Source organism: Mustela lutreola, chromosome X (genome assembly GCF_030435805.1).
Source record: "Mustela lutreola isolate mMusLut2 chromosome X, mMusLut2.pri, whole genome shotgun sequence".
Taxonomy (NCBI): domain Eukaryota; kingdom Metazoa; phylum Chordata; class Mammalia; order Carnivora; family Mustelidae; genus Mustela; species Mustela lutreola.
The window spans coordinates 44,627,355-44,689,635 of NC_081308.1; the positions used below are offsets into that span (position 1 = coordinate 44,627,355).

At 39.3% G+C, this 62,281-nt stretch overlaps 1 protein-coding gene and 2 pseudogenes across 1 annotated transcript; all 3 read left to right on the top strand.

The window, feature by feature from the left end:
* The first annotated feature begins 13,982 nt into the window (after positions 1-13,982).
* Positions 13,983-14,088, top strand: LOC131822431 (U2 spliceosomal RNA; annotated as a pseudogene).
* Positions 14,089-29,145: 15,057 nt separating this feature from the next.
* On the top strand, positions 29,146-54,465 carry LOC131820939 (uncharacterized; annotated as a pseudogene).
* Positions 54,466-54,494: 29 nt separating this feature from the next.
* On the top strand, positions 54,495-54,947 carry LOC131820940 (centromere protein V-like protein 3). Its single transcript, XM_059156791.1, has one exon. It carries the CDS (start codon positions 54,495-54,497, stop codon positions 54,945-54,947), a length of 453 nt encoding a protein of 150 aa, XP_059012774.1.
* The last annotated feature ends 7,334 nt before the right edge of the window (positions 54,948-62,281 follow it).

Here is a 62,281-nt window from a genome sequence, read left to right on the forward strand (position 1 = left end):
TCTCCTCAAGACTCACTCCCCCCACCCATTTGCTTCTATGCCTGTAATTAGATTCAAGTCTTACCAGACTCCTAAAGGTGAGATACAAAGCACAACCCATGAAGAGATGTGTTACATTCCAAAAGAACTGAACTAAAACTGGAGGCATCACCTGGTCAAGCTTATGATGATCCACTGTCATTCTCCAAGACCCATCTGTCTTCCACATAGGCCAAACAGTCAAGTTGATATACATATGTGTACACACATGTGTGTGTGTAGGTCACCAGCAAGAGTTGTGAATCTTATGTGATTTGCTGCCATTTAATGTCTCTACAGAGGCTGAGAATTATCTAGTCATCCTCCCGCCAGACACCACACTGCCAGCCTCTTGACTTTTGCCCATAAGTTAGTGGCTATGTAACAGGTACATTCTGGGAGGTGTTTTCCAGAGCAAACACTGTGGAAATATCCTTTTAAATAAAGTTCCTTTTTTGATCCACTGTTGTAGTACACTTTTCTTTGGGGCTGCACAGAAGGAGGGACCCAGTACACCTCACTGGCCTTGAATTCAGCTGATCTTTCCATGAATCAAGCCCAGGTATCCTCAGGAACCTCAAGTGTACTAAAACCCCCAAGAAGCCCAAGGTGTCAGTGCAGACCCCATATCTGAGACAACCTCATCTGGAGGGTGACCAGACAGTTTTTTATGTACTGTGAGATGCCATAATGCCTATCTTACTTTTTCCCCTGAATATACCACTTCCAGTTAATAATGGATGCTTTTGTACAATATCAGTTTTGTTGGTGTTCTGATCTCCAACCCATCCTAGGGTAGAGATATCAGGGTATAAAAACATTGCTGTTGCTTTGTCAGTCTTTCAGAGTCCACCAACACCTGATGACAAGCCACTAATAGTCTTTCAAATGAGGTATACCATGTGGTCACTTGCTGCCTGGTGGGGGGCTGTCGAAAACCCCAGGGAGCACAATGCCTAGTGATCAGATCTTTCTGTCACAAACTCCAGTCTGCATAATTGTCAATTATATATCTGATGTATCTGAAAGAGCTCCTTAGAGCTGAGTGTCCCAACTGGAAGTCTATACAGCTTGCTAGATAGTTTCTAGGGCCTGTTGCTGGTCAGGGCCACATTCAAAGATGGTTGATTTCTCCTCATGTGAGGTATGATGAACTTCAAGTATTGAACAAGTCTATCAGATGTTGTGCCCCCTTTTGTTTGCTAGAGTTTTAAGGTAATCAGTTTTTCTATAATAAGTCTAGGGATTGTTCTCTGGGCATCAGCCCATATGGTTACTAAGAGTATTGCTTGCATTGCTGGCCACTGGTTCTTGTCAGAGTTAATCCTTCAGCCCTGGTTACTCACATATTGTACCATTTAACTAAGGCAGTCTGTATCCTGTCTAGCCTTTCCAGCCAAGAATAATGTCATTCATGTAATGTTACTAGAAAGCCTGTGGTGAGGTTTCAGTCTTTTCTATGTCTCAGCCTATTCAATGATGAGAAATCATGGGAGAGTTCAGAGTGCCTTGAGGCAGCAGAGTAAACATATATTTTAATCTGACCCACATGAAGGAAAATTAGCTTTGATCATGTATATCCAGGGTGATGCTGAAGAAGAAATCAGCAGTGCTCAACACTGCAACATCAGAATCCTTCAGTCTGCAAAAAATGCCCAGTCATCTTTATGCTATCTGGAATTGCAGGGATGAGGGAGACTACTGAATTGAGTTTATAGTAGTTCAAAGTGAAGTGTCAAATACCATTGGCCTTTTTCACCAGACACACAGAAATAATATAAGATTATATGGTTTCTTTAAGCATCTCTGCCTCCACTACTCCTTGATTACCACCATGATATCTTTATTGCCTTACAGTAACTACTTGACTAGACTCGGGAAGTCAGACAGACTCCTGGTTTTGCATTCACATCAATACCACTGTTCTCACTGTGGTATTTCTAAATAGGGAATATCCCTTAAAGTCAAGAAAAGTATGTTACAACCACTTTACTGGGAACTGACCCCCAAAGGCCCACATGTAAAGTTTCATAAGTCAATTGCTCAATCTGAGATTTATTTCAAATCTAGTTAATGTGAGGCTGTATAATTTTCCTATAGCTGCTATAACAAATTATCATAAATTTCTGGCTCAAAGCAACACAATTTTATTCTGTTACAATTCTGAAAGTCACAATTCTAAAATTAAAGCATTAGCAGGCCTGCATTCCTTTTGGAGACTTCAGGGAAGAATCCATTTTCTTGCCTTTTCCATATTCTACCGGCTACCTGAATTCATTTGCTCATGGCCCTTTCCTCTATCTTCAATACCAGCAGCATAGAATATTCTCTCTTCTGACTTTCTGCTTCCCTCTTATAAGGACTATAATGATTCTTATGATCACATTGGGTCTATCTGGATAATCCAGCATAAGCTCCCCATCTCAAGATTCTTAACTAAATCACACCTGCTTAGTTCGCTTTGTCATTTAACATATTCACCAGTTCTGGGGATTAGTATGTGAACATTTTGGGGGCTGCCATCATTTAGCATACCATACTGGCCATGCTCATGGGTGCTACTCAGCATCATAGTGCTTGTGTACCTATGTCCAAAGAGTTGAAAGGTTTTGGTAACCTTCATTTCCATCATGTCCCCAACACACCCATAGAGTCATGTTAACCAAGCTGTTATACCAGGGGAGCTCCAAAGAGGAGAGTGATAATTTGCCCATTGTCTTAGTCTATTCATCTGCTTAACAAAATACAATAGACTGAGTGGCTTAAACAACAGACCTTTATTTCTCATAGAGCTTCAGGAAGTCCAAGATCAAGGGGCGAACATATTAGTATCCAGGTGTGAGAGCCTGTTTCTTGGTTTATAGACAGCCATCTTCTTGCTAGGGTCTCACATGGCAGAAGGGTCAAGAGAGCTCTCTGGATTCTCCCTTATAATCACACCCAAAAAAAGGCCTCCAGACTCTCTCAGGGAAGGAAGGACCCTAGCCTTTGTCTTAATCTTGTTTGTCCTGAAGCTTGGCAAAATCTGGATAAAGAAGTGATATTGAAGGTGTTGGATCAACAGTATCTCAAACAACACAAACTTCAGCAAGGTCCTCTTGGTCCTCCTGTTTGCCCATGGTAAATTCCAAAGCTGGCCAGGGATCAGTCCCAACTACAGCCAGGATCTTTAAGTTTTATAGTTTTCTTATGTTCTGATAGTGAGTTTCCCTCACGGGTGCAATGAACTGAGTGTTTATGTCCCCCTAAAATTCATATGCTAAAAATCCTAATCCCAGAGAGAGTCAATTATCATATGGTTTCACTTATTTGTGGAGCATAACAAATAACATGGAGGACATAAGGAGATGGAGAGAAGGGAGTTGAGGGAAATTGGAAGGGGAGGTGAACCATGAGAGACTATGGACTCTGAAAAACTATGGACTCTGAGGGGTTTGAAGGGGCAGGGGGTGGGAGGTTGGGGGAGCCAGGTGGCGGGTATTAAGAAGGCCACGGATTGCATGGGTGTGGTGCAAAAACAATGAATACTGTTATGCTGAAAAGAAATAAAAAAAAATCCTAATCCCCAATGATTTTGGAAGTGCAGACTTAAGAACGTGATTAGTTCAAGAAAATTGAGCCATTATGAATGGGTCTAGTGTGTTTATAAGGGAGAACCCAGAGAGCTCTCTTGACCCTTCTGCCATGTGAGACCCTAGCAAGAAGATGGCTGTCTATAAACCAAGAAATAGGCATGAGCATGAGCATGACTCTATGGTTTAGAATGTCAGTTGTTTGTTTGTTTTCTCTTCATTATCCTAAAAGACATTTTCCTGGTCTATTGTCCAGGCTTCCATTCTGACAGTTTGTTGGACAGAATCTGGATGTGATTTCTGGGGTTCAAGAGAATTGTAATTGTAATTGTCCCTGACAGCCTGGTACTACCAACTAAACAAACCAGTCAGTCTGTCCCTAGATAAATACCTCATCTGAGCACTCATGTCCTCCATTATAAATCCAGACTCATGTTATAGTGACCTAAGGGAATTTATAGCTTCCCTGTTCTCATCCATATGTGTTTATCAGATGACAAAAACTCATCTCGGGTAGACTACCATTTTATTATACATGTAAAGATCCACTGCAACAAGTCCTGATGGGTCTTTACATGTTTTTCCATGCTCATGTCATCCAATAGCCAAGGTGCATATGGCCATGCTGGCTTCGAGCATGGGTCCATCTTTAGGTAATCCAGAGATTTCCATCCCCTCTCATCCATCAAAACTAGCATGGCTCCCTCACTTGCTAGTCAAAGGGGCCAAGCCTCTAGTTTCATTAGGCTTTTGCTCAAACTTATCTCTAATTTCCCCATTTCCTAGTCATTGTAAGAGCAGACCTTAACACATCTCTGAGGATCTCACAACTCTTCATTACCAGGGAGTACTTTATATGTGACTATAGCTAATGATCAGGGGGAAATAGTTTTGCTTTCCCAACAGCCAGGAGAGTGAATAACAGCCATGGAATACTTTAACTTTAAAAGATCTTCAACTCTTATCTCTAACTGTAACTAAGGATGCAACTCATTAGGATTTTCATCATCATGATGGTTAAGCACTAGTTCTCTACCTTGCACTGAACACTTCAGTAACCAGGTCTGCTACTACTACTCACCAGGGTCCAATTCCATACCTGGCTACTTAACCTGAGAGGTCTCACCTTCCTTTTTTTCTAAAAGGGCATTTAACCTTATTGGCCTCTAAGAAGAGGGGGTTAAAAATCTGAATGGAGTCCATCTGCCAGTAACAGGTGGGGCCAAAGTCCCCTGTAGTATCACCTCTGTTACTGTAAGATAAATGGCAAACTTTTGTAGGGGTTATAAATTTTCTATCAGGAACATACTGTCTTTTTAGTTTGCAAAAGACAGCAGTTTTTCTTTGACTTCCAGAGGGATTCAGTGTTGTGAAGTTGCTATTATTTGAAGAAACTTTTCTTGGCAAGCAGGCCTTGAATTTTGTTGGGCCTTATCAGGCACTCTTGCTAGTGGGCAGCCAAGGCCACTGAGGATGAGATCTTTAATTTGCCAACCAACAAAATATCATTATACAGTGAAAACCTGGGATATCCAAAGAATTTTCTAATACTTTATAAACATTCAAATTTAAAACATGTATCACATTTCAAACCAATTACACATTTTTACAACTGTACATGCAATGAATCATCCTGAACCTCATTTAGAAGTTACATTAACTTTTTAAAAAAATTCTCCATGGCAAGCTTCCCTACACTTTATTACGTGCTTTTCTCTCTCTTTTTTTCTTTTAACAGAAACACAGAACAAAGAGTTTTATCTCAGGCACATCTGGATCACATTGTTGCTGAAAGCTCAAGGGGTGGGGGAAAAGCATGGCACAGAGAAAGCAACCTGCATGATAAACATTATCTTCAAATTTACTTTGGTTTTAAATGGTTAATCACAGGTCTCAACAATGCACTTTTAATAAAAACAAAACATCAGTTGAGCAGCTCATTATGATCTTACTTCTAGCCACTTGACCTCCAAACATTTATTACCAGGTAACACTAGCTGAACCATGGGAATCTTACCCCTAACCTGGCTCACAGAGCTCCTGTGAGAATACCTTGATTCCTCTAACCTTTCCCACTTCCTAGGCCAAAGACTGCACTACCTGATCATGAGGAGTCTTACCCTTCCTAACAGGTCTTATTATAATCCCTTACTAGGAGAACACTACTTTCTCTTTTGTGTACCACACAAGTGAGAGCATGTGCTACCAGATGCCAGGAAATCTATCTTATCTACTAACTTGGCCTATGAAGCCCCATGTTTTCTAAAAGGATATTTTAAATTTAAATTTACAGCCCCACATTGGATATAAAATTTGTCAATCTCAGTAATAAAAACAAGGCAAGGCCAAAGTCAAGGCCTGACTACTTTGACCTAAAAAGATGTAATGAAACACTTTTAGGTTTAGACAGTTTATTACTTACGTAGATAGTAAAGGAAGATTAGCCAAAGGTACCTGTGATTTTTGTCTCACATATAAAAAAGGATAACAGAAAAAAGGGGGCCAGGAGATTACACACAAATTGTGAGGTACTTTGTCGCTAGGAGCCAAATCTAGACAACAGCTAAGTGACTTTATATTCCCCAGCTCTATATTGAGGAACACAACAGAAAGCTTCCTATCTCCTCAGAATCAGGGAGAAGATGAGAAATTGTCTCCTGACAGCCTCCTAAAGGAGACAGTAATGTAAGTAAATGGCCTTGTAGCAGTTTCCATAGCCTCTTGGCTTCCTGTGTTCTGAGAAAATCACGAGGTGTTCTTTTTTTTTTTTTAAGATTTTTATTTATTTATTGGACAGACAGAGATTACAAGTAAACAGAGAGGCAGGCAGAGAGAGGAAGGGAAGCAGGCTCCCGGATGAGCAGAGAGCCAGGTGCTGGCGTTGATCCCAGACCTTGGGATCATGACCTGAGCCGAAGGCAGAGGCTTTAACCCACTGAGCCACCCAGGAGCCCCGCAAATCACAATGTGTTCTTATAGGACTCAGATTAGCTGTGGCTTAGACCTTTGCCTATATGGATACATGAAAGGGCAGCAAGACACCATGATAGAGCCATTTTCCTATAGGTAAGAATCAAAGATGTGAACCCAGTGACTGATAAAATTACTAAGTATGTTTAGAGCTTTCACATTCATAATGAGACATATTTCCTCATTTTCCTTCTCCTTTGCCCATTCATTCAACTTATTTCACTGTCTCCTCTTTCTCTTTTTCTTTCCTTCTCACTACTCTATACAGACTCCAAATCCAGTAGCTATAGTCCTTTGTCATGCTATTCTGTTAGTGTTCACCCCCTCACTAGTTTGTGATACCTTTGAGAGGAAAGACCCCCGTTTCATTGGCCTTTTCATATCTAATAGACATCATGCTGCATGAAATATGGTAGACATATTTCTTGGATTAAAATTAATTTTGGCATTAACACTGATAGGAAAAACATCCCTTCTAGTCTGAAATTAGTATAGATTTTTTTTTCCTCTGTAGATGTCTTGCTTGTGTATCAGATGCTATAAAAATTCTCTTAGGCAGCTCTGAGGTGTTTGAGGACTAGAAACTGGACTCGTTTTTCCGTGCCTATCCACACAGTGACCAGTTCAGTTCTCAACACATAATATGACATTAAGCAGCATTTCTACCATTTTAATAATCCATGCCATCTTCAGGGGTTTTGTCTCATCTACATATGACCTGTACTTAATATTTTTAATTAAATCAATGTAACTCTAAAAATGAATAGTCTGGAAAATAAATACTATTATGACATAAAAAGTTAATATATTTACACTTACACCAGCCCCAGAATCCTCTCAAAGAATATACTCTCCAGCCCTATGGATTCTTCAAGTGTTCACCCACCAGTCCCAGGCTCTCTTAGGGATTGGTATTCCCAGTCCTAGGGGGCCACCAGAGATAGGGCCACCAGAGAAATCAGAAAGATCTGTTCCTGAAGCTAAGAACTCAGCAATTCCCCTATCTTGATCTCAAAATTTTTCTGAGTCTGGTGAACTAGAGCAGATTGAGGACAAGGAAGGGAACAAGATGCTCATCTTGGCTTACTTCCCTTGAGGGTGAAGATATTCAACTTTATGCCTCTAAGATTCTAGGAAAGATCAGCCTCATAGCCTTTTTTTTTTTTAAAAAGATATTTACAAGTCAAAAGTCACAACTCTGAAGACAAACTGCCAAATTCCACGCTCCCCTCTACACACCTTCCCCAGAGAAATTATCCAACCAGACCCTGAAGGATAGAGTGGTGACACCAAGAGGCTATACATAACAGAAAGAAGATCCAAGACTCCTTTCTAGACTCTAAGACAGGATAGTCTCTAAAAACCTAGTATTAACAGAAAGAAGAACATAAGACTTATGAGAAAGAAGAAAGCTTGAAGGTAGAAAATGATTTAGTCAATAAGACTTTGTCTTTTTAAAATACAAAACTGTGGCTTTAATGACTTCAAAAAGCAGAAGCATCTATAGACACATTGCATAGACACTTGCATATATACACACACCACTTCCCACATTCAAAGAATATACAGAAAATCTGTATTAACATGCAATCAATTTTGTGATATTTAAAAAGAAAGGAACACATTTTTCTCTTTGGCTAAAATAAATACATAACAAATTCGTTTAATGATATATAAACGATATATACTAAGCACTTAATGTATATTATCTCTTTTATTCCTCACAAAACAGCTTTATATATTGTTATCCCATTTTATAAGTGAGAAACCGAGACCAATAACTCTTTAATGACTTGCCCCTGTCCAATCTAGAGGTATTTAAGAGTCACAAGAATATAGTTTTTCATTTAATTATGGTCTACTAATTCTCCCTGGTTTCTTTCTTTTTTTTTTTAAACTGATACAGCAGTAAATCTTTTTCATCCTATCTCCTTATGCTTTTCAGCCAGTTCTTCCCAGATCTACCCTAAATTCTCTGCAAATATACTAGTGAGTATCAGAAAAATAATAAATATCTTAAAATATTTTTTAATTAAATTTATTTATTTTCAGCATAACAGTATTCATTATTTTTTCACCACACCCAGTGCTCCATGCAATCCGTACCCTCCATAATACCCACCACCTGGTACCCCAACCTCCCACCCCCCTGCCACTTCAAATCCCTCAGATTGATTTTCAGAGTCTATTTTTAACAGAAAACAAGGTTTTTTTTTTAATGTCATGATGCATTTTAACTAAAATAGGTATAGAAGAGGGGCCTTTGCTAACAATTACTGTAGCTAAAACTAAAAAAAAAAATGGGCTGTCAACTAAAGTGTTAGAACTTTTTCTGTTACTTCTTCAATATAATTTCTAATCCAATTGCTTGAATGGATCCTACTTCTTTACTTCTTAACAGTCCCCCATGCCGGCATAATACACCCTTCATCTGGTCATACTAAACATTTCTGTATTCTTTGAAACCATATGTTTTCACGTCTGCACTCCCATACCCACCCCTCATCACTCTCCTTCCCTTTACTCTTTTTCTTTCAGCTTTACTGAGGTATAACTGGCATTAAAAACTGTAAGATATTTGAAGTGTACAACATGATAATTTGATACATTGTAAAAGGATTCTTCCCATCCAGTTAATGAACACCTCATATAAATCCATCAGCTTGCACATTTACAACCTTTTTTGGGAGAGAACATTTAAGTTCTACCTTCTTAGAAATTTTGATTATAAAATACAGTGTTATCAACTCTTGTCATCATGCTATGCATTAGATCTTTAGACTTCATTAATTTTATAACTGAAAGTGTTTATTTTTTTTAAAGTTGGCTCCACCCCCAGTGTGGAACCCAGCATGGGGCTTGAACTCATGACCCTGAGATTAAGACCTGAGCTGAAACCATGAGTCGGTCACTCAACTGCCTGAGCCACCCAGGCGCCCAAGAAAGTGTGTACTCTTACCAAACTCTCCTCATTTCTTCCATCCAAAGCCCATTTTTCTATTCTGTTTCTGAGTTCTATTTTGTTTTTGTTTTTCTTTTCTAAAGAAGTCCACATATAAGTAATACCATGCAGTATTTGTTTTTCTCTGTCTGGACTGTTTCACTTAGCATAATGTCCCCCAGAGCCAACCATATTGTCATAAATGGCAAGATTTCCTTCTTTGGGGGCGCCTGGGTGGCTCAGTGGGTTAAGCCTCTGCCTTCGGCTTAGGTCATGGTCTCAGGGACCTGGGACCTCTCTCCTTATCAGGGAAGAGGCTCTCTCCTCCCACATCAGGCTCTCTCCTCAGCAGGGATCCTGCTTCCCCCTCTCTCTCTCCCTGCCTCTCTGCCTACTTGTGATCTCTCTCTCCTGTCAAATAAATAAGCAAAATCTTTTAAAAAATATTTCCTTCTTTTTAAGGCTAAATAATACTCCATTGTGTGTGTGTGTGTGTGTGTGTGTGTGTGTATGTGTGTGTGTGTGTGTGTGTATAATCCCACATTACTTATTCATTCAGCCATTGACAGACACTTAGCTTGTATCTATATCTTGGCTATGGCTGCAATGAACATGGGAGTAGAGATACCTCTTTAAGATTGGTTTTTTTTCCTATGGAGATATATCCAAAAGTAGGACTGCTGGATCATAGGGTAGCTCTATGTAATTCCTTGAGAAATCTCCATGCTGTTTTCCACAGCAACTGTACCAGTTTAAATTCCTAAGAACACGTGCAAGATTTCCTTATTATCTACATTCTCACTAGAGTTTCTTATCTCTTGTCTTTTTGATAATAGTCATCCTAACTGGTCTGAGGTGATATCACATCGTTGTTTTGGCTTGTATATCCCTGATGATTAGTGATGTTGGGCACCTTTCCATGTATATACCAGCCATTTTCATGTCTTTTTTGGAAAAAAATGCCTATTCCAGTCCTTAATTTTTATTTGGGTTATTTGCTTGATTTCTATTGAGTTGTATGAGTTCCTTGTATATGTTAGATATTAACCCCTTATCAGGTAGTTTTCAAATACTATTTTCCATTACATAGGTTGTATGTAACATTCATTTATTGACAATATACTTTGCTGAGCAGAAGCTTTTTAGTTTGATGTACTCCCACTTATTTTTGCATTTGTGGCCTTTGCTTTTGGTGTCAAAAAAATCATTGCCAAGGCCAATGTCAAGGAACCAATCCCATAGTTTCTTCTAAGTGTTATACAATTTCAGGTCTTACATTTAAATCTTTAATTCATTTGAGATTATTTTTATGGGGTAAAATAGGTATCCAGTTTCATTTTTTTTGCATGTGACTATATAGTTTACTAATACCATTTATTAAAGAGACTATTGATTCCCTATTGTATATTCTTGCATCCTGTCATAAATTAATTGACCACAGGTATGCAGGTTTATTTCTGGACTGTCTCCTCCACTCCACTAATCTATGTGTCTTTTTTATGCCAATACCACATTGTTTTGAGTACTATAGTTCTGTAAAATAGTTTGAAATCAAGAGCTGTGATGCCTGCAGCTTTGTTATTCATTCTCAAGATTGCTCTGGCTGTTCAGGATCTTTTGTGGTTCCATACAAATTTTAGGACTTTTTTTCTTTAATTTCTGTGAATAATGCCATTGGAATTTTGATAGGGATTACACTGAATCTGGAGATTGCTTGGTTTAATTAATTCCTAAGTATTTTATGATTTTTGATACAATTGTAAATAGATTATTTTATTTACTCTTTCCTATTGTTTTTTGTTACTGAATAGATATGCAACTGATTTTTGCATATTGAGTTTGTATCCTACAACTTTACTGAATTCACTGATTAGTTCTAACAAAATTTTGGTAGAGTCTTTAGGTCACTCAACTGTGTGTATATATAATATCATGTCATTTCTTTATATAATATAGAATATTTCTATATATAATATCATATTTGCAAAAAGAGACAATTCTACTTCTTCCTTTCTGATTTGGGTACCTTATTTACTTTATTTATTTATTTTGTCTAATTATTCTGGCTAGGACTTTTAATAATATGTTGAAAATATTGGTGAGAATGGGCACTCATTCTTGTTCCTGATCTTAGAGGAAAAGCTTTTAGCTTTCCACCAATTATTATGATGTCACATATGGCGTTGTCATGTATGGCCTTTATTATGTTGAAGTACATTTCTACTCTACCTAATTTGTTGAGAATTCTCATTACAAAAGAATGTTGGATTTTGTCAAATGATCTTTATCTATTGAAATTATATTTTTATCCTTTATTTTGTGAATGTGATGTATTGCACTTACCAATTTGTAGATGTTGAAACATCTTTGCTTCCCATGGATAATTTTATTTATTTTTTATTTTTTAGACAGACAGAGATCACAAGCAGGCAGAGAGAGGTGGGGAAGCAGGCTTCCTGCTGAGCATAGAGTCCAATGTGGGGCTGGAGCCCAATGTGGGGCTCAATCCCAAGACCCTGGGATCATGACCTGAGCCGAAGGCAGAGGTTTTAACCCACTGAGCCCCAAGCACCCCTGCATTCCATGGATAAATTTCACTTGATCATTGTGTGCAATCTTTTTAATATGCTACTGGATTCAATTTGATAATATTTGTTGAAGATTTTTGCATTTGTGTTCAACAGGGATACCGGCCTCTAATTTTATTTTCTTGTAGTATCCTTGTATGGCTTAGGTATCAGGGTAGTGCTACTTCATAAAATGAGTTTGCAAGGGTTCCTTCTTCATAAATTTTTGGAAGAGTTTGAGAAGAATTGATGGCATATGGTCCTGGACATTTCTTTCTTGGGACATTTTTTATTACTGGTTTTGTCTCCTTACTAATAACTGGTTTGCTCAGATTATCTATTTTTTAAATTTTTTTATTTTTATTTTTAAAGATTTTTAAATTTTTTTCAGTGTTCCAAAATTCATTGTTTATGCACCACACCCAGTGCCCCATGCAATATGTGCCCTCCATAATACCCACCACCAGGCTCACCCAACCCACCTCCCCCAAACCTTCAGTTTGTTTCTCAGAGTCCACAGTCTCTCCCACTCTGACTTCCCCCAACTCAGATTATCTAGATTGTTTTTAGTAATTTATCCATTTCTTCTATGTTGTCCAATTTGTTGGCATATAATTATTCATAGTAGTCTTTGTGGTCCTTTATATGGTATGTGTTATAATGTCTTTTCTTTCATTTATAATTTATTTGAATCCTCTTTTTTCTTTTATGTGATATTTTGTCAATTTTGTTTATCTTTTCAAATAAACAGCTCTTAATTTTTTCCTTTTTTTAGTTGCTATTTCACTTATTTTTGCTTTGATCTTTGAACATTTTTAAAAATTTATTTGACAGACATATATTACAAGTAGGCAGAGAGAGAGGAGGAAGCAGCCTCCCTGCCGAGCAGAGAGCCCAATGGGATCATGACCTGAGCTGAAGGCAGAGGCTTTAACCCACTGAGCCACTCAGGTGTCCGTTTTGATCTTTGTTGTATTCTTCCTTCTACTAACTTTGGGCTTAGTTTGTCCTTTTTCAAGTTACCCGAGGCATAAAGTTAGGTTGTTTGTGATCTTTTTCTTAATGTAGGCATTTATGATTATAAACTTCCCTCTTAGAACAACTTTTGCTATGTCCCATAAGTTTTAGTGCTTCCTTTCCTTTTCTGAATATATTTTCTTATTCTTCTTTTCTTCCTGATTTTTATTAGTTGTTCAGTAGGATATTTTTAGTTTCCACATATTTGTGAGTTTAGTTTTCTTCTTGTAGTTGATTTCTAGTTTCATACCACTGTGGTCAGAAAAGATGCTTGATATGATTAAAATGTTCTTAAGTTTATTAAGACTTGTTTCATGGCCCACATATAATCTATCCTAGGAATATCCCATATGCACTTGAGGAGAATACATATTCTATTGCTTTTGGATGGAATGTTCTGTAAATGTCTGTTGGGTACATTTAATCTATTGTGTAGTTTAAGTCCAATGTTTCCTTACAGATTTTATGAGTGGATGATCTATCCATTGTTGAGAAAGTTATTTTAAAGTCCCCAACTAGAGTTGCAGCAGCATCATGGCAACAGAATTTGTTCTTTTTTCTCCCCACTTCTTAAATAAATAGACATCTATAACTGAACAAAAGTGAACCTTACATCCAGGGACCCAAGAAGATTTGCTCCTACCTGTGCATCCAAAAATAAACAAACAGTGGGATACTTGGGTGGCTCAGTGGGTTCAGTGTCTGCCTTTGGCTCAGGTCATGATTCTAGGTTCCTGGGATGTAATCTCGAATCAGGCTCCTTGCTCAGTGGGGAGCCTGTTTCTTCTTCTGCCTGCCATTCCCCCTGTTTGTGCTTGTTCTCTCTCTCTCTCTCTCTCTCTCTCTCTCTCTGTGTCAAATAAATAATAAATAAAATCTTTTAAAAATAAAATAAACATCACTTCTCGGCCTTTTGGCTAAGATCAAGTGTAGTAAAAATAAAATAAGCAAACAAGATTTCTGTAAGGGCTGTGGACCCAAGGAAGTTGTGAACCCACCCTACCCCCAATTGCTGTGGTCAGAAAGAAAACCTAGAGACTGGCACACCTGGGTAGATATGCACACAGGAGAAAACTATTAAGAGTCCAGCCTGCCTGAAGGAGATTCCAGCATACCTTTGGAATGAAACAGAGATGAGTTTGGACACACAGTAGAGGGAGGTATCACCAGAGACACCTTCTTCACCAGGATAACACTGTAAGGATCTGAGTTATTTGGCAGCAGCGGTAGTGACCTTCCCAGAGAGGAGGTGGAAAGTGGAAACCTCTTCCATGAAGGAGTGGAGAGCAAAAGCAGTGGGTGACTGGCTATCTCAGTGCTGTTGTAGCTAGAGAAACCTATTTCTCTCCAGTAGCACCCTGATTTCTGAGGAAGGACCTCTATCTCTGGAGGGAGGGAGGGAGAAGAAAAGGAAGAAAGGAGGTAGGAATATCAAAAGGCATTAAAGGAATGCAGTTCCCAGGACTTCAGCAGGAATCTGCCCACAAGCCCTCGGGAATACCCCCAGTGAAACACTGCCCCAGCAGGGCATGGGTATCCCCAAAGCACTGAGTGCTAAATCCTCCCATCTAGCCACCATGTGGGCAGTTACTTATGTGTGTTCCCTAATGTAGCAGTGAGAGCAGGTAAAATAATCTGAGTGCTCTCAGAAAAATGGTCCAAAATCTGTGGACAAGGGAGGAAACACAAACTGGAGCTGTATGGGGTGCCAAGTTTTGCAAAACAAAAGAGAGGCTTTCTGCAGGCAGCTTGGCAAATTGCAATAACAAGAGAAAACACAAAGGTTAAAAATGCTGCTACAAGAGGGAAGAAGAGTAAAACAGGTCTATCCCTTATAAGTCTGGTATTCCCCAGAGAAACAATACCAATTAACAGTATACCATATGAAGATAATAAGATACTTAAAATGAGAAAGTAGCAACTCAGAAGTACAAGGAGCTCAAAAAATCAAGGAAATATGTCATTGTGAAAAGGTACCAATAATTCTCCAGCAACAGAACCCAAAACCACAGAATAATGCAATCAACTGATAAAGAATTCAAAATACTTGTACTGAAGAAACCCAACAAGCTATAATTCAGAAAGGCAGATCAATGAGGGGCACCTGGGTGGCTCAGTCCGGTCCTAATCCTGGGGTCCTGGGGTTGAATCTGCATCAGGCTCACCACTTAGTGGAGATTCTTAGTGGAGATTCTGCTTCTGACTCTTCCCCCACTCATGCTCTCTGGCTTGCTCACTCATTCTCTCTCTCAAATAAATAAATAAAATATTTTTACAAAATCTCTTATAAAACAGATTGAAACTATAAAAAGGAACCAAACAAATTCAGGAGTGGAAGAATTCAATGAATGCGATGAAGAATGCAACAGAAAGCATCTGTAGTAAAGAAGAGCAGATGGAAGATAGAATAAATGACTGGCAGAATAGGAATTCTGAAACAACACATTTACAGCAGAAAAAGGGGAAAAAATACAGAGCAAAGAAAGCCTACACGATCTATGGGATTCAATTAAAAGGGCAAACATTTAAATAATCAGGATTCTGGAAAGAATAGAGAGGGAGAGGGGTGGAAGAAATTTTAGTTAAGGAAACTGTAGCTAAAAACTTCCCAAGCTGGGGGAAAAGAAGCTAACAGATGACCCTGTTATCCCAGTGCCAAAAGGCCTTCTCCATGACACATTATAATGAAACCATCAAAAATCAAAGGTTAAAAAAGAATACTAAAGACTACTAGGGAGGAAAAAAGAGTACAACCTACAAAGGAACACCCATTGAGCTATCAGCAAATTTCACAGCAGAAACCATATAGGCCAAGAGAGAATAAAATGACATATTCAAAGTGGTGAAAGATAAAAACTGCCAGCTAAGATTATTCTATCCAGAAAAATTATCCTTCAGATATGAAGGTGAAATAAAGACTTTCATGGACAAATAAAAGCTGAGAAGTTATATCACCACTAGATTTGTCTTGGAAGAAATGCTGGAAGGAGTTCTTCATGCCGAAATAAAAAGACAATAATCACAGATATGAAAACATATAAAAGTATATGGCATACTGATAAAATGAAAAATATATGGCCAGATTTAGAAGACTCCAATTCTATAACAGGATGGTATATTAGTTACTTAACTACAGTATAAAATTAAAAGAAAAGAGTATTGAACATAACTATAACTACTTGGATTTGTTGACAAATACACCAAATAAAAAGAGGTAAATTTTGACATCAGAAAAGGGGGGAAGAGTAAAAAGGCAAAGCTGTTGGGGGAACCAGGTGGTGGGTATTAGAGAGGGCATGGATTGCATGGAGCACTGGGTGTGGTGCAAAAACAATGAATATTGTTACGCTGAAAAGAAATTTTTTAAAAAATGAGATGTTTTGTGAGATTAAGAGTCACTTATGGTTTGTCTCCCTCCCAATCCCATCTTGTTTCATTGATTCCCCTGGGGATAAAAATATATGTTTATAAAATAAAAAAAAATGAGATGTGGTCCATATACACTATGGAGTATTATGCCTCCATCAGAAAGGATGAATACCCAATTTTTGTAGCAACATGAACGGGACTGGAAGAGATCATGCTGAGTGAAATGAAATAAGTCAAGCTGAGAGAGTCAATTATCATAGGGTTTCACTTATTTGTGGAGCATAACAAATAGCATGGAGGACAAGGGGAGTTAGAGAGGAGAAGGGAGTTGAGGGAAATTGGAAGGGGAGGTGAACCATGAGAGACTATGGACTCTGAAAAACAATCTGAGGGTTTTGAAGGGGCGGGAGGTGGGAGGTTGGGGGAACCAGGTAGTGGGTATTGGAGAGGGCATGGATTGCATGGAGCACTGGGTATGGTGCAAAAAACAATGAATACTGTTACACTGAAGAAATTTTTTAAAAATTTTAAAAATGAATGTAGATAAATTGCTGTCAGAAAAAAGTGGATGTTTTTATCTATAAGATGTTCTAGATAAGCCTCATGAAACCACAAAGGAAAAATCCTAAGCAAATTTACAGAACATTTAAAAAAGGGAAACAGAGTAAATAACTGTGGAGAGCCACAAATTTATAAAGGTAGGCCAAAAGAAAGGGAAAAAATTAAAAAACTGGAAATATAAAACAACCAGAAAACAATCAATAGGAGGACAATAGTAAGTGTATTACTCATCCTTACAGATGAGTAATAACTTTAAGTGTAAAGGAATTGAATTCACTGATCAAAAGGCATGAAGTGGTTAGATGGATTAAAAAAGAAATAAGCCCAATTATATGTTGCCTACAGGAGGCTCATTTCAGCTTTAAAGACAAACAGACTCAAAGTGAAGAGATGAATAAAGATACTCCACATAAGTGAAAACCAAAAGAACATGGAGATAGCCAAACTTATATCCAACAAAATAGACTGTAAGCCAGAAATGGTAACAAGAGACAAAGAAGGTCATTATATAATGATTAAGTAGTCAAAACAACAAGAAAATATACATGCAGTGGAGCACCCAAATATATCAAAGCAAATACTGGGGCGCCTGGGTGGCTCAGTGGGTTAAAGCCTCTGCCTTCAGCTCAGGTCATAATCTCAGGGTCCTGGGATCGGGTCCCGCATCGGGCTCTCTGCTTGGCAGGGAGCCTGCTTGCTCCTCTCTCTCTGCCTGACTCTCTGCCTACTTGTGATTTCTGTCTGTCAAATAAATAAATAAAATCTTTTAAAAAAAAGCAAATACTAATAGATCTGAAAGGAGAAATATACAATGGTATAATAATAGGAGGAGAATTCAATACCTCACTTTCAGCAATGGATGGTTCATCCAGACAAAAAATCAAGAAAACACTGGACTGGGGCGCTTAGGTGGCACAGTGGGTTAAAGCCTCTGCCTTTGGCTCAGGTCATGATCCCAGGGTCCTGGGATCTAGCCCCACGTCTGCTCAGAGGGAAACCTTCCTCCCCACCGCCCAACCCCACTCCTGCCCGTCTGCCAGCCTCTCTGCCTACTTGTGGTCCCTGTCAAATAAATAAATAAAATCTTAAAAAAAATAACAAAGAAAAAAGAAAACACTGGACTTAAAACATGCTGTAAACCAAATGGATATAACGTGCATATATAGAATATTCCATCCAACAGCAACAGGATACACATTCTACTCAAGTGTACTAGAATATTCTCCAGGACAGATCATAGGACACAAAGCAAATCTTAGCAAATTTAAGAAAACTGAAGTCTGGGCGCCTGGGTGGCTCAGTGGTTAAGCTGCTGCCTTTGGCTCAGGTCATGATCTCAGGGTCCTGGGATCAAGTCCCACATCGGGCTCTCTGCTCAGCAGGGAGCCTGCTTCCTCCTCTCTCTCTCTCTGCCTGCCTCTCTGCCTATTTGTGATTTCTCTCTGTCAAATAAATAAATAAAATCTTAAAAAAAAGTAAATTAAAAAAAAAAAAAGAAACCTGAAGTCTTATCAACTATATTTTCTGATCACAGTGGTATGAAACTAGAAATCAACAAAAAGAAAGCCGAAAAAACTTCAAATATGGGGAATCTAAACAACACACTTCTTTTTCCTTAGAAGATTTTATTTATTTATTTATTTATTTATTCATTCATTCATTCATCTGAGAGAGAGAGAGAGGAAAAGAGAGAGTGTGCACCCACACAAGCAGGGAGAAGGGTAGAAGGAGATAGAATCCCTGGCAGACTCTGTACTGAGTGCAGAGCCCAAGGTGGGGCTCCATTTCATGATGTTGAGATCATGACCTGAACTGAAACCAAGAGTCTGACACTTAACTGACTGAGCCACCCAGACTCTCCTAAATAACACACTCTGAAAAATCAATGAATCAAAGAAGAAATCAAAAGGGAAATAAAATATATCTCAAAACAAATGAAAATTGAAACCCAACATATCAAAACCTATGGGATGCTGCAAAAGCAGTTCTGAGAGAGAAGTTTATAGAGATAAATGAATATATTGAGAAATCAAGAAGGATTTCAAATAAACAACCTAACTTTTCACATCAAGGAACTCGAAAAGGAAGATCAAATTAAGCCCAAAGTTAGCAGAAAAAAGGAAAGAATAAAGATCATAGTGAAAATAAATTAGAGACCAGAAAAGCAACAGAAAAGATTAACAAAAGTAAGCTGCTTTTTAAAAGAGAGAACTGACAGATCTTTAGCTAGCATAAGAAAATGAGAAAACTCAAATAAAGTTAGAAATAAAAGAGAAGACATTATACTGATAATGCAGAAATACATAGGATAATAAGAAACTACTGTCTACAGTTATATGCCACTAAATCAGATAACCTAGAAGAATGGATACATTTCTACAAACACACAACCTACCAAAACTGAATCAGTAAGAAACAGAAAATCAGAACAGGCCAATAGCGAGTAAAAAGACTGAATTAGTAATTAAAACCTCCCAACACAGAAAACCCCAGGATGAGATGACTTCGCCGGTGAATTCTACAAAATATTAAAAGAAAAATTAATGCCAATTCTTCTCAAACTCTTCTAAAAATTTGAGGAGGAGGGAGCACTCAAATTCATTCTATGAGGCTAGCATTACCCTAATGCCAAAGCCAGATAAGAGCACTACAAGAAAAATCCCTTGGGGTCAACATCCCTAATGAATACAGATGCAAAAATTCTCAACATAATAGTAGCGAACCAAATTCAAGAACATATTAAAAGGATTGTACACCATGACCAAGTAAGACTTATCCCTGGGGTGGAAGGATGGTTCAACATACATGAATCAATACATGTAATACACCAAATCAAAAGAATAAAAGATAAAAATCACATGATTATCTCAATAAATACAGAAAAAGCATCTGACAAAATACATACATCTCTTCATGATAAAAATTCTCAACAGACTGGATATAGAAAGAGCATACCTCAACATAATAAAGACCTTATATGACAAACCCACAGCTAGCATTATACTCAATGGTAAACAAGACAAGGATGCCCACTCTCATCACTCTTATTCAATATAGTACTGAAAGTCTTAGCTAAAGCAATTAGGAAGACAAAGAAATAAAAGGCATCTGAATCAGAAAGGGGAAGTAAATTTTTCATTATTTGCAAGTGATATGATTTTGTATGTAAAAAACAGAATCCCAAAGACATGATCAAAAAATGTTGGAATTAATCAATAAATTCAGTAAGTTACAGGATGTAAAATCAACACACATAAATCCATTACGTTTCTATACACTAAAAATGAAACATCTGAAAAAGAAGTAAACTATCCTATTAACAATAGCATCAAAAACAATAAAATACTTAGGAATAAATTTAACCAAGGAATTGTAAGATCTATATAATGAAAACTACTAGATTTTGTTGAGAGAAATCAAAGATACAAACAAATGGAAAGACATCCCATGTTCATGAGTCAGAAGAATGAGTTTTGTTAAAATGTCCATACCACCCAAAGCCATTTATAGATTCAATGCAATTCCTATTAAAATTCCAATGATATTCTTCACAGAAATAGAAAAAAATAATTCTATTTATTTATTTATTTATTTGAAAGAGACAGAGAGCATGAGCAGGAGGGGATGGGCAGAGGGAGAGATAAGCAGACTCCTCACTGAGCAAGGAGCCCAATGTGAGACTCAATCCCAGGAACCCAGGATCATGACCTGAGCTGAAGACAGCTGCTTAACAGACTGAGCCACCTAGGCACCCTAGAAAAAGCAATTATATAATGTGTATGCAACCACAAAAGGCCCTGAATGTCAAAGCAGCCCTGAGAAAGAAGAGCAAACCTGGAGACATCAGACTTCTGATTTCATACCATACTCCAAAGCTATAGTAATGAAAACAGTAAGGTACTGCCATAAAAATAAACACAGAGACCAAAGCAACAATACAATTAACCCCCCACATATTATGTCAAATAATATTCAACAAAAGGGAGCCAAGGACACCTAATGAAGAAAGAGTAGTGTCTTCCACAAATGGTGTTGGGAGGGATGCCTGTGTGGCTCAGTCAGTTAAGTGTCTGCCTTCGGCTCAGGTCATGATCCCAGGGTCTGGGATCCAGTCCCGCATCAGGCTCCTTGCTTGGCGAGGAGCTTGCTTTTCCCTCTGCCCACTACTTCCTCTGCTTCTGCTTACATTCTCTCTCTCTGTCTCCCTCTCTCTCTGACAAATAAGTAAATAAAATCTTAAGTGAAATAAGTCAAGCAAAGAAAGTCAATTATCATATGGTTTCACATATTTGTGGAACATAAGGAATAGCATGGGGGACTTAGGAGAAGAAAGGGAAAAATGAAGCGGTGGTGGGGAATCAGAGGTGGAGAGGATGCATGATAAACTATGGACTCTGAGAAACAAACTGAGGATTTTAGAGGGGATGGGGGTGGAGAGATGGGTTAGCCTGATGATGGGTATTAAGGAGGGCACAGATTGCATGGCATACTGGGTATTACATCCAATGATGAATTATGGAATGTTACATCAAAAACTAATGATGGGAGTGCCTGGGTGGCTCATTTGGTTAAAGCCTCTGCCCTCAGCTCAGGTCATGGTTTCGGGGTCCTGGGATATAGCCCTGCATCAGGCTCTCTGCTCAGCAGGGAGCCTGCTTCCTCCTCTCTCACTGCCTGCCTCTCTGCCTACTTGTGATCTCTCTTTCTGTCAAATAAATATATAGAATCTTTACAAAAAAAACTAATGTTGTACTATATGGTGACTAATATAAGATAATAAGAAAATAGAAAAAAAAACACCTGGATCAATAAAAAAGGAAATTTTTTATGCAGAAAAATGAAACCAGACCTCTATCTTATACTACTTACAAAACTTAATTTGAAATGGATCAAAAACTTAAACATATCTTACACTATAAAATTCCTCGAAGAAAATATAGGGAAGAAGTTTCTCAACATTGTCTTGGTAATCATTTCTTGAATATGGCACCAAAAGCACAAACAACAAAAGCAAAGATCAATAAATGGGACTACAACAAACTAAAAATATTCTGTAAAGAACAACAACAACTACAAAAAAATAAAACAAACAAAATGAAAAAGCAAGCTAAAGAATGGGAGAAAAGTTTTGCAAATCATATACTGGATGAGGGGTTAATATTCAAAATATAAAGAACTCACACAACTCAATAACAATGAATACAAAAATCCAATTCACAAATGGGCAGAGGAATCAAATAGATATTTTTCTGAAAAAGACATCCAAATAGACAACAGGTACATGAAAAGATGCTCAGCATCAATAATCATCAGGAAAATGCAAATCAAGGGACTCCAAATAGCCCTCAAAAATCATGAAAAAGAACAAAATTGGAGAATTCACACATCCTGGTTTCCAAACATATTACAAAGCTACATTAATCAAAAGAGTGTGGTACTGGCATGAAGACAAACATATAGACCAATGGAACAGAATAAAAAGCCCAGAAATAAACCCTTGCATATATGGCTAAATGAGTTTGGACAAGGGTGCTAATAACTACTAATGGAGAAGGAGAGTCTTCTCAACAAATGGTTTTGAGATAACTGGAAATCCACATGTGAAAGAGTGAAGGTGGGCTCTTATACCATATACAAATATTAAGTCAAAATGAATCAAAGACCTAAACATAAGGGCAAGAACTATAAAACTCCTAGAGAGAAAATAGGGGAAAACCTTCATAACATTAAATCCAGCAATCATTTCTTGGATATGACACCTACAGCATAGGCAGCAAAAATAGATAAATTGAACATTAAAATTAAAAACTGTGTATCAGAGGACAGAATCCACAGAGTGAAAAAATCAGCTTACAGAATGGGAGAAAATATTTGCAAATCCTGTATCTGATAAGAGGTTAATATCATGAATATATAAAGAACTGCTACAATTCAGTAGCAACAATTCAGTAACAACAACAATATTAATCTTACTTTAAAAATGGGCAAAGGACTTGAATACACATTTCTAAAAAATTATATACATATTGGCAACAAACATATGAATAGATGCTCAATATTGCTAGTCATTAGGGAAATGCAAATCAAAATTACAATATCACTGCACACCCAAGGATGGCTGCTCTTTAAAAAAATGAATGCAAAATAAGAAGTGTTGTCAAGGATGTGAAGAAATCATAAATTCTGTGCACTGTTAGTGGGAATGTAAAATGGTTCAGTCACTGGAAAACAGTAAATTTGCTCATTAAAAAATTAAAATTAAAGTTACTGTATGATCTTACAAGTCCATTTCTGGGTATATATCCAAAAATATTTAAATAAAGGTCTTGAAGAGATATTTGCACACATAGCATAGCAGCACTATTCACATTAGCCAACAGGTGGAAGCAATCCAAGAGTCTATTAATGGATAAGTATGAAAAGAAAATGTGGTATGTACATACAGTGGAACATTATTCAGCCTTAAAAAGGACAGAAATCTTGACTCATGGTACATGGATGAACACTGAAGACATTATCCTAAGTGACATGAACCAGTCACAAAAAGACAAATACTATACGATTCCACTTATATGTCTAGGGCAGTAAAACTCATGAAAAAAGTATAACATTTGTCAAGAGCTGGGGTAGGGGAAAATGGGATATTGTTTCCATTTTGCAAGATGAAAAAGTCCTATGGCTTTGTTGTAAACAGTATGAATATATTTAATACTACTGACTTTAAATTTTAAGATAATAAAATTAAAAATTTTTAAATTTAAAATTTTTTAAGACAATGAAATTAAATTTTTTAATTTAATGTTTTACATAATAAATTTTATATGTATTTTACCACAGTAAAAAAAAAGCAACTATTGAGTACCTGTTGTATGTCAGCCATTAAGCTCTGTTCTTTAATAACAGGTTTTGAAAACAACTTTCTGGTGCACCTCGGTGGCTTAGTTGGTTAAGCTCCTGCCTTTGGCTCAGGTCAGGATCCCAGGGTCCTGGGATTGGGTCCCACGTTGGACTCCTTGTTTGGCGGTGAGCCTGCTTCTCACTCTGCTGCTGCCCACACCCCCGCTTGTGCTGTCTCTCTCTCTTTCTCTGACAAATAAATAAATATAATCTTTAAAAAATACATAATAGAAACAGCTTTCCTATATGGAAACTCCTATGTTTCTTCCCATTTTATGGACATTAAAATTGAGGTTCTAAGCAACTTTGTGATTTTCATGATCTCCTAACATGTTGAGTTTAGCTTCAGAGTCAGACATCCTGGGTTTCAGTTCCAAGTTTAGCACTGACTTGCTGTGTGGATCCAGACAAATTAGTGAGCCTGGGATCCTGTTTTCTCATCTGTCAATTGGGCACAGTAATAACACATGCCTTCTAGATTTTTGTAAGGATCAAAATAGATGGTACATGTTAAAAGCTCGAAACAGTATCTGGCACAGTAAAGAAGGATTTCAGTATTATTATGTACCCAGATATTTCTGATCCCAATAGCTAGACTCAACATTCCACATGATGACAGAATCTCTGTATTCCTTAGGGCTAGATTATCATATCCCCAGATAAAGATCAAATCTGTATGAACACTGGACTTCTGTATATCTAGTCTGCAATTATATATTATTCCACATTTTTCCTTATGAACAGTGAAATGAGCATAAATGATAATTCTTTCCGTTTGTTGACAGATTTTGTATACCTGGACCACACTAATCCCTAATGCTCAAATGATGTACGACAGAAGTAGTAGCTAACATTTACAGAAAGCTTTCTGTTAAACAAGCTGATAGTTTTGGTCAGTAACAACAAGCCCAGATAGAGTCAGTTTATTTCTTATATAGACAGGAAAAGTAATTTAAACATGGTGTCACCTCCCTTTTTCCACAGGACATCAAAGCAAAATTTGCCAGACCATAGGCATCATCAATGGTGTGGAACTCTGTGGCTTAGGAGTCATTTCCATATTGCAGTTAGGCATTGGAATATGCTATAGCTTTTGCCTGTACCCTAAGGTCAGGGAGAAGGGAGGAATCAAGTTGAAAAGTATTGGAACCAGAGAGGTGATAAGGGTGTTGGTGAGAAATGGTCTTGTACCAGCATCTCAGACACCAGTCTGTCTTTGCATGTTCATGGAGGACAACAGGGCATTCTACCTAGCTCCCGATCAAACTTCTGAAATTAAACCTGGACCATATGCAAGTTTTTCAGTGTGCTGGCACAGAGAAGTTTCCCTACATATATTCTACGTGCCAGAAATACTCTGATGCTCATGACAGCCTCCACCAAACTGTCTTGAGTTTTACTAGCATATAAGATGCACCTCCATTCCAACTTGACTATAAGATCTTCAAATATATACAGCAAGATTTAACATACTCTTACACTGCTAATACCTAGCTCAGTGCAAACAAATACTAATGAAATAATTGTTGGCTTATTCAAAGGAATTCATTTTGTATTTACAAGGCCTATTTGAAGAGTTGAATTGCTTATAATGACAATTGGTTACACAATCTCTGTAACAGTTTTTTTTTTTTTTTACTTAAATGAAGTAATAGGAAAATAACTGTGTGACTTGATAATAATAATGGCATTCCTTGTTCCTGAGAGAGGACAGAGAGAGACAGAGGAAGACAGGGATAGAGAAAGAGATTTATTTTTTCCATCATAAGGAAATTAACCTAGTGAAAGATTTGACTGTGGATTCAGAATAGCATATAGATTCGATTCTAGGTTCTATTATTTTTTGTTAAATAACCTTGGGTAATTTGATTAAACTTCCCTATAGCTATGATTCTTCGCCTCTGAAATGTGAATAGGACCAGTACTTACTGGTCTTGGATGCCTTGTTTTGAGTATTAAATTATACATACGTGTAGGGATGCCTGGGTGGCTCAGTTGATTAAGTGTCAGCCTTCAGTTTAGGTCATGATCCCGGGGTCCTGGGATCGAGTCCTGTATCAGGCTCCTTGCTCAGAGGTGAGCCTGCTTCTCCTTCTGCCTGTTCACTTTCTCTCTATCTGACAATTAAATAAAAAAATAAATAAAATAATAAATTAAATTAAAAAAATTATGGTGGCTCAGTGGTTAAAGCCTCTGCCTTCAGCTCAGGTCATGATCCCAGGGTCCTGAGATCAAGCCTCACATCGGGCTCTCTGCTCAGCAAGGAGCCTGCTTCCTCCTCCTCTCTCTCTCTGCCTGCCTCTCTGCCTACTTGTGATTTGTCTGTCAAATAAATAAAAATCTTTAAATAAATAAATAAATAAATTATATGTATATGTATACATACATACACACTTTTTTTTTACATTTACACACACATACATTTATATATATGTGCATATGTATATGTATAAAAATATACACATGATTGGCACATAATGAGTGCTCATTAAATAAGATATTTCTGGGCCACATGTTATTGTGTAACAAAACTGTTTTGAAATCACCCAAAATTGTAGCAGCATCTTCAAAATTCCTAAGATGTGTCTTCAAAATTTCTGTTTCCATATTTCATCCTTTTTACGGAAGTCAACCCGACCTTAAGGGAAAGAGATTATTTTTAAAAACTCTATGTTACATTTGCTATGGGCTACATTTGTCACACCCAAACTCATATGTTGAAGGCTTGGTAACTCAGAATGCAACTGTATTCAGGTAAGAGCCTTTAAAGAAGTGATTAATTTAAAATACAGCCCTCAAGGTGGGTCCTAATCCAATTTGATTGGTGTCCATATAAAAGAGAATTTGGACACACAAGAAGACACCAGGGATGTACACACACCCAGAGGAAAGACGTGTGAGAACAATGAGCAGGCACCCAGGTGCAATCCAAGAAGAGAGGCCTCAGAAAAAGCTAAACTTGCCAACATAGTCTTGGACTTCCCACTTCCAGAATGGTGGGGGGAAAAAACTTCTGTTGTCTAAGCCATCCAGGCTGTGGTATTTTGTTATGGCAACCCAAGCAGACAAATATAATACAAAGTGTTTTTCTCTTTTTCTAAACTAAAGTCAAGAAGTATGCCTAGATTCAGAATATCAGAATACACGGTGGCAGAGGGTGGGGAGGGAGAAGTCAAGACAGCAGAGAAGTAGCAGGCTGAGACGACATCAGGTAGCAGGAGATCAGCTAGATAGCTTATCAAACCATTGCAAACACCTACAAGTCCAACAGGAGGTCAAAGAGAAGAAGAGCAACAATTCTAGAAACAGAAAATCGACCACTTTCTGAAAGTTAGGACCTGCGGAGAAGTGAATCCAAAGCAATGGGAAGATAGACCATGAGGGGAGGGGCTGGCTCCTGGCAAGCAACAGAACAACGGACCACAAAATCAGGACTTTTAAAAGTCTGCTCTACTGAGGTGCATCGCTCCAGAGGCTAAAGCGGGGTAAAGCCCACACAGGGTCAGCGTGGTCTCAGGTCCTGTGGGTGTGGAGGCAGAGAAAAATTAAGGCCATCCCACCTCAGGTTTAGCCTTAGCATAAGTACAGCCATCTTACCTCCGGCAGCCATCTCAGACCCCTGTGCCCAAGGGCTGAACTTTCCCCTGCTTTTCTTTAGTTCTAAGGACCCCCACCCTGTTTTAGTTCCAGAGACACCCCCCCCCCTGCTTTAGTAACAGGAAGCCCCACCCTGCCTTGGTTCCAGAAACCCCCACCCTGATTTAGTAACAGGAATCCCCACCCTACTTTAGTAACAGGAACCCATAAATACCCCTGCATTAACTAAGCTTGGGGTCTGAGTCCCTACCCTACTCCACTGAGTTGGGTATACTTGGGCCCAAGCTTAAGCTTGTCGTATAAACCCTCGTGTGATTGCATCAGTGTTGGCTCCTTGGTGGTCTCTTGGATGCGAAAACTCGGGTATAACATTTGGAGGTTCCACCGAGATCTGGGAGACTCCCAGGACCCCAGCCTGGAAGGTCTTGCACCGGCTGGTGAGTGCACTTGTTTTTATCTATTTGCACGCATACTTTGGGAGCTCCAGTCTGCATTTTAACCCATAGGAATTCCAACTTGTATCTAGGTCAACATTGGCTCAAGCGGACACGTGGTAGGCCACTGACCGGGGGTCTTGGGAGACGTTCCTTGCCCCCGCAGGGGGTTCAGGTCCCCTTCCATTTCAGGGGGTTAGAGTCCCCCTAAGCGGTCACCAGGGGGTTTGAGTCCCCCGCCGTTTCAGGGGGTTAGAGTCCCCCTAGGTGGTCACCAGGGGGTTCGAGTTCCCCACTGTTTCAGGAGGTTAGAGTCCCCCTAGGCAGTCACCAGGGGGTTCATGGTCCCCTAAGGCAGCCAGGGGGTTCAAGTCCCCCTAGGCGGTCAGGTGTCTTGTTTTTGTTGTCAGTTTTGCTATTTGTTAAATGTATGGGAGTTTTGTCTATTGTGCTGGTTGTTAAGTTTATGGGAATTTTTGGAAGAGGCATCCCTTACCCCCACCTGGAGGACAAGATCCTCATCTGTGAGGAGAGCCAGCTGCTGTTGCGGTCGGATTCTCCCTTAATTCCTTTCAGTTTTGTCTTCACGGCCACGTTGGATTGTTTGTGTGTGTGTTCTTGTTAATTGTTGTAAGTGTATGTGTCTTGTTGTGGACTAAAGGCATGATGGGACAGGCACAGACTACCCCTCTGTCCCTGATGATTAACCACTTCTTGGACATCAGGGAGAGCACTCATAATCTGAGCACAGACATACAAAAGGGAAAGTTTCAGACTTTCTGCATGTCTGAGTGGCTAGCTTTTAATGTAAAATGGCTCCAGGAGGGAACCTTTCAACTGCCTATTATTCTACAGGTTAAGACTGTCATCTTCAGAGAAAAACCACACGGCTACCCTGACCAAATACCTTATATACTGGTCTGGCAAGACATGATATAGAATCCTCCCTCCTGGATTAAACCTTTTCTCCCTCCCGAAGCAGAATCTACACCCAAGATCCTGGCCCTGCGGAAACCAACTCCTAAGTCTAACAAGAAAGTGGAGTCTGAACCAGAGACCGCTTTACCCGGTCTTCCAGGACACTCCCACGGAGGACCTGATTTTTCTGCCACCCTACCAGGTCCCCCCCACCCTGTCTGCCCCTCCAGCAGAGGCATCAGGGGCTGTCAAGGGAGTGCCCCCCCCCAGATGGAGAGGACCCCATGCATGGGCCAGCGGCAGGGACATGTGGACGGACCCATCAAGCGGCCCCAGGCTCAAACCTGGGACTGGCCGATTCCACTGTCCTTCCCCTCCGTGCCATGGGACCCCCGGATGAAACAGGGGGACAACCAATGTTATATTGGCCATTCTCTACTCGTGATTTATACAATTGGAGAACTCAACATGCAAAGTTCTCCGATAACCCAAAAGATCTGATCGGTCTTTTGGATACTGTTCTTTTCACCCATCAGCCCACCTGGGATGACTTTCTGTGAGGAGAGCCAGCTGCTGTTGCGGTCGGATTCTCCCTGGGCTCTTGCAGGTTCTCTTTACCACTGAGGAAAGAGAGAAAATCCAGATGGAATCCCGGAAGACTGTCCTGGGTGAAGACAGACAGCCAACTCAGAACTCCGATCTCATAAAGGCAGTTTTCCCCTTGTCTCACCCCACTTGGGACTACAACTCGGCAGAAGGTAAGGAGAGGCTCCAGGTCTACCGCCAGATTCTAATGGCAGGTCTCAAGGCTGCAGCATGCAAGCCTACCAATCTGGCCAAGGTATATGATGTAAAACAGGGTAAAGATGAGAGTCCAGCGGCATTCCTAGAAAGGATCATGGAGGCATTCAGACAGTACACCCCTATGAATCCAGAGGCCCCAGAGACCAAAGCTGCCATAGTTATGGCTTTTGTTAACCAAGCCACTCCAGACATTAAAAGGAAATTACAGAGTGTAGAAAAACTAGGAAAGAAGAGCCTACAGGATCTGATAGTGGTGGCAGAAAGAGTCTACAATAACAGAGAGACCCTTGAGGAGCAACAGGCTAGGATAAGTGACCGTCAGACTCAGAACCTGGCTAAGATCCTACTGGTCACCACCATGGATGATCCACATGAAAAGCAGAGACGTCTCAAGAAGCTGGCTTCAGGAGAAGGTAAGGGGGACAGCCCCCACCGAGAACGCCCCAAACTGAATAGAAACCAGTGTGCTTATTGCAGGGAAGAAGGCCACTGGGCAAGGGTCTGCCCCTGGTTAAAGGAATCCCCCGACAAAAGACCAAAGGCTTCCACTACTATCTTGGAGGTCAAAGAGTTAGATGACTAGGGGAGTTGGGGTTTGGCACCCCTCCCCGAGCCCAGGGTAACCCTTAAAGTGGAGGGGGAACCAATTAAATTCCTAGTAGACACCGGGGCACAGCACTCTGTCTTGCTACAACCTCAAGGGAAGTTGGCAAATAAGACCTCATGGGTACAGGGGACCACAGGCACTAAACAATATTCATGGACTACCCAAAGAACAGTGTATCTCAGCATGGGCCAGGTAACCCACACCTTCATGGTCATTCCTGAGTGCCCCTACCCCCTGTTAGGCCAGGACCTACTCACCAAGATGGGAGCCCAAATTAGTTTCCACCCTGAAGGGGCAAAGGTTCTGGATAAAGAGGGACACCTGATCCAGGTGCTTGTCATGAACCTGGAAGATGAATATCATCTTCACCAAAGGCCCCCAGAACCAATGACTGACATTGACCACTGGTTGCAGGAGTTTCCCCAAGCGTGGGCAGAAACGCTGGCCAATGTTGGGCCAATCCCATTCCACCAGTTTCTGATGTATATCGCTGGCCGATGTTGGGCCAATCCCATTCCCCAAGCTGGGGGAATGGGATTGGCCCAACATCGGCCAGCGATATACATTGAACTAAAGCCAGAAGCAGAACCAGTCAGAGTCTGCCAATACCCCATGCCTCTCACAGCATGGATGGGGATCACCCCACATGTCCGGTGACTGCTAGACTCAGGCATACTGTGGCCTTGTCAGTCAGCATGGAACACTCCCCTGCTACCGATATGAAAGCCACACTCTAATGATTATAGACTGGTCCAGGACTTGAGGGAAGTTAACCGATGGGTGATGGACATACACCCTATGGTCCCAAACCCCTACACCCTCCTCTCCACCTTGCCCCCAGACAAGACTTGGCATACAGTGCTAGACCTAAAGGATGCCTTTTTCAGCTTACCCTTGGCCCCAAAGAGCCAAGACCTCTTTGCTTTTGAATGGGTGGACCCAGAGAAGGGCAACAATGGCCAACTCACCTGGACTCGACTACCGCAAGGATTCGAGAATTCGCCCACCATCTTCGACGAGACACTGCATGAAGACCTAGGTGAGTTCTGTGTCAAACACCCTAATATGACTCTATTACAATATGTAGATGATATCCTGTTGGCAGCAGAGGACCAGGAAACATGCCTACAGGACACCAAGGACTTGCTCCAAACGATAGCAACTCTGGGATATTGGGCTTCAGCTAAAAAGGCCCAGATATGCAGAATGGAGGTGAACTACCTTGGGTACAAATTAAAAGATGGACAAAGATGTTTAACGGATGCACAAAGGAGACCGTCAGGAGAATCCAACAGCCTCGAAATGTCCGCCAGGTATATGAATTCCTAGGGTCGCTGGGTTCTGCCTATTGTGGATCCCAGGTTTCACTGACATAGCTAAGCCTCTCTATGAGGCCACGAAACAAAAACAAGAAAAAGGACTTTCTATGGACTGAGGCCATAGACAAAGCCTTCAATGGCCTTAAACAAGCCCTGCTTTTGGCCCCGGCACTCAGGCTGCCTGATCTGACTAAGCCCTTCCATCTTTACGTGAAAGAAATGGAAGGGGTGGCAAAGGGAGTCTTAATTCAATACATAGGATCCCTGGAAGAGACCGGTGGCATACCTCTCAAAGAAATTAGATGCTGTGGCCGCTGGATGGCCTCCATGTTTAAAAATTATTGCTGCAGTGGATACCATGGTTAAAGATGCAGATAAGCTGACTATGGGGCAGGAACTATACGTCACTACCCCACATGCCATTGAAGGGGTACTTGAACAACCCCGGGACCGATGGATCAGCAATGCCCGCTTGACCCATTACCAGAGCTTGCTTTTGAACCCTACCAGAATTTGTTCTAGGCGCCAACAGCCCTAAACCCAGCGACACTGCTCCCTAACCCTGACAGGGACACCTCCTACATGACTGCCAAGAAATCCTGGCTCAGATGCATGGAGTCAGAGCCGAGGATCTCCAGGACCAACCGCTGCCGAATGCAGATGACACCTGATATATGGTATACAGATGGCAGTAGCTTTGTCTGGGAAGGAATCAGGTATGTGGGGGCAGCTATGACCACAGAGATGGAGACTGTCTGGGCAGAACCATTGGCAGCTGGGACTTCTGCCCAACGTGCAGAACTGATTGTGCTAACCAAGGTGCTAACAATGGGAGCAGGCAAGCAGATAAAGATCTATACTGATAGCCAGTACGCCTTTGCCATAGCCCACAACCACAGAGCCATTTATAGAGAAAGAGGGCTCTTAACAGCAGAAGGAAAGACTATTAAAAACAAGGCATTCTCTCTACCACTGAATACAGATCTCTGAACTATATTATAGGCATGGGTAATATTCCAGGTGGATGAAGAGGACAAGCAATTTAATGACAATTTTGTATGATTAAAAACTGAAGCAACAACAAAACAAAACAAACAAACAAAAAGGCAGAAACCCTCGAGCTCCTAAGGGCCCTCTGGCTGCCTAAGGCACTGGCCATTATCCATTGTCTAGGACATCAAAGAGCAGACACGCCAGTGGCCAGGGGAAACAGGCTGGCTGACTTAAAAGGCAAATAAGGCAGCTCTTTCGGTGGACCATGTCTTAGTGACCACACTGCCTGATCCAGGAGCACCGAGCTTGCCAGACAACCCCAACTACGCTGACGCAGACTTACAATAGATTAGGCATCTGCCTGGGACACAATGCCTACATGGCTGGTGGAGAGCTGCAGATAGCAGCATAATCCTACCAGAGGAACTGGGATGGTGACTCCTATCCAAATGCATAGGCGTACACAACATGGGAACAAAAAAAAAATGGAAGACTTGGTGCCACATGCAAAGATCACTATCAAAGACTCCCGAACAAAGATCGAACAGATTGTGTCAAGCTTCCACGCATGCCAATTAATGCCACCGCCCATGGATCTAACCCAGGCACCCTGCTCTGGGGGGACTACTCAGGAACCTACTGGGAAGTAGATGTCACCAAGATAAAACCTGGAAAATACAGATACAGGTATTTACTGGTATTTGTAAATACTTTTTCAGGATGAACAGAGGCATTTCCTACCAAACATGAAACCGCACAGACCGTGACCAAGAAACGGATCAGACAACGTTCCAACGTTCCAACGTTCGTTGGATCAGACAACGAACCAGGATTTGTATCTAAGGTAATACAGGTAGTGGCACTAGTACTTGGGGCAGACTGGAAATTACATTGTGCATATAGGCCCCAAAGCTCAGGACAGGTAGAGAGGATGAACAGAACATTAAAAGAGACCTTGACTAAATTAGCCTTGGAGACTGGCAGGGATTGGATGACTCCCCTCCCCTTCGCCCTATATAGGGTGCAAAACTCCCCGTATAAGATGGGACTTACCCCTTACGAGATCATGTTCAGTATTCCTCCACCTATTATTCCCAATTTAAAACCCTAGGTACTTGCTGAGTTTGATGATCACCAACACCTTTTCTCCCTCCAAACGTTACAACAAACCCATGAACAGGTGTGGCCTAAGCTGAGGGCCCTCTACAAGACTGGGCCACCCCCGGACCCCCATCGATATCAGCCAAGTGACTGGGTGTACATCTAGAGATACCAGACATTTCAACCACGATGGAAGGGACCCTACATCATGATCCTGACCACTTCTACCTCTCTCAAGGTCGACGGGATTACTCCCTGAGTCCACTACACCCACGTCTGGCCAGCTGACCCACATGCCGTTCTCAAGGACTTTGTCCCAGAATGGAAAAGTCAACCCAACAAGGACAATCCCCTAAAGCTAAGACTGTGCCATTCTCACTTATCCCACTAATGTTGCTTACTTTTGTCAAAGACAGAATCAGTACAGTTCAGCTCATGGTACTCCGACAACAATACCAACCGCTGGACCTTGTTGCTGAGACCAGCCTGGACCCATAATTGGGTCCTTCCTTAGTTTCCTCTGAGAGGGGGAAATGTGGAGGCTGAGAAAAATTGAGGCCATCCCACCTCAGGTTTAGCCTTAGCATAAGTACAGCCATCTTAGCTCCAGCAGCCATCTCAGACCCCTGTGCCCAAGGGCTGAACTTTCCCTTGCTTTACTTTAGTTCTAAGAACCCTCATCCTGCTTTAGTAACAGGAAGCCCCACCCTACCTTGGTTCCAGAAACCCCCACCCTGTTTTAGTAACAGGAGTCATCACCCTGCTTTAGTAACAGGAACCATTAATACCCCTGCCTTAAATAAGCTCGGGGTCTGAGTTCCTACTCTGCTGTGTCGGGTATACTTGGGCCCAAGCTTAAGCTTGTTAAATAAACCCTCGTGTGATTGCATCAGTGTAGGTTCCCTGGTGGTCTCTCGGATGCGAAAACTCATGTATAACACGGGGTCACAGAAGGATTGGAGGTGTCTGAGTGTCGCAGAGCTTGCAGGTATTAGAGTGGGGAGGCCAGCTACAGAGACAGAGCCGAGGAGTGAGCTCTCAACTCGGGATTACCTTGAACCATAATCTGTGGCACAGGTCACTGCTCTGTGAGCAGGGTCCCCACAAGATCCGGGGAGACCACTCCTGGAAGAGCTCAGGGATCTGCTGGGTTCAGAGACTTCAGGGGGAGATGTGTGCCAGAGACAGAGATGCCTGGTCACAGGCTGGGTGAGTTCGGAGTGAGGCCAGGGAGACGGGAGTGATTGAACACTTTTCTCTGAGGGCGCACTGAGGAGTGGGGCCCAAGCTCTCGGCTCCTCTGGGCCGGAGATTGGGAGGTTGCCATTTTCATTCCCATCCTACAGAACTCTACGGAAGGCGTTCAGGGAACAAAAATTCCCGAAAGCAAACCCAAGCAGATTAGCCTGACCCTGGTAAGGGCGGTGCAATTCTGCCTCAGGCAAAGACACTTGAGAATCACTACAACAGGCCCCTCCCCCAGAAGATCAACAAGAAATCCAGCCAAGACCAAGTTCACTTACCAAGGAGAACTGGAATTCCAGAAAAGGAGAAAGCAAAGCATGGAATTCATGGCTTCTCCCCATGATTCTTTAGTCTTGCAGTTAATTTTTTTTTTAATTTTATTTTTTTACTTTGCTAATTTTTTTAAACTTTTACCTTTTCCTTTTTTAATAGTTTTTAACTAGTTTATCTTAACAATACCTTTCATAAAAAATAATAATCTTTTTTGAACCTTCATTATTATAGTCATATTTTATCCCTCATTGTATCTAACTTTATTTTTTGTATACACATAGGGATTTTTCTTCTAAAAAATTTGGGGTAAAACTTCTTCTAATAGATCAAAATATACCCTAAATCTAGCTCCGGGATTGTTCTAGTCTCCAGCCTGAGCAAATTCTCTCCACTTTCTTTTTCTTTATTCTTCCAACCAACTCACTTTATCAACTCCTTTTTATGAACTCCTTTTTTAGAAATTAAAAATTTTTTTCATCTTTATAGGCATATCCCATCCCTTCATTGTGTTTACCCTTATATATGTTTTTAATTCTTTAAAATTTTGGGAGGTAATTTCTTCTAAGAGACCCAAATACTCCAAAAATTAAGTGGGTGACCCTGTTCTAGTCACCAGTCTAATATATATATATATATATATATATATATATATATATATATATATATTTTTTTTTATTTGTTTTATTTTTTCAATTTTTTTTCTTTTTTCTGAGCTTCTTTTTATCCCCTTTCTCCCCCGCACAATTTGGGGTCTCTTCTGATTTGGTTAAAGAACATTTTCCTGGGGTCTTTGCCACCCTTTTAGTATTTTATTTGCTCCCTCATATATTCTTATCTGGACAAAACCAAAAGGCGGAAAAACTCACCACAAAAAAAGAACAAGAGGCAGTACTGAAGGCTAGGGACCTAATCAATACAGAGCTTGGTAATATGTCAGATCTAGAGATCAGAATGATGATTCTCAAGGTTCTAGCCAGGCTCGAAGAAGACATGGAAGATATTAGAGAAACCCTCTCCAGAGAGATAAAAGCCCTTTCTGGAGAAATAAAAGAACTAAAATCTAACCAAGCTGAAATTAAAAAAAAAAAAAACTATTAATGAGGTACAATAAAAAATGGAGGCTTTTACTGCTAGGAGAAATGAGACAAGATAGAATTAGTGATAAAGAAGACCAAGTGACAGAGAATAAAGAAGCTGAGCAAAAGAGAGACAAACAACTACTGGACCACGAGGGGAGAATTCAAGAGATAAGTGACACCATAAGACAAAACAACATTAAAATAAGTGGGATGCCAGAAGAAGAAGAAAGAAAGAGGGGAGCAGAAGGTATATTGGAAAGAATTATTGTAGAGAATTTCCTTAATATGGCAAAGGGAACAAGCATCAAAATCTAGGAGGTGCAGTGAACCCTCCTCAAAATCAATAAGAATAGGTCCACACCCTAATAGTAATAGTAAAATTTACAATAGTAAAATTTCTACAATAGTAAAATTCTAATAGTAAAATTTACAAGTCTTAGTGACAAAGAGAAAATCCTGAAAGCAGCCCGGGAAAAGAAGTCTGTAACATACAATGGTAAAAATATTAGATTGGCAGCTGACTTATCCACAGAGACCTGGCAGGCCAGAAAGAGCTGGCATGATATTTTCAGAGCACTAAGCGAGAAAAACATGCAGCAAAGAATACTATATCCAGCTAGGTTATCATTGAAAATAGAAGGAGATATAAAAAGCTTCCAGGACAAACAAACACTGAAAGAATTTGCAAACACCAAACCAGCTCTACAGGAAATATTGAAAGGGGTCCTCTAAGCAAAGAGAGAGCCTAAAAGTAGTAGATCAGAAAGGAACAGAGACAATATACAGGAACAGTCACCTTACAGGCAATACAATGGCACTAAATTCATATCTCTCAATAGTTACCCTGAATGTTAATGGGCTAAATGCCCCAATCAAAAGACACAGGATATCAGAATGGATAAAAAAAACAAAACCCATCAATATGCTGCCTATAAGAAACTCATTTTAGAACCAAAGACACCTCCAGATTTAAAGTGAGGGGGTGGAAAAGAATTTACCATGCTAATGGACATCAGAAGAAAGCAGGAGTGGCAAAACTTATATCAGATCAATTAGATTTTAAGCCAAAGACTATAATAAGAGATGAGGAAGGACACTATATCATACTCAAAGGGTCTGTCCGACAAGAAGGTCTAACAATTTTAAATATCTATGCCCCTAACATGGGAGCAACCAACTATATAAACCATTTAAAAAATCAAAGAAACACATCAAAAATAATACAACAATAGTAGGGGACTTTAATATTCTCCTCACTGAAAAGTACAGATCATACAAGCAAAAGCTCAACAAGGAAATAAAGGCCTTGAATGACACAGTGTACCAGATACACATCACAGATGTATTCAGAACATTCCAACCCAAAGCAACAGAATAAACATTCTTCTCTAGGGAACATGGAACATTCTCCAGAATAGATCACATCCTGGGTCACAAATCAGGTCTCAACCAGCACCAAAAGATTGGGATCATACCCTGCATATTTTCAGACCACAATTCTCTGAAGCTAGAACTCAATCACAAGAGGAAATTTGGAAAGAGCCCAAATACATGGAAACTAAACGGCATCCTTCTAAAGCATAAATGGGTCAACCAGGAAATTAAAGAAGAATTGAAAAAATTCATGGAAACAAATGATAATGAAAACACAATGGTTCAAAATCTGTGGGACACATCAAAGGCAGTCCTGAGAGGAAAATATATAGTGATAGAAGCCTTTCTCAAGAAACAAGAAAGGTCTCAAATACACAATCTAAGCCTACATCTAAAGGAGCTGGAGAAAGAACCCTAGGAGGAGAAGAGAAACAATAAAGATCAGAGCAGAAATCGGTGAAATAGAAACCAAAAAAAAAAAAAAAGAAAAAATCAACAAAACTAGGAGCTTGTTCTTTGAAAGATTTAAAAAGATTGATAAATCGCTGGCCAGACTTATCAAAAAGAAAAAAGAAAGGACCCAAATAAATGAAATCATGAATGAAAGAGGAGAGATCACAACCAATACCAAAGAAATACAAACAACTATAAGAACATACTATGAGAAACTCTACGCAAACAAATTTGACAATCTGGAAGAAATGGATGCATTCCTAGAGACATATAAACTACCACAACTGAACCATGAAGAAATAGAAAACCTGAACTGACCCATAAACAGTAAGGAGATTGAAACAGTCATCAAAAATCTCCAAACAAACAAAAGCCCAGGGCCAGAGGGCTTCCCAGGGGAATTCAACCAAACATTTAAAGAAGAAGTAATTCCTATTCTCCTGAAACTGTTCCAGAAAATAGAAATGGAAGGAAAACTTCCAAACTCATTTTATGAGGCCAGAATCACCGCAATCCCCAAACCAGACAAGGATCCCATCAAAAAAGAGAATTACAGACCAATATCCTTGACGAACACAGATGCGAAAATTCTCACCAAAATACTAGCCAATAGGATCTGACAGTACATTAAAAGGATTATTCACCACGACCAACTGGCATTTATTCCAGGGTTGCAAGGTTGGTTCAACAGCTGCAAATCAATCAATGTGATACAATACATTAATAAAAGAAAGAACAAGAACCATATAATAGTCTCAATAGATGCTGAAAAAGCATTTGACAAAGTACAGCATCCCTTCCTGATCAAAACTCTTCAAAGTGTAGGGATAGAGGTCACATACCTCAATATCATCAAAGCCATCTATGAAAACCCCACTGCAAATATCATTCTCAATGGAGAAAAACTGAAAGCTTTTCCACTAAGGTCAGGATCACGACAGGATGTCCATTATCACCACTGCTATTCAGCATAGTACTAGAAGTACTAGCCTCAGCCATCAGACAACAAAAAGAAATTAAATGCATCCAAATTGGGAAAGAAGTCAAACTATCACTCTTTGCAGATAATATGATACTTTATGTGGAAAACCCAATAGACTCCTCTCCAAAACTGCTAGAACTTGTACAGGAATTCAGTAAAGTGTCAGGATATAAAATCAATGCACAGAAATCAGTTGCATTTCTCTACACCAACAACAAGACATTGGAAAGAAATTAAGGAGTCAATCCCATTTACAATTGCACCCAAAACCATAAGATACCTAGAAATAAATCTAACTAAAGAGGCAAAGAATCTGTACTCAGAAAACTATAAAGTACTCATGAAAGAAATTGATAAAGACACAACAAAACGGAAAAAATATTCCATGCACCTGGATTGGAAGAACAAATATTGTGAAAATGTCTATGCTACCTAAAGCAATCTGCGCATTTAATGCAATCCCTATCGAAATCCCATCATGTTTTTTTTTCAAAAAACTGGAACTAATAATCCTAAAATTTATATGGAACCAGAAAAGACCTCAAATAGCCAAGGGAATATTGAAAAAGAAAGCGAAAGTTGGTAGCATCACAATTCCAGACTTCAAACTCTATTACAAAGCTGTCTATACGCAGAAAACTATAAAGTACTCATGAAAGAAATTGAGGAAGACACAAAGAAATGGAAAAATGTTCCATGCTCCTGGATTGGAAGAATAAATATTGTGAAAATGTCTATGCTACCTAAAGCAATCTACACATTTAATGCAATTCCTATCAAAGTACCATCCATCTTTTTCAAAGAAATGGAACAAATAATTTTAATATTTATATGGAACCAGAAAAGACCTCGAATAGCCAAAGCGATATTGAAAAAGAAAGCCAAAGTTGGTGGCATCACAATTCCGGACTTCAAGCTCTATTACAAAGCTGTCATCATCAAGACAGCATGGTACTGGCACAAAAACAGACACATAGATCAATGGAACAGAATAGAGAGCTCAGAAATAGACCCTCAACTCTATGGTCAACTAATCTTCAACAAAGCAGCAAAGAATGTCCAATGGGAAAAAAAAAAAAAACCGCCTCTTCAATAAATGGTGTTGGGAAAATTGGACAGCCACGTGCAGAAAAATGAAATTGGACCATTTCCTTACACCACACACAAAAATAGACTCAAAATGGATGAAAGACCTCAATGTGCGAAAGGAATCCATCAAAATCCTTGAGGAGAACACAGGCAGCAACCTCTTCGACCTCAGCCGCAGCAACATCTTCCTAGGAACATCGCCAAAGGCAAGGGAAGCAAGAGCAAAAATGAACTATTGGGATTTCATCAAGATCAAAAGCTTTTGCACAGCAAAGGAAACAGTTAACAAAATCAAAAGACAACTGACAGAATGGGAGAAGATATTTGCAACGACATATCAGATAAAGGAATAGTGTCCAAAATCTATAAAGAACTTAGCAAACTCAACACCCAAAGAACAAATAATCCAATCAAGAAATGGACAGAGGACATGAGCAGACATTTCTGCAAAGAAGACATCCAGATGGCCAACAGACACATGAAAAAGTTCTCCATATCACTCGGCATCAGGGAAATACAAATTAAAACCACAATGAGATATCACCTCACACCAGTCAGAATGGCTAAAATCAACAAGTCAGGAAATGACAGATGATGGCGAGGATGCGGAGAAATAGGAACCCTCCTACACTGTTGGTGGGAATGCAAGCTGGTGCAACCACTCTGGAAAACAGTATGGAGTTTCCTCAAAATGTTGAAAATAGAACTGCCCTATGACCCAGCAATTGCACCACTAGGTATTTACCCTAAAGATACAAATGTAGTGATCCGAAGGGGCACGTGCACCCGAATGTTTATAGCAGCAATGTCCACAATAGCCAAACTATGGAAAGAACCTAGATGTCCATCAACAGATGAATGGATCAAGAAGATGTGGTATGTATACACAATGGAATACTATGCAGCCATCAAAAGAAATGAAATCTTGCCATTTGCAACAACATGGATGGAACTAGAGGGTATCATGCTTAGCGAAATAAGTCAAGCAGAGAAAGACAACTATCATATGATCTCCCTGATATGAGGAAGTGGTGATGCAACATGGGGGCTTAAGTGGGTAGGAGAAGAATCAATCAAACAAGATGGGACTGGGAGGGAGACAAACCATAAGTGACTCTTAATCTCACAAAACAAACTGAGGGTTGCTGGGGGGAAGGGGGTTGGTAGAAGGATGGTGGGGTTATGGACATTGGGAGGGTATGTGCTTTGGTGAGTGCTGTGAAGTGTGTAAACCTGGCGATTCACAGACCTGTACCCCTGGGGATAAAAATATATGTTTATAAAAAATTAAAAATTAAAAAAAAAAGAAAATAGACTCAAAGTGGATGAAGGACCTCAATGTGAGAAAGGAATCCATCCAAATCCTTGAGGAGAATACAGGCAGCAACCTCTTCAACCTCAGCTGCAGCAACATCTTCCTAGGAACATCACCAAAGGCAGGGAAAGCAAGGGCAAATATGAACTATTGGGATTTCATCAAGATCAAAAGCTTTTACACAGCAAAGGAAACAGTTAACAAAACCAAAAGACAACTGACAGAATGGGAGAAGATATTTGCAAACGACATATCAGATAAAGGGCTAGTGTCCAAAATCTAGAAAGAACTTAGCAAACTCAACACCCAAAGAACAAATAATCCAATCAATAAATGGACAGAAGACATGAACAGACATTTCTGCAAAGAAGACATCCAGATGGCCAACAGACACATGAAAAAGTTCTCCATATCACTCGGCATCAGGGAAATACAAATCAAAACCACAATGAGATATCACCTCACACCAGTCAGAATGGCTAAAATTCACAAGTCAGGAAATGACAGATGCTGGCGAGGATGCGGAGAAATAGGAACCCTCCTACACTGTTGGTGGGAATGGAAGCTGGGGCAACCACTCTGGAAAACAGAATGGTGGTTCCTCAAAAAGTTGAAAATAGAGCTACCCTACAACCCAGCAATTGCACTACTGGGTATTTACCCTAAAGATACAAATGTAGTGATCCGAAGGGGCACGTGCACCCGAATGTTTATAGCAGCAATGTCTACAATAACCAAACTATGGATAGAACCTAGATGTCCATCCAACAGATGAATGGATAAAGAAGAAGTGGTATATATATATAATGGAATACTATGCAGCCATCCAAAGGAAAGAAATCTTGCCATTTGTGAAGACAGGGATGGAACTAGAGGGTATTATGCTTAGTGAAATAAGTCAATGGAAGAAAGACAACTATCATATGCTCTACCTGACATGAGGAAGTAGAGAGGCAATGTGGGGGTTTTGCGGGGTAGGAAAAGTATAAATGAAACAAGATGGGATTAGGAGGGAGACAAACCATAAGAGAGTCAATCTCACAAAACAAACTGATGGTTGCTGGGAGGCGGGGTGGGTCAGGAGAGGGTGTGGGGTTATGGACACTGGGGAGGGTATGTGCTATGGTGAATGCTGTGAAGTGTGTAAACCTGGCAATTCATAGACCTGTGCCCCTGGGACTAATAATACATTATATGTTCATAAAAATATTTTAAAAATTTTTAAAAAGAAGTATGCCTAATTCTTCTCTCTCACCCCAGGGCACAGAGACTAATATGCAGTAGGTGGAAAATAAAGAACTGCTCACTGGACAGTGCCAATGAAGTAGACTTAGGAGAAGGGGTTACTGTTTACTGAACACCTAATGCAGCAAGAATGACAAGGTAGGCATAGGTTAAGATTAGAGAGATTTGAGGTCCTACATATCTGGACTTGAGTCTCCACCCCCAACTTTATACTTGAGGAGCCTGGCCAAGTTCTCTGTCCTCCTTGCAATAAACTGACTCACAGAGCATGCCCTGGGGTGAGGCTGCCTGGTTCATATCAGCTTCATTGCTGAATTTCAGTGTGACTGTGGGATATTCTTTGAACATCTCTGTAACACATTCTCTTCATCCATAAATTAGATAATAATGTTTGCCGTATCGGAATGGCATTAAAAGTATAGATTTCTCTAGGCAGTATAGACATTTTAACAATGTTTATTCTTCTGATCCAAGAGCATGGAAAGGTCTTCCATCTTTTTTTGTCTACTTCAATTTCTTTCATGAGCGTCCTGTAGTTCCTCAACTAACCTCTTAGGTTAGGTTTATTTTCAGGTATCTTATGGTTCTTGGTGATATAGTAAATGGAATTGATTCTCTAATTTCCCTTTCTGTATTTTCATTGTTAGTGTATAAGAAAGCCACTGATTTCTGTACATTAACTTTGTATCCTTCCCCGTTGCTAAATTGTTGTATGAGTTCTAGTAGTTTGGAGGTGGAATCTTTTGGGTTTTCCATATAAAGAATCATGTCATCTGCGAAGAGAGAGTTTGACTTCTTCATTGACAATTTGGATACCTTTTATTTCTCTTTGTTGTATGATTGCTGTTGCTAGGACTTCTAACACTATGTTGAACAAGAGTGGTGAGAGTGGGCATCCTTGTCATGTTCCTGATCTCAACGGGAAGGACGCAAGCTTTTTCCCATTGAGGATGATATTTGCTGTGGGTCTTTCATAAATAGATTTGATGAACGTCAGGAATGTTCCCTCTATCCCTATCCTTTGAAGTGTTTTAATCAGAAACGGATGCTGGCTTTTGTCAAATGCTTTTTCTGCATCAATTGAGAGGACCATGTGGTTCTTCTCTCTTCTCTTATTAATTTCTTCTATCACATTGATAGATTTGCGAATGTTGAACCATCCTTGTAGCCCAGGGATGAATCCCACCTGGTCATGGTGGATAATCTTTTTAATGTGTTGTTGGGTCCTGTTTGCTAGGATCTTGTTGAGAATCTTAGCATCCATATTCATCAGTGATATTGGTCTGAAATTCTCCTTTTTGGGAGGGTCTATACTTTTAATGCCATTCTGATCAAAATTCCACCGGTATTTTTCAAAGAGCTGGAGCAAATTATCGTAAAATTTGTATGGAATCAGAAGAGACCCCGAATTGCCATGGAAATGTTGAAAAACAAAAATAAAACTAGGGGCATCATGTTACCTGATTTCAAGCTTTACTACAAAGCTGTGATCACCAAGACAGCTTGGTACTGGCATAAAAACAGACACACAGTCCATTGGAACAGAGTAGAGAGCCCAGATATGGACCCTCAACTCTACAGTCAAATAATCTTTGACCAAACAGGAAAAAATATACAGTGGAAAAAACTACAGTCTCTTCAATAATTGGTGCTGGGAAAACTGGACAGCTCTATGTAGAAGAATGAAACGCGACCATTCTCTTACACCGTACACAAAAATAAACTCAAGATGGATAAAAGATCTCAACATGAGACAGGAATCCATCAGATTCCTAGAGGAGAACATAGGCAGTAACCTCTTCGATATCAGCCACAGCAACTTCTTCCAAGATATGTCTCCAAAGGCAAAGGAAACAGAAGTGAAAATGAACTTTTGGAACTTCATCAAAATCAAAAGCTTCTGCACAGCAAAGGAAACAGTCAAGAAAACAAAGAGGCAACCCATGGAATGGGAGAAGATATTTGCAAATGACAGTGCAGACAAAAGGTTGATATCCAGGATCTATAAAGAACTCCTCAAACTCAACACACACAAAACAGATAATAATATCAAAAAATGGAAGAAGATATGAACAGACACTTCTCCAATGAAGACATACAAATGGCTATCAGACACATGAAAAAATGTTCATCATCACTAGCCATTAGGGAGATTCAAATTAAAACCACATTGAGATACCACCTTACACCAGTTAGAATGGCCAAAATTAGCAAGACAGGAAACAACATGTGTTGGAGAGGATGTGGAGAAAGGGGAACCCTCTTACACTGTTGGTGGGAATGCAAGTTGGTGCAGCCTCTTTGGAGAACAGTGTGGAGATTCCTCAAGAAATTAGACATAGAGCTTCCCTATGGCCCTGCAATTGCACTACTGGATATTTACCCCAAAGATACAGATGTAGTGAAAAGAAGGGCCATTTGTACCCCCATGTTTATAGCAGCAATGGCCACAGTCACCAAACTGTGGAAAGAACCAAGATGCCCTTCAACGGACAAATGGATAAGAAAGATGTGGTCCATATACACTATGGTGTATTATGCCTCCATCAGAAAGGATGTATACCCAACTTTTGTTGCAACATGGACAGGACTGGAAGAGATTATGCTGAGTGAAATCAGTCAAGCAGAGAGAGTCAATTATCATATGTTTTCACTTATTTGTGGAGCATAACAAATAGCATGGAGGACAAGGGGAGTTAGGAGAAGGGAGTTGAGGGGAATTGGAAAGGGAGGTGAACCATGAGAGACTATGGACTCTGAAAAACAATCTGAGTGGTTTGAAGTGGCATCGGGTGGGAGGTTGGGAGAACCAGGTGGTGGCTATTGGAGAAGGCACAGATTGCATGGAGCACTGGGTGTGGTACAAAAAAAATTAATACTGTTATGCTGAAAATAAATTTTAAAAAAATTTTAAAAATTTGACATATTTTGCAGCTGCCTTGAGGATCAGTTATCATTGGTTCTGCTTTTTTGTGGAGGATAAGCAATAACACAGAGGACATGGGTAGATGGAGAGGAGTAGTGAGTTGGGGAAATTAGAGGGGGAGATGAACCATGAGAGACTGTGGACTTTGAGAAACAGACTGAGGCATTTGGAGGGGAGGTGGATTGGGGGAACCTGGTAGTGGGTATTATGGAGGGCATGTATTGCATGGAGCACTGGGTGTGGTGCATAAACAATAAACTGGAACACTGAAAAGAAATTTTAAAAAATTAAGAAAAAAAACAACAAAAGAAAACAAAACAAAAAAATAACTGCCTTACTCAGTATAAGCAGTCAGTAAAGTTTAGCTCTGAAAATGTAGATACCTCAGAACAATCAATTACATCAACTTAGTAAGTGTTGGTAATTAATATTAGTTTATAGTAATTGATACTAACATTATTTCACTTAATTCTTCTAACATTATGCGATGTAGGTAATAATATCTGCCTCCTATAGTTGCAAGCGCTAAGAATCCTAACCAAATAGCTCCTGAGAGAAAGTACTGGTCAAACAGAAAAAAGTTATATGTGTTTACAGATAGTGTTACTAAAATGTCAATATAATTTTCATCATAAAACTTTTTTTCACCTTAAAATTTTATCTCAGGTAGACCGACTCCAGTTTTGCTGACTTTTTGGCTTCACTGAAAAGGAACATGGAGGACTGAATATCCTGCATCATATATGAAATGGAATTTATACTGGTCTTTTTTTTTTTTAGATTTATTTATTTATTTGACAGAGAGAGATCACAAGCAGGCAGAGAGAGAGAGAAGGAAGCAGGCTCCCGGCTGAGCAGAGAGCCCGATGCGGGGCTCGATCCCAGGACCCTGGGATCATGACCCGAGCCAAAGGCAGTGGCTTAACCCACTGAGCCACCCAGGCGCCCCTGGAATTTATACTGGTCTTAATGCTGATAGGACACTACTGGATTTTAGGCTTGGTCTTAAGTACTCACTTTCCTCATTTGTAAAACGTAGATGACAATAACTATTTTGAAGCTATGTTGGGAGGTTTAAATTGAGTAAGGTACAAAAGCCTCCCAACTTACAGTATTACTTCATAGTAGGTTTTTATAAATGGTTAGAGGTGTCTTTGTATTCCCATCATATGTCACAGAAGCCTGTTACATGGTCAATGATGTGCTTTCAATATTTTTTTTTAATGAATAAACTAGAGCAATACATCTCAAATATTTTGGTCTCAAAAACCCTTTAAACTCTTAAAAACTTTTGAAGATGTCGAAGTGCTTTAGCTTATGTGAATCATGTCAATTAATCTTTACTATATTAGAAATTAAAACTGACAAATTTTTCAAATACAAGAATATACAAATACTTTCCATTAAATGCCAGAGTGAGGAAGTCATTACAGTTCCTTTCATATCTGGAAAAATCTGCTATTAGAGAGTGAATGAGAGTAAAAAAGGCAACTAACTTTTAATATTATTATAAAAGTAATTTTGACCTCTCTAATCCCATGAAATGGACTTATGAACTTCTGACCTAGAGAGAAATACTGCAAATTGTGGGGAACTATAAATTCAGGGAAATCCATCTGGCAAACTGAAGCTTTAACTTATAACCTGACTTTTGGGTTCATTGACCTCCACTAAAGCTTTACCTTGTCTTCAGAAGCTGCATGAATTGATGAAGAAAACTTGATTCTGTGGTGATTGAGGCATTTTGTCCAAGGAATCATAAATATTCCTCAAACTAGGATAACTAAAGAAAAGAAATAAAGCAGGGTGAGGGAATGTGGGAAAAAAGAATGAGTAACATTCTTTGATCAACCAACTAGTGGAGGACTGGTAGTCTTGTTTACCTCCACAAAATGCCTATAAGTAATATGTGCGTTCTGAATGTCACTATACACAGACAAAGAAAGTGAATAATTTTCTAATGTATGGGTTGGCCAAACACTAGATGGGCAATGAATATACAAAAATACTCTAGTTATGATTCTGAGATTTCAAGAGACATATGTAAATCAGTTAGGGGATAACTGTGTAAGAACTATATTCTAAAGTTTTCCATTTAATTGTTTTCTTGAGATGATGTCTCCTCCCAAGGGAAAATGATATACTTATTTATTTAGAAACATTTATTTCTACTATTAAATTATATACAATTTTTCTTTTAGAGTGAGCATTAATACTTGCATCTGTCCAAGTTGCATACATGAGGGTTTTTTCATGTATTTTCTTTGTTTTCTGCCTTGGCATGTGCTGCATCTTTGAGGTTGTTAAAAACAATTCACAAGTTTCAATATAATATTTAGGAAACTAGTAGATAATTGGCTTCTATTTTTATGGATTATAGTTGATGCTAGGCAACTGAACTAAATATCTACCTTCTACTCTTAATTTTGAAAAATTTCAAACTTACAGAAAATTTGAAATAACTGAAAGAAGACTAAAATGAGTACCCAAAGGGGCACCTGGCTGGCTGGCTGTGGCACACGTAGCTCTTTTTTTTGTTTGTTTGTTTATTTATTTATTTGATAGACAGAGATCACAAGTAGGCAGAGAGGCAGACAGAGAGAGAGGGGGAAGCAGGCTCCCCGCTGAGCAGAGAGCCCGATGCGGGGCTCGATCCCAGGACCCTGAGATCATTACCTGAGCGAAAGGCAGAGGCTTTAACCCACTGAGCCACCCAGGCGCCCCTGTAGCTCTTAATCTTGGAATTGTGAATTCGAGACCCATGTTAGATATAGAGATTATTTAAAAATAAAATCTTTAGGGATGCCTGGGTGGCTCAGTGGGTTAAGTGTCTGCTTTCGGCTCAGGTCATGATCCCAGAATTTCTAGAACAAATCCCTCAACATCTTTTTGTTTGTTTTTCATGACATTGGACTTTTGAATGCTGCAGCCAATTTTCCTTTAGAATGTCCCACAATCTATATTTTTCAGTTTCTTCATGATTAGATTCTAGTTAAACATTTTTGGCAAAAATACTACATAAGTGGAATTATATATTTAACACTGTACATCAAAAGGCATATAATGTCAGTTTACCTCAATCTTGGTTAAACTGGTGACCAACTATCTTTCCAGTTAAATGCATCTATTCTCTTAGTAATTATTAAGTCATCTGTGGGTCAACTTCAATACCTTATTCTCTAATAATATTTAACTTGATGATTTTATCATTCATTGATTATCCTGGCCTAAATCAATTGTGACATTGTATGCTGCATTTATTAATTAGTATTCTTATTTTAAGAAGAATTCATTCCCCAACTTTTATCTTTCATTCTTCACTCTTTTAAAAAATATTTTGTACTGGGGATGTCTGGGTGGCTCAGTCAGTTAAGTGTCTGCCTTCAGCTCAGGTCATGATCCCAAGGTCCTGGGATCGAGTGCTGCATCATGCTCCTTGCTCAGCAGGGGAGCCTGCTTCTCCCTCTGTCTGCCGCTCTCCCTGCTTGTGTGTGTTCTGACAAATAAATAAATAACATCTTAAAAAATAGTTTAAAAATATTTTTGCACTAAGTAGATTATAAATTTTTAAAAGCAGATGCTTCTTCTATTCTTCTATATGCCTTTGTTACAGTACCTCGTGTCTTACTAGATGTCTTAGATTGAAAGGTACAAACGAGAGAAATCATAATCCTACTTCATGTTACTAATAACATTTAATAATGACTGTTTCCACTACTGAGAACTCATCATACACCACACACAAGGCTGAAAACTTTAAATGCCTGTTTTTTTTTAATTATGACAACAATTCTACAAAGTAGACATTATTCTTATCTGGTTTACCTAAGTTATAACTGAGGCCCAGAGAACTTAATCATCTCAGAGAGGTTATTTAATAATGAATTGCTGATGATCACATCAACTTCTGAAATCAGGGATTCTGTGATCTGACTCTGAGCTAAAATCTAGGCAGAAAAAAAAATTATTCCTAGTACAATAGAATGTTTAGGGTTCTGTGAAATTGAATGTTTTAAGACCTTAACAAACCTATCTGAACAATGTTATAGACTATAATTAAAGATGCATTAGTTGTTGTTGTTGTTGTTGTTGTTGTTGTTTTAAGTAGGCTCTGCACCCAGTATGGAGCCCAATGCCAGGCTCAAACTCACAACCTCAAGACCAAGACCTGAGCCAGGATCAAGATTTGGACGCTTAACTGACTAAACCACCCAGGTGCTCCAGGTCTACTCTTTTCTAACAGTATCCAGTAAATAATTATATGTCCCATTGATGGTTATTCTAAATGTCTACAAGGCATTCTGTATACCATATCTCTTTTAATCTCCATGAGATACCTCAAGTAAGTTTTAGTTTAATGTCAACAGAAACAAGGATGTGGATAAAAAAATCAATAGCTTTGAAAACTGCAAGACTGTCTTTCAAAGTGGTCATAAAATTTCTTATACTCAACAGCAATGAATGACAGTTCCTGGTTCTCCACATCCTTTTCTGCATTGGGTGTTGTCAGTGTTTGGGATTTTCTAAGAAGTGTGTAGCAGTATCTCACTGTAGTTTTAATTTACAATTTTGGCTTTATTAGTAATTTCTACCAAACATTTAAGAAAGAATACCAATCCTGGGTGCCTGTGTGGCTCAGCTGGCTAAGCAGCTGCCTTCAGCTCAAGTCATGATCCCAGGGTCCTGGGGTCTAGTCCCACGTCTGGCTCCTGTGGGATTCTGCTACTCCCTTTCCTTCTGCCTGCTGCTCTGCCAGATTGTGCTCTCAGTCTCTGTTAAATAAATAAATAAATCTTGGGAAAAAAAAAAAAAAGAAAGAATACCAATCCTTCTTAAACTCTTCCAAAAAATTGAAGAGGCAAGAAGATTCCCAAACTCATTTGTAAAGGATTTGTTATCCTAATAACAAAGACAAGGACACTACAAGAAAGGAAAATTAAAGGACAGTATCACTGACTGATATAGATGCAAAACTCTTCAATAAAATACTAGAAAAGAAAATTCAACAGCACATTAAAAGGATTGTACAACAAGATTAATTTAGTATTATTCCTAGGATACAAGGATGCTTCTACCTATGAAAATCAATAAATGTGATACGCCACATTACCAAGATGAAAGATAAAGATCACATAATCTCAATAGATGCAGTAAAAGCATATGACAAAATTCAACATTCTTTCATGATAAAAGCTCTCAACAAATTAGGTATAGAAGGAATGTACTTCAACAAAATAAAAGCATATGTGACACAGAACATCATACACAGGAAAAAGCTGAAATCTTTTCCTCTAACATCAGGAATAAGACAAGGGTGCCTACTATCATCACTTCTATTCAACATAGTTCTAGAAATTCTAGCCAGAGCAGTTTGGCAAGACAGGGGGGAAAAACAACCAAATCCTAAAAGAAGAAGCAAAATTGTAGCTATTTGCAGATGGCATCTTATAGAGGGAAATTCTGAAAGATTCTACAAAAACCTGTCAAAACTAAATAAATGAACTCAGAAAAGCTGCAGGGTACAAAATCAACATACAAAATTCCCCTTGTTTCTATATACTAAAAATAAACTACTAAATAAACTTAAGGTATAAAGTTCTTATACCTTAAGAACACAACCCCATTTACAATAGTATCAAAAGAATAAAATACTTAGGAGTAAATTTAACCAGGAAGTTAAAGATCTGTACTCTGAAAACTATAAAACTAATGAAACAAATTGAGGAGGACACAAATAAATGGAAATATATTTGGTGTTCATGGATTAGAAAAAATAATGTTGTTATAATGTCCATTTTACCCAAAGCAATCCATAGATTTAGTATATTCCCTTTCAAAATTCCAATGGTGGGGCGCCTGGGTGGCTCAGTCATTAAGCATTAAGTGTCTGCCTTAGGCTCAGGTCATGATCCCAGCATCCAGCCAGCATCAGGCTGCTCCCTGCTCCACGGGAAGCCTGCTTTCCCTCTCCTAGTCCCCCTGCTTGTGTCCCCCCTCTCTCTGTGTCTCTGTCTGTCAAATAAATAAAATCTTAAAAAAATAAAATAAAATTCCAATGGCATGTTTCACAGAAATAGAAAAAAAATCCCCAAATTTTTATAGAACCACAAAAGTTCCCAAGTAGCTAAAGCAATGTTGAGCAAGAATAACAAAGCTGGATGCCTCACACTTATTGACTTAAAATTTATCACAAAGCTACAGTTATCAAAACTATATGGTACTAGCATAAAAACGAATACATAGACCAATGAAACAGAATAAAAAGCCCCAAAGTAAATACATACATATATTGTCAACTAATATTTGACAAGGGAGCCAAGAATACTTAACAGGGAAAGGATGGTATTTTCAATAAATGGTGCTGAAAAAACTCGATATCCACATACAAAGGAATGAAATTAGACCCTTACATCATATACAAAAGTAAAGTCAAAATGTTTTCAAAATTTAAATATAAAACCTGAAATCATAAAACTCCTAGCAGAAAACATAGAGGGTAAACTCCTTGATATTGGTCTTGACAATGACTTTTTTTTTTTATTTGACAACAAAAGCATAAGCAACAAAAGCAAAAACAAACAAGTTAGACTTCATCAAAATAAAATGTTTCTGAATAACAAAGGAAAAAATTAAAAAATAAAAAGGCAAATTATGGAATGGGAGAAAATATTTGCTAATCATATCTGATAAGGGGTTAATATCCAAAATATATAATGAATTCATATAACTCAATAGCCAAAAAACATAACCATTTAAAAATGAGCAAAGGACCTGAATATACATTTTTTCAAAGAAGACATACAAATAGACAAAGATAAATGAAAAGATACTAATATCAGTAATCTTCAGGGAAATGCAGATGAAAACCACAGTGTGATTATCACTTCACACCTGTCAGAAGGATTATTATCAAAAACTCAAAAAAGATAAGTATTGGTGAGGAGATGGAAAAAACCTTGCGCATAGCTGGTGGGAATGTAAATTGATTCAGCCATTTAGGAGCACAGTATGGAGGTTACTTGAAAAATTAAAAATAGGACTACTATATGGTCCATCAATCCCCCTTCTGGGTATAAATCTGAAAGAAATAAAATTACTATCTCAAAGAACTATCTGCACTCCCATCTTTATTGTAGCAATATTCACAGTAGCCAGGGTATGGAAGCAACCTAAGTATCCATCAAGAGATGATGGGCAAAAAAATATGTGGATACATGCATAAAATGGAATATTATTCAGTCTTTAAAAAGAAGGAAATCCTGCACTTGGGACAACATAGATGAACTTGGAGGACATTATGCTAAGTGAAATAGGTCAGACACAGAAAGACAAATATTCCATTTTCTTATTTATATGTGAAATCTGGAAGGGGGATTGCTGATCATATAGTACTCCTATCTTTAATTTTTCAAGGAACTTCCATAATGGGATCAGGCTATCTAGTTCATATCAGCTCTATTATTAACTTCTGGTGGGGCCATGGGAAATTCTGACCATCTCTGTGTATCAATTCCCTCATTTGAAAAATAAGCTTAATAATACTTTCAGTTGGTCCTCATCTGTTTTCCTAGAGCCCCCTGCACTTGCTATTTATTTTCTAGGCGAAAGGCATAGATGTTGTTCAGGATTACACTGAAAGAATTAAGAACGTGAACCCAAGGATAAGTGAAATTGTCAAATACAGATGAGCTCCTTCACACGTACTAGGAGATGGCTTTCTTGGGTATCCTGTCTCTTCTTTGGCCATTCATCCCCAGTCCATCCTAGGATGCAGCTTCTTCCTTTGTGTCTTTCCTCTACATTCTCATGATATCCCTAAAAGACAGCTAATTCTTCATGGTAAACCCTTTCATGTAATTTGTCTGTTTGCCTACCACATTAGAACTTGAGATGCTTAAGGAGAAGGATCAAGTTATGCTGGCTTTTCCCCCTCCAGCATCCAGAATGATTCCTGAAACTTAGCATAGAAGAAAACTAAAAATAAATCTAATGACAAGTTTTAAAACTTAGGAAATTACTGAAAAATGAATTTAGAAATAATATAGATATAACAAATCCAATTCTTTTCTGCGGTGTTAAAAACTTCAGATATGTTCTTGAATTCACTCCCTCCTACACTTGAGAGTGTATTCTTACCCTTTTCTCATAGAAGATTACTGGGACGCAGAGAACTGCAGAATCATGTCCATGGTCCCAGGGCAGGTACGTGTAACAAAATGAGCAAGATTAAAACAACAACAACAACAAGAACAACAACAAAAAATGAGCAAGGATATAGGCAATCTCCAAGCGTCTATGGACGTTGTAAAAAAAAAAAAAAAAATCTTAGGCGAAGGTGCTACCTTGCCAAGACGTTAGTTACCCCAGTAAAGTTCTTTTAGGATCCAGGAAGGGTCTTTTGGCCTCATTTTCAACAAGTGGTCAACCGGGGTAGTGCAGATAAAGGGGCAGCCCCAAAAGTTCTTAGAACCCGAGCACTCCCTTGTATTACATTCCCACACTCCACCCAGCACAGCAGGGTGACAAGTTAGCCAGATTTACACATATGGCTGAGGATGCCACAGACAGGATAAGGAAAAGGACGGCCGCCCAACCGCAAAACGGAGTGGCCCAGAGATCCCTGCTCCGGGTTCTCCCCGCCATCCACCTCCACCCTCACCCTTACTACCCCTCACCAGCTCAGCCGCGGGTCCTGGCGCCGGGCGCGCCCCACCTCCACCCTGCGTATTAGTCCAAGCCAGGGTCAGGAGCCTGGTGGCGGCAAACAACACTGCAGAAAGCAAGCCAGGAGTCCAGTGAAGCTGGCTACAAAGAACACTGTCTTGTACATGGCTCTAGCGTCCTCGCAGTCCCTCAATGAGATGGACCTGGGCGCGCAGCCGGAGCGCTGGGAGACGTTCAGGAAGCGGCGGGGCCTCAGCTGCGAGGGCGCCGCCAAGTTCCTGCTGGACACCTTCGAGTACCCAGGCCTGGTGTATCACACCGGAGGCTGCCACTGCGGCGCGGTCCGCTTCGCCGTCTGGGCCCCCGCAGACCTGCGCGTGGTGGATTGCAGCTGCAGGCTGTGCAGGAAGAAGCAGCACCGACACTTCCTCGTCCCGGCCTCGCGCTTCACTCTCCTGCTGGGCGCCGAGAGCATCGTCACCTATCGATCCCACGCGCACCCGGCGCTGCACAGCTTCTGCAGCAGGTGCGGGGTGCAGAGTTTCCACGCCTCTGTCTCTGACCCCGGCGTGTATGGCGTCGCCCCGCACTGGCTGGACAAGGGAACATTTTCCTAGAGGTAAAGCCCACAAACGCGTGAAGGCCCCCTTACGGTCCGAGCAGTACACGCTCAGCTTTAAATAATTAAGCAAGTTGACTATTTATTTAAGTATTCTATGTTTATGGCTCTAGAGGCATGTGCTCCAAGTAAGCAAATCGTGGCTGTTGAATCTATTTTTCAGAGTGGTGACTTGCCCTGCAACCTCAATTATCCTGTGGGTAATAAAAAAAAAAAAAAAAAAAAAAAAAAAAAAAAAAAAAAAAAACACAACAACAACAACAAACCTTATTCAGTTTGTACAGGGTCTTCTTGTTATATGAAAGGTGGTGATGATTTCCAGCCTCTTCACACAATGGCACTGAAAACCAAAAGTCCTCTTTGTGGCCATTTTTGCAGTACTCTAAAATGAGTATAAGGCTCTGAATTAGAAATATCATGGCAGGGGCGCCTGGGTGGTTCAGCGGTTAAGCATCTGCCTTTGGCTCAGGTTGTGATCCTTGGGTCCTGCAATCCATCCCTGAGTCAGGCTCCCTGCTCAGCCGGGAGCCTGCTTCTGCCCCTCCCCTGCTCCTGCGCAGGGGTGCTCTCTCTCTTTCTCTCTCTCTCTCTTAAATAAATGAATAAAATCTTAAAAAAAAAAAAAAGAAATATAATGGCAAATTTCAGAGAAACAGAAAAGATGAAAGTCTCAGAGCCAGAGCAGAATTAAGTAAGGTGTGCAGAGTGGGGGTTGGGGGATTGGTTAAGTGGGGATATCATGAAAGGCTGGTGTTACTACTTAACTTTAAAGATCTTGTGTGTATGTTATTTTGAGAAAACTAAAGACTAGGTGATGCATTTTATATAAAATAGCCTGTAGAAATTATATGTAAAGAAATACATAGAAATGGTAAATTTAATTTCAAGAAGATTAAATAAATGCTTAAACATATAATTCCTTAAAGTTATCACCTCCTTTTTTTAATGTTTTTGTTTTATTTTCAGTTAGCTAACATACAGTGTTATAGGAGTTTCAGGTGTACATTATAATGATTCAACAATTCCAAACATCACTCTGTGCTCATCACAAGTGTATTCCTTAATCTCCAACACCTAGTTAACTCATCCCCCTACCCACCTCCCCTCTGGTAACCATCAGTTTGTTCTCTATAGTTAAGATCCGCTTCTTGGTTTGCTCCCCTCCACCAGCTTCTTTCCCCTTTGCCTGTTTGTTTTGTTTTGTGTCACAGGGTGAAGAAAGAACATTAAAGCATTAAGAAAATAGAACCAAAGGTCAGTCTTAAGGGAGGGTTCAATTTGAAAGGCTGCCAGAATTGTTTGTTTGTTTTTGTGAATGGGAAATGAAGGAGATTTTTAAAATTTTTTTAATTAAATTTTTAATTTTCTAAATTCCAATGTAGTTAACACACAGTACTATATTAGTTTCAAATGTAAAATATAGTGATCCAACAGTTCCTACATTACTCAATGCTTATGAAGACAAGTGCACTCCTTATTCCAAATCACCTATTTAACACTCCCCCTCACTCCTCCTTTCTGGTATAATTAAGAGTCTGTTTCTTGATTTCTCTCCCTCCCTCTCTCTCTGTTTCTCTTTTATTTTATCCCTTTGCTTATTTGTTTTATTTCTTAAATTCCACATATGAGTGAAATTATATGGTATTTGTCCTTCTCTGACTTATTTCGCTAAGCATTGTACTCTCTAGCTCAGACCATAGCATTGCAAATGGCAAGATTTCATTATTTTTGCAGCTGAAGAATATTCCATTGTAAATATATACCACAACTCCTTTATCCATGGACACATGGGTTGCTTCCACATCTTAGCTATGGTAAAGTAACACTTCTGTAAACATAGAGGTGTATGTGTTCCTTTGGATTAATAGTTTTGTATTCTTTGGTTGAATACCAGTAGTGCAATTGCTGAATCATAAGGCAGTTCTATTTTTAACTTTCTGAGGAAACTTCATACTGTTTTCCAAAGTTGGCTGCACCACTTTGCATTCCCACCAACAGTGCAAGAATATTCCTTCTTCTCCACATCCTTGCCAACACTGGCTGTTTTTTGTGTTGTTGATTTTAGCCATTCTGACAGGTGTGAGGTTGCCTCCCCCTTGTTCATGTTAATTGTAACTATTTGTAAATTACCACGTGTTTTACTCTTGATCCCAGCAGGTTTGCACATTCCTTAACTTCAGTAGTAATTAGAAAATTACACTTGGCTAAATTTGGAATAAGCAACATAAGAGAGGAGATTTTATCCCTATTTCCCAAATGGAGAAAATCACTGCTCAAAAGATGAAGTACTTGTTTAAAGACATACACTAAGTAAGTGGTGGGCCTGGGACAGTTGCCCAAGTCCATCTGAGGTTTCGATCTATGTTATCTGTAGTATCTCTCTCTCCCTTTTCTAGAATGCACATCTTTTAATACCCAACACTTTATCAGAAAATGATGTGATTCTTTTACTGGGTTTGGGAACCAAAATTACTATTGAATGCACAAGGAAAGTTGTGCATTCAATAGTAAAATCATACCATTCTTTCAAGGGATCACAAATTCCTAAAACAATAAAAATGTTATTTAGAAGTTAGAAGAAAAGATAGAAATCTTCCAAATTTATTTAATGGAATCTAGCCCCTGATTCTGAAACCTAGAAGAAATAGTATTCTACACACATAGAGAAATATGGATCTATTTTACTTATTTATAATTTATTTCTTTATAGATTAAATTTTTTATCAATAAAGTTTGAATAAAATTCAACAGTGTTTAAAAATCTACCATGCCTTGGTATTTTCCTAGTCATGAGAATATGGTATAGTATTAGGAATATTTCAACATTTAATAATCCACTATATCCATTAGTCAAAAGAGAAAAATCATATGACCATCTTAAGTGCTGAACAAAGAATTCAATAAATTCAAATTGCAGTTTTTCTTAGTTCTTGTTTAGTTCTTAATCTGTCATCAGATGACGGAATTATGTAAAAATTCTCCACTACTACACATGTATAATTCCTTATCGAAGATTCTCGGGACTAAATATTTCAGAATTCATATACCATACATTATATAAATCCACAGCAGGGTCTGGAGCAATACTACTAAATCTAATACAACAATATTTCTGCAGTGAAACATATAAATAATCACTCCAAAATATATAAAGATTGCAACTTGCCTTATGTCAGTTTAGGTCAAATTTTATGGGCAAATGAATCAGGAAAATTAAGTTCAGTTTTCAAAGCATTTCAACTTTAAAATTGCCTATATGGGATTATGAGTCTAAAGCATATGTCAGTTCTTCTTGCCTTTTATAAGGTTTTCTCTTTTATGTTGGCTTTTATTTGTTGTTGAAGTAGAACATATAAAAAGAAGAGTGCACAAATTATAAGAGGCAACAACTTGATGACATTTTACAAAGTGAAAACATGGGGATACATGCACCCTGATATTTATAGTAGCATTATGAACAATAACCAAACTATGGAGAGAGCCCAAATGTCTATCGACTGATGAATGGATAAAGAAGATGTGGTACATATATACAATAGAATATTATTCAGCCATCAAAAAGATGAAATCTTGCATTTGCAATGATGTGGATGGAGCTAGAATGTATTATGTTAGGTGAAGTGAGTCAGTCAGAGAAAGACAAATACTATATGATCTCACTCATATGTGGAATTTAAGAAAGAATACAGTTGAACATATGAGAAGAGGGAAATGGAAAAAAGGGAGAGAAGGAAACAAAGCATAAGAGACTTAATGATAGAGAACAAACTTGAGGGTTGATGAAGGGAAGTCGGTGTGGATGGACTAGTTGGGTGATGGGTATTAAGGAGGGCACTTGTTCAAATGAGCATTAGCTGTTGTACGTAAATGACGAATCACTGAATTCTACCCCAGAAACCAATATTGCATTTTATATTAACTACCTATTATTAAAAAAAAGTGATGACATGAATCAAGAGTAAGAAACCTATATTAAGCCCAGAAACCTATATTATTCCCCCACCTAGTCATTACATTTGACTTAACCACTATTCTGACCTATGTCACTATATATTCATTTTGCCTGTTTTTTAAACTTTATACAAACGGAATTATCATGTACCTTTTTAATGATTGGTTTGCTTCAATTAATACTCTGATTTGGGGCTCTGTTTATATATATATTTGCTGAATATAGGGCTATTTGCTTGTTTCATGTCTGTGTGGTATTCCCTATTATGAGTATACCACACTGTATTTATTCACTCAGCTGTTAATAGGTGTTTGGATTGTTTCCAGTTCCTGACTACCATGATGTTCATGAACATTTTTATCCATGTGTTTTGGAGAACATGTTTGCACTCCTGTTTGATATATACATGGATTGTGTAATAGCCAGAATCTGTGGTGATGACTGGTGACCCTTGTCTTTTCCCAGTCTCCTCCTATTGGATGTGGATGGAACTTGTGGACATGATAAGATATCACTCCCATGATGATGTGAAATTATATAGCAAAAGGGATTTTGCAGATGTAATTAAGGGCACAGATCAGTTGACCTTAAGATCAGGAGATTGGTCGGGGTGGGCCAGACCTAATCAGGGGACCACTTAAAGGGCCTGGGCCCCTCCCAAAAGAGATATTTGAGGCACGAGAGAGTATTTTGGGGGGACCACATGCTGAGGAACTGAAGGCAGCCTCTAGGAGACAAGTGTTGTCCCCAGCTGACAGTCAACAAGAGAAAGAGTCCTCAGTCCTCCAGCAGCCTGGAATGGACTCTGGCTGACAACATGGATGTGTTTGAAAGGGACTCTTCCCAAAAGCCTCCAGAAAGGGACAGAACAAGTCCACTACTGTCTCACCTTGTGAGACCTAAGCGGGAAAGCCAGTCACACTGGGCATAGGTTTTTGACCTGCACAACTGTGAGCCAATAAATGGGGTTGTTTTAAGCTGTTAGGAGCGTGGTCATTTATTCCACACTAACAGAAAGCTAATACATATTTTGGTACCTGAATGTGGGGTGCCGCCACTGTAAACAGCTAAAGATGTAAGTGTGGCTTTGGGGGAGTGGGTGAGGGTGCCATAGAGGGGGAGGGCTGGAGGAATTTTGAGGTGCACACTAGAGAAAGCCCAAGTGGCCTTAGAGAAAGCCCTGTTGGGCACCTGGGTGGCTCAGTCTGTTAAGGGTCTGAGTTTGCTCAGGTCATGATCTTGGGGTCCTCCCATGGGGTCTGGTAGCTGGCTCCCTGCTCAGTGGGGAGTCTGCTTCTTCCTCTGCCCCTCCCCCCACTCATGTGTACGTTCTCTCTCTCTCTCTCTCCCTCGCCAACACAAATAAATAAATAAAATCTTAAGAAAAGAAAAGAAAAAGCCCCGATTGCCTCTGACAGACCTTTAGTAGAAAACTGCTGAATTTCCAAACAGCGCTGAGACTCTTGACTCCTTGTTACTTTCCGTTCCCGTCCCCCCCACCCCCAAATTAAATCAGAATGTTATAGGTGTTATCCTATGCCTGTCCCAACATTGTATATTGGGGTAAGATAGTCTATCACTTTAGTGTCACTGATGCCAGTTGGAAAGGGATTGTGCCCTGGGAGTTGTACTGCATGGATTTTACCCAGAAACCTCATCCATGCCTACTTTCAGAGGACTGAGATGAGATTCTGGACTGATGAGCTGATGAGCTTTCAGTGAGCATTTGGAATTGAGCTGATGCCATACAACTAGGAGAAATTTGGAGACTTGTGGAATGGAGTGAATGAATTTTATATATGGGACAGACTGGATCCCTGGGGGCCAGAGGGTAGACTGTGATTGGCAGAATTCTAGGATGATTGCTAATGACCTTCCGCCTTGTGTAATACCCCCCTGTTAAGTGTGAGTGTGCATTTCCAGAGGGACTCATCTGTGTGTGGATGTTCAGAGAATCAATGTGGCAAGGAACTGTGAGAAATCTCTGGGAGATAGAAGTGGAACTAAATTCAATGCCTTGAATGAGCTGGGAAAGGTATTCCTCCAAAGAGCCCCCAGAAAGAAACACAAGCTGGCTGTCTTAAATCAGCTTGGGCTGCTATAACAAAATACCATACACTGGAGGGCTTAAATAAGAAGCATTTATTTCTCATGGTTCTAGAGGCTGGCGAGTCCAAAATTAAGGTGTTGGCAATTTTATGTCTGATGAAAGTCCACTTCTTGGTTTGCAGATGGCCACCTTCTTGCTGTACCCTCACAGGCTCTGTTCTTTTCATCCCCTTATAAGGGCACCAGTCCCATCATGGGGCCACTCCTTCATTATCTCATCCAAACCCATTTCCCTTCAGAAGGCGCCTCCAAATACCATCACAATGGGGAATAGGGTTTCAACTTTGCAGATTTTAGGGGGACACAAACATTTAGTCTGTAGAATTGGACAATTAATTTCTCAGGCTGATTTCACCCTGTGAGGCCCTGAGCAGAGAACCCACCCACACCATGCATAAACTTCTGAAATTACAGCATTGTGAGCTAAAAATGGACATTATTTTAAGCCACTACATTTGTGGTAATTTAGTATGCAGAAATAGAAAACTAATACAGATGGAGTTGCTGGGTTCCAGAAAATGCAAAAATTCAGCTTTCAAACTGCCAAGCAGTCTTCCCCACAGTACTACCAATTGACACTCCCACTAGCAGTTAGAATTTCAGTTTCTCTCTATTTTCTCCAACTCTTGATATTGGTAGAGATTTGGGGTATTCTGGAAGATGTTTACAGATATTTCATAATTTGAATTTGCATTTCCTTGATGACTGAGTTTGGGCAATATTTTTTCTTCATAATTTTTGATGCTAATATGTAGAAATATAACTCAATTTTGTAATATTGATCTTATATCAAACTAAATTCACTTATTCTAACATGATATATATATTTATTTGCTTTAACTAATTTTGTGTAAACGATTTGTATCTCTTTTTTTTAAGAGCTGAGAAGACTTTCCCTCAAAGTCCCCAAGACATTTTACATTTATATTTTATAAACTACAACTGGGAAATGTCCATTCACAAACCAGTCACTGGAATGGTAATGAGATTACCATGACCTGGTTAGTTAAATATACTGCCCTTTATATATTAGATATATTACATTATGATTATGATGATCACAATTTTTCCTTTTTAACCAAATATATAACTACTTTGAAATTAATGCTTTGAGGGTTGAGAATCAGGTGAGAGATGATGATGAATTGTTATTTGTAGAATATTCCTCCATGTAAACGGGTTGAAATTAAAATTCTTAAGTTATATAATTTCTTAAGCAATGACTAGAATATTTTTTGTGAAAAAAAATCTGTAGCTTGTTGAATTTTTTT

Coding starts and splice junctions, on each gene's coding strand:
- LOC131820940 (XM_059156791.1), top strand. CDS start 54,495: ATGGCTCTAGCGTCCTCGCAGTCCCTCAATGAGATGGACCTGGGCGCG.